General features: G+C 41.3%; 1 protein-coding gene across 4 annotated transcripts; it reads right to left on the reverse strand.

The window, feature by feature from the left end:
- Nucleotides 1–2316: 2316 nt before the first annotated feature.
- Nucleotides 2317–55386, reverse strand: LOC132871499 (death-associated protein kinase 2-like). 4 transcript variants are annotated; one of them, XM_060905697.1, is made up of 13 exons: nucleotides 54878–55386; nucleotides 35439–35874; nucleotides 29713–29839; nucleotides 29411–29632; nucleotides 24362–24500; nucleotides 22631–22760; nucleotides 13582–13630; nucleotides 13457–13483; nucleotides 11396–11548; nucleotides 11265–11310; nucleotides 7546–7635; nucleotides 7257–7340; nucleotides 2317–4873 (listed from the first exon to the last, which is right to left on the reverse strand). In XM_060905697.1, the coding sequence occupies exons 3-13, from the start codon at nucleotides 29772–29774 to the stop codon at nucleotides 4793–4795; spliced, it is 1083 nt and encodes a 360-aa protein (XP_060761680.1). In that variant the 5' UTR covers nucleotides 29775–29839; nucleotides 35439–35874; nucleotides 54878–55386; the 3' UTR covers nucleotides 2317–4792. The 4 variants fall into 4 exon arrangements, with proteins under 4 accessions (XP_060761680.1, XP_060761679.1, XP_060761681.1 ...); XM_060905696.1 differs by lacking the exon at nucleotides 35439–35874 and adding an exon at nucleotides 48015–48179; XM_060905698.1 differs by lacking the exon at nucleotides 35439–35874 and adding an exon at nucleotides 48642–48739.
- Nucleotides 55387–72089: the final 16703 nt, after the last annotated feature.

A 72089-nucleotide genomic window follows, 5' to 3' on the forward strand; every position in this document is an offset into this window, starting at 1 on the left:
TCACATACTTTTGCCACTCACAGATATGTAATATTGGATCATTTTCCTCAATAAATAAATGACCAAGTATAATATTTTTGTCTCATTTGTTTAACTGGGTTCCCTTTATCTACTTTTAGGACTTGTGTGAAAATCTGATGATGTTTTAGGTCATAGTTATGCAGAAATATAGAAAATTCTAAAGGGTTCACAAACTTTCAAGCACCACTGTATGTCTAATTTGCATATTCAAGAATCTGGATGTCTTTTTTTCCTCTGGATTTTGCACATTGTTTTTTGTGATGCAGTTTTCGAACTGCTGATCATTCTGGATCACAGGATGGCTTAAGAAAGCTATCGGCCGTCTTCTGCATACATGAGCTCACAGACATCCAAGACCGGCGAGTGTCACTTTGACAGGGACAGGGAGAGAAAGAGAGACTATTCTATCCCTCCCACCTGGAGGACGTGACCAATTTTGCTCCCTTGCCTCCGTCAGGATTCGAACTTGCGATCTCCTGATGATCGTACGAACGCGTTTCTGAACAGCACGATTCTTGTTGGGAGCCTTTTTCTGCTGTTTAGTAGAAAAACTATTGATCAATATACAACCCCGATTCCAAAAAAGTTGGGACAAAGTACAAATTGTAAATAAAACCGGAATGCAATGATGTGGAAGTTTCAAAATTCCGTATTTTATTCAGAATAGAACATAGATGATATATCAAATGTTTAAACTGAGAAAATGTATCATTTAAAGAGAAAAATTAGGTGATTTTAAATTTCATGACAACACCACATCTCAAAAAAGTTGGGACAAGGCCATGTTTACCACTGTGAGACATCCCCTTTTCTCTTTACAACAGTCTGTAAACATCTGGGGACTGAGGAGACAAGTTGCTCAAGTTTAGGGATAGGAATGTTAACCCATTCTTGTCTAATGTAGGATTCTAGTTGCTCAACTGTCTTAGGTCTTTTTTGTCGTCTCTTCCGTTTTATGATGCGCCAAATGTTTTCTATGGGTGAAAGATCTGGACTGCAGGTTGGCCAGTTCAGTACCCAGACCCTTCTTCTACGCAGCCATGATGCTGTAATTGATGCAGTATATGGTTTGGCATTGTCATGTTGGAAAATGCAAGGTCTTCCCTGAAAGAGACGTCGTCTGGATGGGAGCATATGTTGCTCTAGAACCTGGATATACCTTTCAGCATTGATGGTGTCTTTCCAGATGTGTAAGCTGCCCATGCCACACGCACTAATGCAACCCCATACCATCAGAGATGCAGGCTTCTGAACTGAGCGCTGATGACAACTTGGGTCGTCCTTCTCCTCTTTAGTCCGAATGACACGGCGTCCCTGATTTCCATAAAGAACTTCAAATTTTGATTCGTCTGACCACAGAACAGTTTTCCACTTTGCCACAGTCCATTTTAAATGAGCCTTGGCCCAGAGAAGACGTCTGCACTTCTGGATCATGTTTAGATACGGCTTCTTCTTTGAACTATAGAGTTTTAGCTGGCAACGGCGGATGGCACGGTGAATTGAGTTCACAGATAATGTTCTCTGGAAATATTCCTGAGCCCATTTTGTGATTTCCAATACAGAAGCATGCCTGTACGGTATGTGATGCTTAAAAGCTTAAAGTCCCTCCCACACCTTACAGTACCTGGTATTCCTGGGCAGTCTCCCACTCAAGTACTAACCAGGCCCAACTCTGATGGTGGCGCATTGGGCGGCGCCGATCTCCGTTTCCCTCGGCCTCTCACCTATTACATAGCTAGGGTTATAGTGGGGGGCTAGTCCTCTGGTAACCACGAGAGTTTAACTCCCCATGCACATCTGTATTGCAGCATGCCTTGCCAGATGGTAATAGGTACCATTTTTATGATGGTCTTTGGTATGACCCGACCGTGAATAGAACTCACAATCTCCCGATCGAGAGGCGGACACGCTACCACTAGGCCACTAGTCGGTCGGTATGTGATGCAGTGCCGTCTAAGGGCCCGAAGATCACGGGCACCCAGTATGGTTTTCCGGCCTTGACCCTTACGCACAGGGATTCTTCCAGATTCTCTGAATCTTTTGATGATATTATGCACTGTAGATGATGATATGTTCACACTCTTTGCAATTTTACACTGTCGAACTCCTTTCTGATATTGCTCCACTATTTGTCGGTGCAGAATTAGGGGGATTGGTGATCCTCTTCCCATCTTTACTTCTGAGAGCCGCTGCCACTCCAAGATGCTCTTTTTATACCCAGTCATGTTAATGACCTATTGCCAATTGACCTAATGAGTTGCAATTTGGTCCTCCAGCTGTTCCTTTTTTGTACCTTTAACTTTTCCAGCCTCTTATTGCCCCTGTCCCAACTTTTTTGAGATGTGTTGCTGTCATGAAATTTCAAATGAGCCAATATTTGGCACGAAATTTCAAAATGTCTCACTTTTGACATTTGATATGTTGTCTATGTTCTATTGTGGATACAATATCAGTTTTTGAGATTTGTAAGTTATTGCATTCCATTTTTACTTACAATTTGTACTTTGTCCCAACTTTTTTGGAATCGGGGTTGTAGAAGAAAAACATACAGTTAATTTACTGGGTACACGACAGACAGCTGTGCCTTTAAGAATATTTAGGAGAATTAAATAATAATAATAATAATAATAATAACAATAATAATAAACCACAAATGTTTTATACGATATAAAATAAATATTTCTTAGCTGTTACACAACTGTAACTTGGCTCAAATATAATCTAATAATGTAATAATCGATGCTCTAAGCTCCAAGGCAGCTGTGCTTATTTTGTCCTTCTTGTTTTTCAGATGTGATTAAGAACTGATAATTAGTCATTCTGTATTTTCACAAAAACACACCAAGCTTCCTGGTATGGCAGTAGCTAAGACAACCAAAACATGCAAAAGATGGCTGTCTGTCTTTTCAGCTCACATTCTCTCTGACTGGACCGAAAGTAATCTTAAACCTACATGGCTTGAACCACGGCACAGCGACAGTTTGTGTTTAACAGCTTATCTCCTTGAAGGAATAGTTTTCCTTTAAAGCTCATAGGCAACGGTTTTAATTTTATGCACATTTGAAACTTTATATGTTAAAAAACCTTCTGTCATTTTCTTCTGGTCCCAAGAAGTATTGTTAATAAGTAATAATTAAAATAAGTTAGCGCGGATCGTGGCAAATTTCTGTATGGCTATTTTCGTGACCACTCGGCGTGTGACGTCATTTAAGACAAACAAACTGCTTGAGTTGAGTCCGCTTCCGTTTACTTGCATTGCCGTTCGGCTTGAGTGCAGACGTGCGTTCGGGAATTTCCAAAGAAAACCCCCATGCCTTATTGTTGTGCAGTGAACAGTAACAACGGGACCGGTTCAGGAAGAAGTTTTTACCTTTTACCGAGAGAGGAGAAGAGGCAGAGAGTGTGGATTGGCTTTTTCAAAAAAAGGAGAAGAGGCGGAGCGAGTGGGTTGGCTTTTTCCGAAAGAGGAGACGAGGCGGAGAGAGTGGCTTGTGCGTGTGAAACAAAATCAAGCAGTCAAAGAAGAAACGGAGCAGCAACGCTCAAGCAAAAAGGAGAAGATTGGAGGGAAACATTTTTACTTTTGCTTGCAATTGACAAGTCAAGAATCCTGAGGGATCCTGTACAATCATTGTGGAAATGAGACAAAGGGATATTTCCTCGCTTAGAGTCGGCTATAAATAGTATAATGCCGCGGATGGCAGGCTAATGTGGCCTACCGGCGCGCTGTCCAGTAATCGTTCCCTATATCCACTAGGGAGGGCGGTTTAATTATTCTTTAAAAGGGCTTTTATTTAGTATTACGACGAAAGTAGGAATTTATCATAACTACCAGGATAAATCGTTTGGGCGCGAGTCTTGTTGAGGTCCGGCGTCACCGCGATCAGAGTCGGCTGAATCGCCGTCCGATTCCGAGGCCGTATGGTCAAACCAGTGAGCCACATTCACCGATTGCTTTGGAACGGCCATAGGTTCATACATATATGGTTTCACCTCTCGATATTCAATTTGGAGAGTTCCTGCTTCAAAATCGCTATCGCTTTCAGACATTTTACACAACCTCTCACAACCAAAGTCCGTACACGTGTGCTCGGTTCGCAAGTAAACACAGAGCTGCTCCCAGTCTGTTTGGCTTAAATGACATCATGACGACGGTCCCCTGGCAGTGAAAGTGCGCATAAGTGAGATGTAAACAACCCTTCGGAAATTGGGCAAAACAGTATATTTTAACCGTTTTATTTAATTTTAGGGTGCAAACTAGACACTAGGAAGCTTGAATTCGCTTTTTGGGTCGTTCTTCTAGACAATAAAGTTGATATTCTACATTTCACCTCCGACCCTTGCCTATGACCTTTAAAATATGTAAAACACACACACACACACACAACCCAAACATTAAACGTAAATGTAAACCAAAGACACTTCAAAACAGACTTTATCTGGCTCGTCCTGTATGACACTGGTTTATATTAATCCCTCCAGGAGGGTACTTACCGTACAGTGTTGTGCGTGTTGAAACCCTCACACATCAATGTGTGCACAAAATAAAATAAAACGTTTTCAGAAATAACCGTGTCATGATATATGGCTGCCATACGCACTGTAACGCTCATACAAAACACAGCTGGAGAATAATAAAGGTCAAACAATGCACAAAGTGAACTCTGAAATAAATAAAGAGCGCACGACTGGAGAGCTCCGGGTTCCTGTGTGAGCCTGTGACACGTTTCATCTGAGAGACGCTGGAGGAGAAGGTGGAGGTGAGTGAGGTTCAGGAGCTGCTGCTCAGTCTGCGGCGGATGAGCGAGGCCGGCTTCGTCTGCGTGTCTTCCTGGTCGCTCTCGCAACTTCTCTGGAGGACGAAGAACGAACACAAGGTTAGAGAGGAATACTCATCATCAAAATAAAAAATCGTGATATAAAATGGCCTGAAATGAACAAAGACTAATAAAATCAGTATGTTGATGTAAATAATAATTAAAATAGACAGAAAAATACAGATATATTCACAGAAAATAATACTGTACAAGGCAACTTAATTTTTTTTAAAGAAATTTTGTCTTACATGCCTACAACAACACGTTTTCAAAAATCCCTTTTTCTTTCTAAGAAACAACAACAAGTTTAACTTCTACAGCGCCTTTCACCAACCAATGTGGCATTACAGAGATTTTTGTATTTTGTTAAGAGGACTGTGATATCTAATAGATACTTTAAAAAAAAAGTTATTATTAGATAATATATTTTGCATTATTAAATCATTAAATAGTTTTGATTTTGTTATTGTTTGGTTATAGAATTTTTTTTTCCTTTATTAAAAACAATTACTCATTTAAAAAAAATTCCATAATGCATTCATTTCTTTACTATTAGATAACAGATTTCTGACATTTTAAAAGTATTAAATAGTACATTTTTATTCTGGTGATTAGTTTTTTTTGAATCATCAAGTAATGCATGTATTTTTTATTATAAGGTAATATAGATATTTATTTTTTTATTATTATTAAATTAAGATATATTTCATTATGATTGGGTCATAGAAATCTGGATTTTAATTTTTTATTTATTTATTACATAGTAGGTTTTTGTTTTGAAATTTTACATGTTGATATATTTATTTCTTTGTTACCAAGTAAAAATGGATTTTTAAAAATATAATTAGGTTAATTTCTTTCTTGTTACATGTATGTGACTGATTTTTATGATGTTATTTTTTATTGCTGCATAACAGAATTTTTTCCCCCCATTAATTACGCATATAAGGCACATAATTAAGCATGTTTCTGAGAAATCTGGGGTTTCCCTGCAGAGACAGAAGAACTGGAGAAAGAAACCAGGAACAAACTACCAGCGGATTTCTTTAGAAAACTGCAACAGTGTACCTTTTTTAATTATTTCCTCAATAAATAAACGACCAAGTATAATATTTTTGTCTCATTTGTTTAACTGGGTTCTCTTTATCTACTTTTAGGACTTGTGTGAAAATCTGATGATGTTTTAGGTCATTTTTATGCAGAAATATAGAAAATTCTAAAGGGTTCACAAACTTTCAAGCACCACTGTAATATGTATATTTTGACATCTATTAATGTGATAAAACTAGACATACATTTAACTTCACAAAAAACAGGATAAAGTGCGTGTGTGTACACATATATATATATATATTATACACACACACACACACACACACTACTGTTCAAAAGTTTGGGGTCACTTTGAAATGTCCTTATTTTTGAAAGAAAAGCACTGTTCTTTTCAATGAAGATCACTTTAAACTAATCAGAAATCCACTCTATACATTGCTAATCTGGGCAGCACGGTGGTGTAGTGGTTAGCGCTGTCGCCTCACAGCAAGAAGGTCCTGGGTTCGAGCCCCGTGGCCGGCGAGGGCCTTTCTGTGTGGAGTTTGCATGTTCTCCCCGTGTCCGCGTGGGTTTCCTCCGGGTGCTCCGGTTTCCCCCACAGTCCAAAGACATGCAGGTTAGGTTAACTGGTGACTCTAAATTGAGCGTAGGTGTGAATGTGAGTGTGAATGGTTGTCTGTGTCTATGTGTCAGCCCTGTGATGACCTGGCGACTTGTCCAGGGTGTACCCCGCCTTTCGTCCGTAGTCAGCTGGGATAGGCTCCAGCTTGCCTGCGACCCTGTAGAAGGATAAAGCGGCTAGAGATAATGAGATGAGATGAGACATTGCTAATGTGGTAAATGACTATTCTAGCTGCAAATGTCTGGTTTTTGGTGCAATATCTCCATAGGTGTATAGAGGCCCATTTCCAGCAACTCTCACTCCAGTGTTCTAATGGTACAATGTGTTTGCTCATTGCCTCAGAAGGCTAATGGATGATTAGAAAACCCTTGTACAATCATGTTAGCACAGCTGAAAACAGTTGAGCTCTTTAGAGAAGCTATACAACTGACCTTCCTTTGAGCAGATTGAGTTTCTGGAGCATGAAAATGGCCAGAAAAATGTCTTGACTATATTTTCTATTCATTTTACAACTTATGGTGGTAAATAAAAGTGTGACTTTTCATGGAAAACACAATTGTCTGGGTGACCCCAAACTTTTGACCAGTAGTATACATCCAGGTGTACTATGTACATTTTTATATTACAAGGTATATTAAATATTATGATACATGAAAAATAGCATTTAATCTATTTAATCAAGCAGTAGATAAGGATGGATCCTGCCTCTTAACCATAAAAAATAATTAAAATGCAATCCTTACCAGCTCCTCGTCCTCTTTGGCTGCCTTGCAGAGCAGCTGCAGACGACTCAGTCTGTTACACGCCCACACCATGTTATAGGACATCTGGATACAAGAAGATCAAGGTCATTGAAAGGTTGAGTCTCAGGGCTACTTTAAAAAAAATAAATAAAAATAAATTAAATATTGGCTCCTGACTGATATTAAATGTCTGAACAGTTTGGTGAATTTGTCTTTCTCAACCAAGTGCTTGTAATATTCAAGTTGACCGAAAGATGGCAGTGTGATTCCAGTTTATACACAAACACACCTTCCACTTTCTCCTGGCATTGAACTTCTTGAAATTCTTCATGTTGATGGATGAGCGACTCCTGTTGGCTGCCTGCTTACGTGTCAGGGGCTGAGAGAGAGAGAGAGAGAGAGAGAGAGAGAGAGAGAGAGAGAGAGAGAGGAAAAGAAACAATAAAATGGATGGAAAGAATGCATCATACAGTGGCATGCAAAAGTTTGGGCACCCTTGCTGAAAATGTCTGTTAACGTGAATAGTTAAGTGAGCAGAAGATGAACTGATCACCTAAAGGTAAAGAAGACACATTTCTTTAATATTTTCCGCAAGATTACATTTTTCTCATCTCATCTCATTATCTCTAGCCGCTTTATCCTGTTCTACAGGGTCGCAGGCAAGCTGGAGCCTATCCCAGCTGACTACGGGCGAAAGGCGGGGTACACCCTGGACAAGTCGCCAGGTCATCACAGGGCTGACACATAGACACAGACAACCATTCACACTCACATTCACACCTACGCTCAATTTAGAGTCACCAGTTAACCTAACCTGCATGTCTTTGGACTGTGGGGGAAACCGGAGCACCCGGAGGAAACCCACGCGGACATGGGGAGAACATGCAAACTCCGCACAGAAAGGCCCTCGCCAGCCACAGGGCTCGAACCCGGACCTTCTTGCTGTGAGGCGACAGCGCTAACCACTACACCACCGTGCCGCCCAGATTACATTTTTATTTTCATCATTTACAGGCGTAAAATACCAAAAAATGAAAAGGACCTGAAGCAAAAGTTTGGGCACCTGACATGGTTAGTACCTAGTAACACCCCCTTTGGCAAGTATCACAGCTTGTAAACACTTTTTGTAGTCAGTTAATAATCTTTCAGTTCTTACCTGGGGGATTTTCACACATTCGTCCTTGCAAAAGGCTTCCAGTTCTACAAGTTTCTTGGGCTGTCTTGCATGCACTGCTCTTTTGAGATCTATCCACAGATTTTCAATGATGTTTAGGTCAGGGGACTGTGAGGGCCCGGGCAAAACCTTCAGCTTGGGCCTCTTGAGGTATTCCATTGTAGATTTTGAGGTGTGTTTTGGATCATCGTCTTAGTGTAGGACCCGTCCTCTTTTTAACTCCAACTTTTTTACAGATGGTGTGATGTTTGCTTCCAGAATTTGCTGGTATTTATTCGAATCCATGCTTCCCTCGACCAATGAAATGTGCCCTGTGCCACTGGCTGCAACACAACCCCAAAGCATGATCGATCCACACCCATGCTTCAGAGTTGGAGAGGTGTTCTTTTCCTGGAATTTGCCACCCTTTTTTCTCCAAACATACCTTTGCACATTATGGCCAAAAAGATCTATTTTGATTTCATCAGTCCACAGGACTTGTTTCCAAAATGCATCAGGCTTATTTAGATGTTCATTTGCAAACTTCAGACGCTGAATTTTGTGGCTAGGACGCAGGAAAGGTTTTCTTCTGATGACTCTTCCATGAAGGTCATAATTTGTTCAGGTGTCGCTGCATAGTAGAACAGTGCACCACCACTCCAGGGTCTGCTAAATCTTTCTGAAGGTCTTTTGCAGTCAAACAGGGGTTTTTATTTGCCTTTCTAGCAATCCAACGAGCAGTTCTTTCTGAAAGTTTTCTTCATCTTCCAGACCTCACCTTGATCTCCACTGTTTCTGTTAACTGCCGTTTCTTAATTAATAACATTACGATCTGAGAAAACAGCTACCTGAAAACACTTTGCTACGTTCTTGTAGCCTTGTCCTGCTTTGTGAGCATCAATTATTTTATTATTCAGAATGCGAGGGAGTTGCTTAGAGGAGCCCATGGCTGTTGATTTTAGGGACAAGTTTGAGGAGTCAGAGAATTTATACAGCTTTGAAATCCGCATCATCTGACCTTTCCTAACGAAGAATTTGAACAAGCCACAGCTCAATAAGCTAATTAAGGTCTGGAACCTTGGTAAAAGTTCCCTGAGAACTCAAATGTATTAGGGTGCCCAAACTTTTGCCTGGTGTTCCTTTTCTTTTTTCACTCTCCAATTGTACAAAACAAAAATAATACACAAATCTTGCAGAAAACGCTGAAAAGAAATGTCATCTTTACCTTTATGCCTTTTGGTGATCAGTTCATCTTCTGCTCACTTAACTATTCACAGTAATAGACATTTTCAGCAAGGGTGCCCAAACTTTTGCATGCCACTGTACATCATCACTAAGAGCAGGGTTTCCCAGGCTAGGGGTCACGACCCCATGTGGGGGTCACCTGATTTACAAATGGAGTCGAGAGAAACTTTTGTTTTAATATCGCTTGAACTATGAAAACAGATTTGGTGTACTACTACGTATTCTTAAATGCTACTTGTAGTCACATTTAGAAACCAGCTTTAGAAAGGAGTATTTGTGTTATTTTAATCTTTTTCGCTCGACACTATAACTGTAACTATAACTCGCTCTCCTGACTCGATTTACAAGTGACTGAAAAATGATTTCTATGACTTGCGAGAAGAATTACTGTCACTTTATCAGCCCCATTTATTCAACCGACTCATCTGAAAGCAGTTTGGCCAAGAGTGAAATCGAATCATGAAATTTTCAACTTCCTCAGGACGCTGCTCATGTTACTTACTTTCCTCACAACAGCTGAAACCTTTATTACCTTCTCACAGCTTTGAGTGTGGCGGCACGGTGGTGTAGTGGTTAGTGCTGTCGCCTCACAGCAAGAAGGTCCGGGTTCGAGCCCCGTGGCCGGCGAGGGCCTTTCTGTGTGGAGTTTGCATGTTCTCCCCGTGTCCGCGTGGGTTTCCTCCGGGTGCTCCGGTTTCCCCCACAGTCCAAAGACATGCAGGTTAGGTTAACTGGTGACTCTAAATTGACCGTAGGTGTGAATGTGAGTGTGAATGGTTGTCTGTGTCTATGTGTCAGCCCTGTGATGACCTGGCGACTTGTCCAGGGTGTACCCTGCCTTTCACCCGTAGTCAGCTGGGATAGGCTCCAGCTTGCCTGCGACCCTGTAGAACAGGATAAAGAGGCTAGAGATAATGAAATGAGATGAGCTTTGAGTGTCATAAAACACGAGTTCATGATATCCAGGCTGATTTGTTGTTTGATGACGTAAACTAGACCATGATTTATCCAACTGAAAATGAGAACTCCTGAATATACAGTCGCATGCAAAAGTCTTGGACACATGTAAAGAAATGCTGTCGACCAAAAATGGCATAAAAAATTTAAAAAAAAAATCATGAAATGAAAAGAAACATGTTTCAACATTAAAAAATACCGTAAGCAGTAAGTCAGGATAAATGAAACGGGCAATATTTGGTGTGAAACGACCCTTTGCTTTAAAAAAAAATAATAAAAATAGTCATCTCAGGTCCAATGAGTGCAGTTTTATGTGGAAATGAGCTGTAGGTTTTATTGAGCATCTTCCAGAACCAGCTACGGTTCTTCTGGACACTTTGACCCAGCAGCCTTCATTATGCTTTCTTTTTTAATCTGAAAAGTACTCTCTTATGGAATATGCTGCTCAGACTGAATCTTTTTTTTCCCCCTTGTAATGTTTAATTTTGTGCTGGAAAAAAACCGAATGTTTGGAACTCTAAAAATGTTTTTGTACCGACTCGATAATGTATAAGTCATAAAATAGAAATCTGTCACAAAGTTTGGATGAAAAAAATAGGGGGGCTAAGACTTTTGTACAGTACTGTATATATAAGATGAAGGTCAGATGGTACCTTTATCCAGGGGTGCAGTAAACATTCCTCAGCCGTCATTCTCTCACTGTGGCGAGACAGACATATGTTCTAATGATCACCAGCCCTCGTGAAAAACTCTACCATTATGTTCCACGTTATCATGAACTCACCTCTGATCTTTCACGAACAGCTTCTCAATAAAATCTTTTGCGATGTCACTTGTTTGGCTAAAGTACTGCTCGTCAAAGTCGTACTTCATATCCAGAATGTTCTTTAGTGTCTCCTCATCCGTGTCTCCTTGGAAAGGTGATATACCACTTAACCTGAATGGAAGGCAATGTTAAAGGGCCAGTTTGTCATTTGTAGTGTTAAAGGTGAATTGCCATTGAAATAAAACAAAGCGCTGACATGACTTCAATTAGAACACATCCCCTGCGCTTAATCTACACATGCACCGAGTTTAATCTACACATCCCCTGCGTTTAATCTACACATGCACCGAGTTTAATCTACACATGCACCGAGTTTAATCTACACATGCACCGAGTTTAATCTACACATGCACCGAGTTTAATCTACACATGCACCGAGTTTAATCTACACATCCCCTGCGTTTAATCTACACATGCACCGAGTTTAATCTACACATGCACTGAATTGGCTTGTATGGAAAAGGAGGCGGAGCTAAGCAGCTCTGTTCCAGCTGTGTTCCAGGGCAAATTTTTAACTTCCACAACCTCGTCTTCAACAGGACTATCAGAAATCTGTTAGGGATATATAAACACTCTTAAAGCCTCTCCTCAGGGGGAGAGAGAGAGAGAGAGAGAAATGAAAGACAGAATGAAAAAGAAGGAAGGAAGGAAGGAAGGAAGGAAGGAAGGAAGGAAGGATGAAAGAAGAAAGAAAGGACGAAAGAAAAAGGATGAAAGAAAGAAAGAAAGAAAGAAAGAAAGAAAGAAAGAAAGAAAGAAAAAGAATGGAAGGATGAAAGAAAGAAAGGAAGGAAGGAAGGAAGGAAGGAAGGAAGGAAGGAAGGAAAAATGAAAGAATGAAAGGAAGGAAGGAAGGAAGGAAGGAAGGAAGGAAGGAAAAGAATGGAAGGATGAAAGAAAGAAAGAAAGAAAGAAAGAAAGAAAGAAAAACAAAAGAAAGAAAGGAAGGAAGGAAGGAAGGAAGGAAGGAAGGAAGGAAGGAAGGAAGGAAAAACAAAAGAAAGAAAGAAAGAAAGGAAGGAAGGAAGGAAGGAAGGAAAAGAATGGAAGGATGAAAGAAAGAAAGAAAGAAAGAAAGAAAGAAAGAAAGAAAGAAAGAAAGAAAGAAAGAAAGAAAGAAAGAAAGAAAGGACAAAAGAAAAAGAATGGAAGGATGAAAGAAAGAATGGAAGGAAGGAAGGAAGGAAGGAAGGAAGGAAGGAAGGAAGGATGGGTGAAAGAAAAAAGAAAGAAAGAATGGAAGGAAGGACGAAAGAAAGAAAGAAAGAAAGAAAGAAAGAAAGAAAGAAAGAAAGAAAGAAAGAAAGAAAGAAAGAAAGGACAAAAGAAAAAAGAAAGAATGGAAGGAGGGGGTGGCACGGTGGTGTAGTGGTTAGCACTGTCACCTCACAGCAAGAAGGTCCGGGTTTGAGCCCCGGGGCCGGCGAGGGCCTTTCTGTGCGGAGTTTGCATGTTCTCCCCGTGTCCGCGTGGGTTTCCTCCGGGTGCTCCGGTTTCCCCCACAGTCCAAAGACATGCAGGTTAGGTTAACTGGTGACTCTAAATTGAGCGTAGGTGTGAATGTGAGTGTGAATGGTTGTCTGTGTCTATGTGTCAGCCCTGTGATGACCTGGCGACTTGTCCAGGGTGTACCCCGCCTTTCGCCCGTAGTCAGCTGGGATAGGCTCCAGCTTGCCTGCGACCCTGTAGAACAGGATAAAGCGGCTACAGATAATGGATGGATGGATGGATGGATGGATGGATGGATGGATGGATGGATGGATGGATAGATAGATAGATAGATAGACTTAGTAGATAATCAGTCAGTAAGGGTGCATGTGCAGTTGAACAGGACCCGTGGGTTTTTAAAGAGAAACCAGTGAGATCCATTACACTGTTATAAAGTTTAAATAAACACTGAATTGATTGAAGGACTGAAAAACTCAGCCTCACAAAATAGTCACAGAAATGAACTAAATCTCCATTTTGGGCTACAAATAAAATAAAGATGTCCAAATGCACGAACAGCACAGAACTTACAGGATGTAGGTAATAACGCCAGTGCTCCTGTGAGAAAAAAACACACTGATGAGAAATGAAACACAAAAAAAACGTTTACAACAGGAAACACTGTGCGTTTCTTTATACAAGTGTGTGTTGCTTACCACATGTCGGTGGCTATGCTCAGTGGCTCGTAGTTTATCACCTCAGGAGCTGCAAGAACAAAAACGAAAGAAAGTGAAAGAAAGAGAAGAGACAGCGGTTAGGGGAAGCCACAAAGAACACACAAAGGGTCTTAAACCAGTCGAGTTCGAAGATGAAATGAGACAGCGAGACAATAGCAACGTGAAACCGTCTGATTTAATTTGTAATTTCAATTCGGGGTAATTACAGAGCTGTCATCGCTGCAGTGAGCCACAGAAAACATCACCGGATCAATGATTTGATGTGTTTTTAATATGTGAAGCATCCACCGTCCACCAGTCCAAGTTTGACTTGTTACTATAGAAACAATAACGTAGCTCGTTAGTACCAACGTGTCAGATCTGCTGTTATAACTGCTGTAGTAGAAGAGCAATGAAACACTTCCTGCTATAGTTAGTTACAAAATAATGAACTTCACTGTGGAAACAGTAACTCAACAATACCCACGGTGCTGCTGTTGCTGATTGTTTTCCTTTAACAACACACCGTGAAGTGTTTTATTCCTGACAGAATAAAGACTACGTGACGGGAAACTCTGACGCACACTTTGCACATTACCCTGGGTCGTCCATTTTGTTTTCTGACGATGAGGACAGAGACACAGAATGTACATGCATGCGACTTTGTGTTGGAGTGCAACCTTTCACACAAGATGTGATGCAGCCATGAGTCAGCTGCGACATTCACCAAGTCGAGTGCGTCATGGCCTGAGCAGAAAACCAGTGTTTGAAATCATGGGATTACACTTGCTTTTAGCTACGCGTACACAAAATGGCTGCCATGTGTACAGGGAGTGCAGAATTATTAGGCAAATGAGTATGTTGACCACATTACCCTCTCTATGCATGTTGGCCTACTCCAAGCTGCATAGGCTTGAAAGCCTCCTACCAATTAAGCATACCAGGTGATGTGCATCTCTGTAATGAAAAGGGGTGTGGTCTAATGACATCAACACCCTATATCAGGTGTGCAAAATTATCAGGCAACTTCCTTTCCTTTGGCAAAATGGGTCAGAAGAGGGATTTGACGGACTCAGAAAAGTAAAAAATAGTGACATATATTGCAAAGGGATGGAGCACTCTTAAAATTGCCCAGCTTTTGAAGCGTGACCATCGAACAATCAAGCGCTTCATTCAAAATAGTCAACAGGGTCGCAAGAAGCGCGTTGAAAAAAAAAGGCGCAAACTAACTGCCCGTGAACTGAGGAAAGTCAAGCGTGAAGCTGCCAAGATGCCACTCGCCACCAGTTTTGCCATATTTCAGAGCTGCAACATCACTGGAGTGTCAAAAAGCACAAGGTGTGCAATACTCAGGGACACGGCCAAGGTAACAAAGGCTGAAAAACGACCACTACTGAACAAGACACGCAAGATGAAACGTCAAGACTGGGCCAAGAAGTATCACAAGACTGATTTTTCTAAGGTCTTATGGACAGATGAAATGAGAGTGAGTCTTGATGGGCCAGATGGATGGGCTCGTGGCTGGATCAGCAAAGGGCAGAGAGCGCCAGTCCGACTCAGACGCCAGCAAGGTGGAGGTGGGGTACTGGTATGGGCTGGTATCATCAAAGATGAGCTTGTGGGACCTTTTCGGGTTGAGGATGGCGTCAAGCTCAACTCCCAGTCCTATTGTCAGTTTTTGGAAGACACCTTCTTCAAGCAGTGGTACAGGAAGAAGTCAGCATCCTTCAAGAAAAACATGATTTTCATGCAGGACAATGCTCCATCACACGCATCCAAGTACTCCACAGCATGGCTGGCCAGAAAGGGTCTAAAGGAAGAAAGATTAATGACGTGGCCTCCTTGTTCACCTGATCTGAACCCCATAGAAAACCTGTGGTCCCTCATCAAATGTGAGATCTACAAGGAGGGGAAACAGTACACATCTCTGAACAGTGTCTGGGAGGCTGTGGTTGCTGCTGCACGCAATGTTGATCGCAAACAGATCAAAACACTGACCGAATCCATGGATGGCAGGCTTTTGAGTGTCCTTGTAAAGAAAGGCGGCTATATTAGTCACTGATTTGTTTTTTTTGTTTTGTTTTTGAATGCCAGCAATGTATATTAGTGAATGTTGAGTTGTTATATTGGTTTCCCTGGTGAAAATAAATGAGTGAAATGGGTATATGTTTGTTTTTTGTTAAGTTGCCGAATAATTATGCACAGTTATAGTCACCTGCACACACAGATATCCTCCTAAGATAGCTAAAACTAAGAAAGCCCTACTCCAACTTCCAAAAATACTCAGCCTTGATATTTATGAGTCTTTTGGGTTCATCAAGAACATAATTGTTTTTCAATAATAAAACTAATCCTCAAAAATACAACTTGCCTAATAATTCTGCACTCCCTGTATATGCATTCGTCTGGCGTGTCACATCCGCAATCCTTCAGTAATTAATGCTACATGTCTTAACGCAAACGGCGGACACACAGCGGCTGACTGAACAAACTACGATGTGTCTCAAATCGCATATTTACATACTTTTCTCCACAGTCAGTGCCAGAACTTTAAAAACCTCTGGCTCATCCTTCAAACCTACCGAAAGGTCTATCTTGTGTACCGGTCTTCTGGATTTTCAAGATGAACAAATGTATGGTCAGAGTTTTCCTTTTCATGACGACAATCAAAGTTTTACAGAAACGGCTCGTCATTAAGCGCTCACTGAACGTTTTACAGCTCGACCTGAAATCTAAATGGATGTGGCGCTGATGTGCCATCAAGTGTTCATGCTTTTAATCCGACAGATCTACAGTGGTGCTTGGAAGTTTGTGAACCCTTTAGAATTTTCTATATTTCGGCATAAATATGACCTAAAACATCATCAGATTTTCACACAAGTCCTAAAAGTAGATAAAGAGAACCCAGTTAAACAAATGAGACAAAAATATTATACTTGATCATTTATTTATTGAGGAAAATGATCCAATATTACATTTCTGTGAGTGGCAAAAGTATGTGAACCTTTGCTTTCAGTATCTGGTGTGACCCCCTTGTGCAGCAATAACTGCAACTAAACATTTCCGGTAACTGTTGATCAGTCCTGCACACCGGCTTGGAGGAATTTTAGCCCGTTCCTCCGTACAGAACAGCTTCAACTCTGGGATGTTGGTGGGTTTCCTCACATGAACTGCTCGCTTCAGGTCCTTCCACAACATTTCCATTGGATTAAGGTCAGGACTTTGACTTGGCCATTCCAAAACATTAACTTTATTCTTCTTCAACCATTCTTTGGTAGAACAACTTGTGTGCTTAGGGTCGTTGTTTTGCTGCATGACCCACCTTCTCTTGAGATTCAGTTCATGGACAGATGTCCTGACATTTTCCTTTAGAATTCGCTGGTATAATTCAGAATTCATTGTTCCATCAACGATGGCAAGCCGTCCTGGCCCAGATGCAGCAAAACAGGCCCAAACCATGATACTACCACCACCATGTTTCACAGATGGGATAAGGTTCTTATGCTGGAATGCAGTGTTTTCCTTTCTCCAAACATAACGCTTCTCATTTAAACCAAAAAGTTCTATTTTGGTCTCATCCGTCCACAAAACATTTTTCCAATACACTTCTGGCTTGTCCACGTGATCTTTAGCAAACTGCAGACGAGCAGCAATGTTCTTTTTGGAGAGCAGTGGCTTTCTCCTTGCAACCCTGCCATGCACACCATTGTTGTTCAGTGTTCTCCTGATGGTGGACTCATGAACATTAACATTAGCCAATGTGAGAGAGGCCTTCAGTTGCTTAGAAGTTACCCTGGGGTCATTTGTGACCTCGCCGACTATTACACGCCTTGCTCTTGGAGTGATCTTTGTTGGTCGACCACTCCTGGGGAGGGTAACAATGGTCTTGAATTTCCTCCATTTGTACACAATCTATCTGACTGTGGATTGGTGGAGTCCAAACTCTTTAGAGATGGTTTTGTAATCTTTTCCAGCCTGATGAGCATCAACAACGCTTTTTCTGAGGTCCTCAGAAATCTCCTTTGTTCGTGCCATGATACACTTCCACAAACACGTGTTGTGAAGATCAGACTTTGATAGATCCCTGTTCTTTAAATAAAACAGGGTGCCCATTCACACCTGATTGAAAACACCTGACTCTAATTTCACCTTCAAATTAACTGCTAGTCCTAGAGGTTCACATACTTTTGCCACTCACAGATATGTAATATCAGATCATTTTCCTCAATAAATAAATGACCAAGTATAATATTTTTGTCTCATTTGTTTAACTGGGTTCTCTTTATCTACTTTTAGGACTTGTGTGAAAATCTGATGATGTTTTAGGTCATATTTATGCAGAAATGTAGAAAATTCTAAAGGGTTCACAAACTTTCAAGCACCACTGTAGCTATGCTGCTGAAGAATGTGACACTGTTCTATTTTTAATTAAGCAGCACTTCGTACGGAAGTTATCTGTAGCTGCTTTATCCTGTTCTACAGGGTCGCAGGCAAGCTGGAGCCTATCCCAGCTGACTACGGGCGAAAGGCGGGGTACACCCTGGACAAGTCGCCAGGTCATCACAGGGCTGACACATAGACACAGACAACCATTCACACTCACATTCACACCTACGCTCAATTTAGAGTCACCAGTTAACCTAACCTGCATGTCTTTGGACTGTGGGGGAAACCGGAGCACCCGGAGGAAACCCACGCGGACACGGGGAGAACATGCAAACTCCACACAGAAAGGCCCTCGCCGGCCACGGGGCTCGAACCCAGGACCTTCTTGCTGTGAGGCGACAGCGCTAACCACTACACCACCGTGCCGCCCCCGCCCTATTTTGAATATTTTTTAAATAAATCTGCACTGAGTTCAGTGGGTTGTTTATTATTATTATTATTATATTTTTTTAAAGCCAGGTCCATGGCTACAAAAAGATTCGAAAACCCGATGCACTACAGGACAGCAAGACAAGTATGAGGGCAAACCAGAAGTCGTGCTGATTGTGTGAAAAGCCGCATATGAAGGTGGAGCAGGACACATACAATAAAGTTTGAGATCTCCAACACCTCACTACAACCTCAACTGCGCTCGAATTCTGCTCTTCCTGTCCTAAACCACTTCCTGTTTGCTAGTTTCAGAGAGCTCAGAGCACACAACACACACACACACGTCCACGAACTACACTGAACTCCTTTATGTCCAGTGTAATGAAGACGTGTTTAGTGCGACAGCGAGACCGGGAAGCGTCAGATATACAACATGATAAATCAGGAGTTTGTTGGATTATAAGATCAGCAACTAAAGTATATGATTTCAAGAATACACACTCAATTTTTTTTAAATGATGTTTTTCTTTCAAACTTTGTTTTTTGTTTGTATTTTATTCCAAAATCCATCCATCCATTATCTGTAGACGCTTGTCCTGTTCTACAGGGTTGCAGGCGAGCTGGAGCCTATCCCAGCTGACTACGGGCGAAAGGCAGGGTACACCCTGGACAAGTCGCCAGGTCATCACAGGGCTGACACATAGGCCAAGTTTACATTAGACCGTATCTGTCTCGTTTTCTTCGCGGATGCACTGTCCGTTTACATTAAAACGCCTGGAAACGCCGGGAAACGGGAATCCGTCAGGGTTCATGTATTCAATCCAGATCGTGTCTGGTCTGGTGCTGTGTAAACATTGAGAATACGCGGATACGCTGTGCTGAGCTCTAGCTGGCGTCGTCATTGGACAACGTCACTGTGACATCCACCTTCCTGATTCGCTGGCGTTGGTCATGTGACACGACTGCTGAAAAACGGCGCGGACTTCCGCCTTGTATCACTTTTCATTAAAGAGTATAAAAGTATGAAAATACTGCAAATACTGATGCAAATACTGCCCATTGTGTAGTTATGATTGTCTTTAGGCTTGCCATCCTTCCACTTGCAAGTGGTAAGTGACACGCATGCCCGACATGCGCTGGGATCACACACACAGCGGCTCAGTCCCGAATCACTGCTCGTGCGCTTCACTCGCACGCTCTGTGAGCTGCGCAGGGCCGGAGTGCGCACCCTCCAGAGGGCACTCGCTGTTCAGGGCGGAGTGATTTGGAGCGCAGGATGCCTGCGGAGCCCAGCGTATCCGTATATTGGCGTTGCTGTGTGCACGCAAATCGTGTATTGGCATTGCTGTGTGCACACTAATCGTTTTAAAAACGTTAATCTGATGATCCGCTGATACGGTCTAATGTAAACCCCACCATAGACACAGACAACCATTCACACTCACGGTCAATTTAGAGTCACCAGTTAACCTAACCTGCATGTCTTTGGACGAAACCAGAGCACCCGGAGGAAACCCACGCGGACACGGGGAGAACATGCAAACTCTGCACAGAAAGCCCCTCGCCAGCCACGGGGCTCGAACCCGGACCTTCTTGCTGTGAGGCGACAGCGCTAACCACTACATTCCGAACTCTATTAAAGTTTTTTTTTAATTACTCTCCTTTTTTTTTTACAAACTATTTTTATGGCTTCTGCTCTAATTTTTGTTTTTCAAGCATTAGTTTTATCATTTCTTCTGTTTTTATTTCCCCGTTTTTCTTTGAAAACAATTTTTATGACTTCTGTTGTAATTATTTCTCTTTCACGCAATAATTTTATGATTTCTTCTGTTTTTATTGACTCGAATTCTTGATTTCCGTTGTCATTTTTTTCCCTTCAGAATCTATTTTTAATGTTTTTTTTGATATTTTTTTAACCTCATTCTTGGTTTTCTTTCACAAACTATTTTTATGACTTTTTTTTTTTACTTTTTCCTCATTCAAACTCTCAGATGTCATTCATTTGTTACTCTCATTCTAGCCCCTAATTTAACAATGTCTTGTGTATTTATTTACTTTTATTCTTATTCTTCTCATATTGTTTCTTGATGATTTATATGCATCCATTATCACATCACATCACATTATCTCTAGCCGCTTTATCCTTCTACAGGGTCGCAGGCAAGCTGGAGCCTATCCCAGCTGACTACGGGCGAAAGGCGGGGTACACCCTGGACAAGTCGCCAGGTCATCACAGGGCTGACACATAGACACAGACAACCATTCACACTCACACTCACACCTACGGTCAATTTAGAGTCACCAGTTAACCTAACCTGCATGTCTTTGGACTGTGGGGGAAACCGGAGCACCCGGAGGAAACCCACGCGGACACGGGGAGAACATGCAAACTCCGCACAGAAAGCCCCTCGCCAGCCACGGGGCTCGAACCCGGACCTTCTTGCTGTGAGGCGACAGCGCTAACCACTACATTCCGAACTCTATTAAAGTTTTTTTTTAATTACTCTCCTTTTTTTTTTACAAACTATTTTTATGGCTTCTGCTCTAATTTTTGTTTTTCAAGCATTAGTTTTATCATTTCTTCTGTTTTTATTTCCCCGTTTTTCTTTGAAAACAATTTTTATGACTTCTGTTGTAATTATTTCTCTTTCACGCAATAATTTTATGATTTCTTCTGTTTTTATTGACTTGAATTCTTGATTTCTGTTGTAATTTTTTCCCTTCAGAATCTATTTTTAATGGTTTTTTTTTTGGTATTTTTTTAACCTCATTCTTGGTTTTCTTTCACAAACTATTTTTATGACTTTTTTTTTTTTACTTTTTCCTCATTCAAACTCTCAGATGTCATTCATTTGTTACTCTCATTCTAGCCCCTAATTTAACAATGTCTTGTGTATTTATTTACTTTTATTCTTATTCTTCTCATATTGTTTCTTGATGATTTATATGCATCCATTATTATTATTATTATTATTATTATTATACTTCAGAATCAGAAGCACTTTATTGCCAGGTATGTTACACACACGAGGAATTTGACTCCGGTTTGACTTAGCTTTCATAGTACAGACAGAGAGAAAGTATAGGGGGGAAAAAAAAAAACACACACACACACACACACACACACACACACACACACACACACACACACAGTCTCACTGCATTGAACTCCAGGGGGAGAATCGCGTTTCTACAGCAATGGCCTTGAAGGCAGTGCTGGCTGGGAGAGCCAAGATAAGATTGGAATTTGTTTAGACTTAAAATGGGTAGACGTGTCCTTTTTCGCTTAACCCGCTTGTCCATTCTGGCCACCAAAATGATCCATTTCTCTTTGCAAAGCCATCAACTTCTCCATGATGTTAGCAATCTTGCGACTCAAGTTCTGAACAGCCACAGTCTGAGTGCCGACAGCTCTGCCCACCGCCTCAATCATGTCGGGCAGCTTTGTGGGGCTTTGAACAGCAATGCCAAGTCCAATCAGCAAAAATCCTGTGATCATGGTTCCGAATAGGTAAATATCCTCAATGTCCTCCACGGAAAGAATCGCCAAGCACACCACACGCCACTTCTCCCAGGCATCCATGGTGTATCCGGCTGCAAACGTTCCGGCAGGACAGGCAGGTTCCCCCGAACCCAGACTTCTCGTCGAGAAGATTGTGTCAATTGCGTGAAGTGACCAGTTGATCAAATCCATAATTTTGATTCGGAGAACAGTGCAGGAAGGGTCTCTCAGACAAGACGAGTCCGCAGAAGCAAAGCAGGACAGAGGCTTGTCAGGAAGGGAGAGGTTGAGAAATGAGAGGAAAAAACACCCACGCATTTCGCTCCTATCAGGACCGGAATGTGTAGGCATTAAAAAAACCCTCAGCGCAGCATTCCGTGAAGCACGGAGACGAATTAACACAACAATTACACAAAAACATAGAAAGTACGAGAGAGCAAAGTCCCATGGCAGCCGTCTGTGGCGCCATCTTGGATGGAAAAAACATTGCTTACTTATTGCTTATTATTGAACTTATTGCTGTGGCTACATTTGAGCCTCGTCCTTAGAAAGCCAAAGGAAACCCTTGAGGCCTTTCAGTTTTACGCATTTCACTTTCAACGTTTTCACATTTTCTTCGTCGGTCCCTGTACAGTGGCCTCATGAAGGCGGTTTCCTGTCATTAGGGTCATTTTGCATCTTCACAAAGAAAAAAATCCCCACACACCCACTCACACACACCTCATCTCTCACCTAAGTACTGAGGAGTGCCACACAGACTCTTATACTCCTCTCCTGGGACGAAGCGGTGGGCGAGTCCGAAATCGATGATCTTAATCTCGGGATGCTCCGCGTTCTTATCTGACAGCATGATGTTCTCAGGCTGGATAACAACAATAACAACAACAACAAAACAACAGCAAAAAAGATCTTCAATGTAACCCCATGTCCACATCAGATGATTTCCAGATGTGCTCAAATCCTCTATGTTACATTCCATTCGGGTCATAGATCAAGAAATAATAACGTCAACGCTTACATAAGGAGCCCAGAAAGAGTTTTGCTCTTTTTGGCGTGTGAATACGACGAGTGTGAATCTCCATCGAAACAAATAAAAGTACAGTTTAATCTATTAATCAAAACAAGGAATACTATTGTAATTATTTTTGTGGAAAAAGCGTCTTGTAGTCATTAAAAAAAGTGGGTGGAGTTAGAATGATCATATTTATTTAAGGATTAAATTATTATTATTATGGACTTCTGTAAAGCTGCTTTGTGGGAATGTCCATTGTTAAAAGCGCTATATTTAATTCAAACTGAACTGAAAATGAATTTAGCGGCGTGGCTTGGTGATACCCAATCAAATCAGCTCCTCTTGATCCTTTTAAAATCTATTCTATTCTATTCGTCTAATTATAACACCGCTACACAGGCTTGTAGTACTCGAGTCCAGGACTCATGCCTTAATTTTAAAGATTCGTGACTCGACTTGGACTTGAGCATTGATGACTCGGACTCGGACTTGTGCATCAACTGCGTTCGGACTCGTAAATTGGAGATGAGGACTCGGATTTTTTTATAACGTGCTATAATAATTTGGAATAAGATATTTATATTAACATCGCGTCACTGCGAAAACACACTTACTTTGCGAAGTATTGAGTTGCGTTGCTGACACATTACCGAGCCTTATTTCCTTGTTTGGTTTCCTGATTTCCTGTTCCTCGTCTTTGATTTGGCCGAGTCTACGATAGCCTGTTTGCACCTTGCTCGACCTGTTTCACGATTTTCCCCGCCGTTCTGGATTGTCTTCACTTGCATTAATAAACACACCTTCTGCACGTCTCCCAACCATCTCTGACAGAATACTGATAAAGAGAAGCACATTCAGCTGTTCGTACGTCATGTTCAGGAACTAACTAATGTTAATGGCGTTGAAACAGCTACCGTCAAAAGGTACGGTTGGGGTCTTGTTCTCAGACTCGAAATATTTTTTAATGATTTGGACTTGAACACTGCGGACTCGAGACTGGACTCGGACTTGACTACAACACTGCTGCTACATGTCACGACCTGTAACCTTGATATACAGTAAATACTGCAGTACACAGTACGCGCTGCCTAATATGATGCTCTCGATTCGATGCGTCTGCGTTATTATCAAACAATGAGTTCAACAAAGAAAATTAATTCGGAAAGGACTTTGAATCCTGCGCTTGAAGTCAGGATTGAAAAACCCATTGTGTCAGTGCATGAGCTAAAGCGCGCCTCAGTAGGTGGTAAAGCGAAGGTTTTATGCAAATGTGGGTCCAAAGGTCGCACTTTATGACAGGAGATTTCCAGTGCCATCCCTCGCATGGTGCTTTTGACTGCTTTCTGACCACAAAAATAAAATGAAGTCGGAAATGACGTTCGCACAGAAACACAGCGTTTACAGATGTGAGGTGATAAAGGTGTCACCAAGCAGCTTGTTTTCTCCCTTACCTTCAGATCAAAGTGGCCGATTTGTTTGTTGTGCATAAAACCAACGCCTTTCAGAATCTGCTTCAGGAACTCGATGGCCTCGTTCTCAGTCACGTTCTCCTTCGCGGCGATGAAGTCGAAAAGCTCCCCTCCATTCATGCTAAACCAAAAACATACATTATTATTATTATTTCATATTACGATAACCATTTTAAGGACCTCAGAGGCCACATATACCGACTTCTTATGAGGGTTATACTGTAGTTTCGTTACTTAATGCAGAAATATCAATACAAACATACGAGTAAATAAAAAGCTCAATATTTAAATTACCGGCAAAAATGTAAATCTTAAACACGATTCATTTCCTATGCATCACAAACCCTTCTCATGTTGCACTTACTGATTATAAATCCGTCATAAAATGTAAAATTATTCATCGGGCTCACGGTGATGCTGGTCAGGTGGTGATTAATTTCACTATTCTATTCATTCATTATCTCTTCTACCGTTACAACTCACACGGGGATTTCTCTCTTGGATTTTCTACATAAAAAGACAAAAGTATAATCTTTGAAATGGTGACGCTTTCTGGAAGGAGATTTACTGAACACTTCAGGAAGGAGTCTCCAGTGTCAGTGGTGTCTGTTCATCAATAAAACGCTGTGATCGTTGCGGTGGAAAAGGAACAAAACGCTTCAGGACCTGTCGTTATTGGGTAGGAGCTGGAACTCCGCTTCACATCACATCCGGGTTTCCGTTGGCGGTTTACGCAAATTAGAAACGATGGTTGAAAGCAGGGCTTTTCAAAGTGTGGGGCGCGCCTCTCCTAGGGGGCGGCAGAGTTCTTCGGGGGGGCGCAACGTGAGGAAAAATAAACCAGAATAAGTTACTATTGCGGACATTTAGCGAACTTCAGCTAGCCTTTGCCAGAGACAAAATGGATTTATTTTTAGTAGCTAAAGCTACAGTGAGTGAGGAGACAGAGTCTGGGCCAAGCAAAAAAAGAAGGAAGCATGACCACGATTATTTAAAGTTTGGATTTTCATGGACTGGATCTGAAGATGCTCCACTGCCACAGTGCGTTGTCTGCCAAGAGGTGCTAGCTAACGATGCTATGAGATGTTTAAAATGTGTAAAACAAGATGTTTAAAAAAAAAGCACAGATGTTTAAAATGTGTAAAAAAGATGTTTTAAAAAGCACAGATGTTTAAAATGTATAAAAGAGGTTTTAAAAAAGCACAGATGTTTAAAATGTATAAAAAAAGATGTTTGAAAAAGCACAGATGTTTAAAAGGTGTAAAAAAAGATGTTTGAAAAAGCACAGATGTTTAAAATGTGTAAAAAGATGTTTTAAAAAGCACAGATGTTTAAAATGTGTAAAAAAGATGTTTTAAAAAGCACAGATGTTTAAAATGTATAAAAGAGGTTTTAAAAAAGCACAGATGTTTAAAATGTATAAAAAAAGATGTTTGAAAAAGCACAGATGTTTAAAATGTGTAAAAAAAGATGCTTGAAAAAGCACAGATGTTTAAAATGTGTAAAAAGATGTTTTAAAAAGCACAGATGTTTAAAATGTGTAAAAAAGATGTTTTAAAAAAGCACAGATGTGTAAAATAAGATGTTTTAAAAAATGCACAGATGTTTAAAATGTGTAAAAAAAAGTTTTAAAAAAGCACAGATGTTTTAAAATGTGTAAAACGAGATGTTTTAAAAAGCACAGATGTTTAAAATGTGTAAAAAAGATGTTTTAAAAAAGCACAGATGTTTAAAATGTGTAAAACGAGATGTTTTAAAAAAAGCACAGATGTTTAAAATGTGTAAAAAAAGATGTTTTAATAAAGCTCGTATGTTTTAAATGTGTAAAAAAAGATGTTTTCAAAAAGCACAGATGTTTAAAATGTGTAAAAGAAAAAATAAAAATGTGTACAACAACCATTTTTTTTAAATACGAATGGAACATTAAGTATAGCAACAACAAAAATTGTTGGCGCTGTTGTTTATTTGCTCTCGGGGGGGGCCTGACTCTCCCACACTTTGAAAACCCCTGGCTTAAAGAATTTCGACGAAACACAATTGCGAATGGTCCGTTTCAACTGAGTGATGTTGTGCGATTAAAGCTGAGTTTCTCCCAGCTTTTCTTCTGTCTCTGTAGGGAAATCCCAGATTGCTCAGAAACATGCTCTGTTACCTTACATGGCCAGTTATGACCTAATAACATTTTTAAAAAATCCATTTTTACTTGGTAATAAAGAAATAAATACATTAGCGTGTAATATTTCAAAACCAAAACCTACTATTTAATAAATTAAAAATGAAAATCCAGATTATCACTTAGCCCTTAGTTTAAAAAAAATATATTTATATCTCACATTACCTTATTATAAAAAAATACATCCATGACTTCATCATAAAAAAACTTAAGTAAGTAAAGAGAACTGATATCCATCATTACTTGAAGACACGAAGTGTCCGAGTTAAAAGGTTTGTTCAAACTTCTGCCTGGTCCTGTGTATTAAATACATTTTCTGTAGCCATGGATTACAAATAATCTCTCGGAGACACAGATAAGAACTACTTGTGAAATACGGGGGTGTGTAAAAAAAAATAAAATAAATAAATAAATAAATTATTCGCCTGTGTATTAAAACCCCAAACGCCCTGAAAGCTGGACTCCGCAGGGCCATTTATGTCGTTCTTTAATGTACCTCTGGGAACACTTGTATACATGTCAAAGCATCAGAAAATAACTGCATTCTTTTCCTAGTCACATCAAACGTTTCAGTCCCCGTGAGATGCATTTCAGGGAAATCCTCAGCGATACCATAGATGGTTGAGACTCCGACTGTCAGCGACGGCTTTAAATAGGTTATAAATAAGGACATAGAAACCTGTTGCAAACAAACAGTGTCCAGGTGCGTTTGTGTAAAGACGGTGGGTGCGAAAACATTTGCATCGACGCGTTTTGCAAGATGACATGCAGAATATCGCTCACAAGCCCCAGATAAGTCTTGTCTTTACATCCATGTGGAAAATTCGATCCGACACACCTCCCATCAATATGTGCGCACGTGTGTGTGTGTGTGTGTGTGTTCCACAGCAACCCTAGCAGAGGGAGCAGTATGCCCCGTGCTATCTGATCCTCCCTTTCTTTCCCAGTACTAATCTGCTACATTACTCAGATCGAAACACAAGCTGCCTATACGACAAAAAGCAGGTGCTAAAAATATAAACGCCGCTGTGTGACGTTCTTCACGTTTAATCCCACTCGGATTCTTTTACCACCTTTTAAACCCTCGTGTTCTGTTGCAGTTGAAATGAACTTTCAATTACTTTCGGCACCTGGAATCATCGCTCCGGCCGAGATAACGATTTGTGATTATTCTATCCGCATTCACCGGATATGAGCAATCGCGCGCTCTGATTGGCTACTCTACTACTAGGCTATCAGCTCAGTAGAGAAAAACAAAATGGCAGCGCGTGTTGCTGAACCAAACAACCCCCCCCCCCCCCCCCAAAAAAAAAAAATACAAAAACAACAAGCAACAAAATATGGAATGAAAGTATTTGATGGTAAGAATGTATTTTTCAAGAATTATTATTATTATTATTATTATTATTATTATTGCATTTTCCGGGGCGGCACGGTGGTGTAGTGGTTAGCTTATTCATCGCTCAGCAAGCCCCGCCCACTATCAACAAGGCAAATAACATGAGAGACGGTTAACACTAGCTACATAGTTCATCGCTCAGCAAGCAAACCCCGCTATCAACAGGGCAATGAACGTAGCGTGTCACTTCCTTCTCTGGGTGGAGTCTTGCCAAATGACGACTGAAGTTCGAGGTTGTCCCCGTCGTCTCCTTGATAGTTTTTCTGCACATGGAACACACAGCAGCGCATTTCCCCCCCCACTGCACGAGAAGTCTGTATAAGCAAAGCGGACAATCCTAGAGCCGTTCTGTCCAGGCATTTTAACGCTGTTAACGTTAGTTTGTTCCTGAACATGACGTATGAACAGGTGAATGTGCATTCTCTTGGAAAAATTTGTATAAAAATTAATGTAGATATAAATATAAATAGGTGGCACGGTGGTGTAGTGGTTAGCACTGTCGCCTCACAGCAAGAAGGTCCGGGTTCGAGCCCCGTGGCCGGCGAGGGCCTTTCTGTGTGGAGTTTGCATGTTCTCCCCGTGTCCGCGTGGGTTTCCTCTGGGTGCTCCGGTTTCCCCCACAGTCCAAAGACATGCAGGTTAGGTTAACTGGTGACTCTAAATTGAGCGTAGGTGTGAATGTGAGTGTGAATGGTTGTCTGTGTCTATGTGTCAGCCCTGTGATGACCTGGCGACTTGTCCAGGGTGTACCCCGCCTTTCGCCCGTAGTCAGCTGGGATAGGCTCCAGCTCGCCTGCGACCCTGTAGAAGGATAAAGCGGCTACAGATAATGAGATGAGAGATTGCATTTTCCACAAATTGCTCCTGTCATTTCGCCGGTTTGTTTACATTCTAAGCGGAAATGATGTCTAAGGTTTTTATTGATCAAATTTGCAAAAAATAAAAATAAAAACGCTCCGTTTCTCAAAATCCAGTGAACGTGGATGGAATAAAACAGTTATTCCACTCAATCTCATCGCCTCGTCGGCTATCGGCTCATGTACGACTCAATTTCGTGGAATAACTGTTAATTAGATGCGTACGAGTTTCATTTTTTTTCCGAATCAACATTACAGATATTGTGTAATTTTTTTGGAGAATATCAAACCGAAGTAAGGCTGCTTTCACACTTGCCTTTTTTTTTTTTTTTGACGAGTCTCTGTAATATACCGACAAGACGGGGAAAAAAAAAAAGATGCTGGTTGACGGACCGTCAGTTTCTAGCTGCTTTGACGTAAGCAATAATCAGAACTTATTTCAGTAATTTAATGAAAAACTAATAATAAATGTAATGCAAGAAATAAATCACCTCACGACTTGGCGTTATTGAAAAATAATCAACTTCGGCTGCATCATTGCTTATTTTCCCATAACAGCACACTCCCAAGTGGTTTACCGTCTTCCTATATGTACTACTCACAGCTCCACGACGAGGACGATCTCGGCCCGGCTTTCGAAGACGTCGTGCAAGGCCATGATGTTGACGTGCTGAAGACTCTGCAGGATCTCCACTTCGCACTCCACGCTCTTCCTTTCTATGCCCAGACGGCTGCTCACGCTCCGACGGAGCTTCACGAACTTCCCCGCCCAGCAGGTGCCGCTGAGTCGCTCTCTCAGCTCGCGCACCTGCCCAAAGTGTCCACTGAGGAAAAAAATTGACATAAATCTTCAGCCTCAAATATCTGAAATATTCTTACATATGTTTTTTTTTTTTACACACACCTGCCCAGTACGTCTCCGATCTCATAGAAGTCCTCCACGTTTTGCAGCCTGAACTGAGCCATGGCACACACGTGACCTTCAGTCCACTGTTCTCAGAACGAAATGCGCCCTAGTCCTGCGTCTGCATCTTTTAAAACCACACGCACATACACACGGTTATTAAAATATGACCATTTCGATACTAATATAGAGTTCACCAAAAGTGGCGAAACGTTACTAATTCCATCCTAACAATACCATGATAGCATGACAAACTTGTTGTATAACCGAAAAATCTTATGTAACTTCAAGGATGCAGTCTTGACCACATGCAGTCCGGTCTCACAGAAGGAATGCTTTCACGCAACCAACTTATTTGTCGCACTTTGAATACCAAAGTTCGACCAACGATCGTTAACTTGAAATGTTCTTCATGCGACGTTCTGCTATGTATTTTAAAGCTACGGCTGGAGAAACCAACGAGCGTGCGCTAGATTTTGAAAGTATGCAACCTGAAAAATCCCACCCAATGCTCCAAAATGCATGAACGCGCACTGCCTGACTACTGCTAGAAGACGAGTCGATGAGCGAGAGCGAGAGCGCTGGGGGAGGAGTGTAGCTGCGATTGTTAGTTCTCAGAGCTGTCGACCAGCTTGTTAGCTTTAACAATATATCTGTCTCGCCTTATGGAAGACTCCGGTCACGCGCAGCATATGCACAGGTAGACATGTAGGTAGGTCATTCAATCAAATGAAATGATTGGACGGGCTTTTTACCGCCCTACGACTTCCACAGATGATGGATTTTTTTCTTTTTATTGCCAGAGCATTTGATTTAGTTCCCGTTGACATTTGGTCATTGTGATACACATACACATACAGTGGTGCTTGAAAGTTTGTGAACCCTTTAGAATTTTCTATATTTCTGCATAAATATGACCTAAAACATCATCAGATTTTCACACAAGTCCTAAAAGTAGATAAAGAGAACCCAGTTAAACAAATAAGACAAAAATATTAGACTTGGTCATTTATTTATTGAGGAAAATGATCCAATATTGCATATCTGTGAGTGGCAAAAGTATGTGAACCTTTAGGATTAGCAGTTAATTTGAAGGTGAAATTCGAGTCAGGTGTTTTCAATCCATGGGATGACAATCGGGTGTGAGTGGGCACCCTGTTTTATTTAAAGAACAGGGCTCTATCAAAGTCTGATCTTCACAACACATGTTTGTGGAAGTGTATCATGGCACGAACAATGGAGATTTCTGAGGATCTCAGAAAAAGTGTTATTGATGCTCATCAGGCTGGAAAAGGTTACAAAACCATCTCTAAAGAGTTTGGACTCCACCAATCCACAGTCAGACAGATTGTGTACAAATGGAGGAAATTCAAGACCATTGTTACCCTCCCCAGGAGTGGTCAACCAACAAAGATCATGCCAAGAGCAAGGCGTGTAATAGTCGGTGAGATCACAAAGGACCCCAGGAGAACTTCTAAGCAACTGAAAGCCTCTCTCACATTGGCTAATGTTAATGTTCATGAGTCCACCATCAGGAGAACACTGAACAACAATGGTGTGCATGGCAGGGTTGCAAGGAGCCACTGCTCTCCAAAAAGAATGTTGCTGCTCACCTGCAGTTTGCTAAAGATCATGTGGACAAGCCAGAAGGCTATTGGGGAAATGTTTTATGGACGGGTGAGACCAAAATAGAACTTTTTGGTTTAAATGAGAAGCGTTATGTTTGGAGAAAGGAAAACACTCCATTCCAACATAAGAACCTTATCCCATCTGTGAAACATGGTGGTGGTAGTATCATGGTTTGGGCCTGTTTTGCTGCATCTGGGCCAGGATGGCTTGCCATCATTGATGGAACAATGAATTCTGAATTATACCAGTGAATTCTAAAGGAAAATGTCAGGACATCTGTCCATGAACTAAATCTCAAGTGAAGGTGGGTCATGCAGCAAGACAACGACCCTAAGCACACAAGTTGTTCTACCAAAGAATGGTTAAAGAAGAATAAAGTTAATGTTTTGGAATGACCAAGTCAAAGTCCTGACCTTAATCCAATGGAAATGTTGTGGAAGGACCTGAAGCGAGCAGTTCATGTGAGGAAACCCACCAACATCCCAGAGTTGAAGCTGTTCTGTACGGAGGAACGGGCTAAAATTCCTCCAAGCCGGTGTGCAGGACTGATCAACAGTTACCGCAAACGTTTAGCTGCAGTTATTGCTGCACAAGGGGGTCACACCAGATACTGAAAGCAAAGGTTCACATACTTTTGCCACTCACAAATGTGTAATATTGGATCATTTTCCTCAATAAATAAATGACCAAGTATAATATTTTTGTCTCATTTGTTTAACTGGGTTCTCTTTATCTACTTTTAGGACTTGTGTGAAAATCTGATGATGTTTTAGGTCATATTTATGCAGAAATATAGAAAATGTGGTGGCGTCGTGGCTCAGGCGCCATACCATATATTGGAGCCATTTTGCTTATTTTGTGTTTTCTGAAATTATGACTTATAATTTGCATTTTGTGTTTATGATTGTCTGATTTATGTTCATGGAATATGTTTTGAGCAATATTGGTTTTATATTTTGTGTTTTAGACTGTTGTGCTTGACAGGTCGCTGTGTCTAGTCTGTTTTGAGTGACGTGCCTTAATTGATATGACGTCTGATAAAAGCGCCTCACTCTGATGGCCTGGCGGAGTGGATGAGGCAAACAGTTTTTCAACAGCGTAATGTGATGGAGCCCTTTTGTTTGTGGTCTTAAGTTTTAGTTAGATGTTGGAACAAATAAATGTAAGCTCTATTTTTCTACGACGCGCGTTGGAATCCGAGTTATTGTCCGCTCTGAAGCGGCGGCTGCGAAGCTGCTGCTACACCATAAATCCGGGGACCTGGGTTCGATTCCGACCTGAGGTCATTTCCTGATCCCTCCCCGTCTCTCTCTCCCGCTCATTTCCTGTCCTGTCTCTACACTGTCCTATCCAGTAAAGGTGGAAAAAAGCCCCAAAATATATATCTTTAAAAAAAAAATTGGAAGTCTGTGATTCGAATTCAGTAGCTTTCTTTCCACAAAAGAAAAATAATTGGGTGTCGGAGGGTAAAATCCTTTTTATGAGCTACATTTGAAAAATCTGAAAGGCCATCTAGCTTTAATTCAATGCTACTAAAATTACATACCCAAGCCACACAAAAAAAACCCTGACTTGTCCAATACTTATTTACCGAAATGCAAAATTAGCCCGGGAAGGAAGGAAGGAAGGCATTGTTTGAACTCTTTGAGCTAGCACGACTGTTCATCAGCCATGAAATGGAATGCTTTCAGATTGTCCGCGCCGCTAACAATCACAGTCCGGCACCGAGGTTAGAGTTACACTAAAGCCCCTGAATACTTTCTGTCTATCCCTTGGCTACACCAACCTGGATCGAGTTAACAATAGGTCTCACTGTTGGACAAGAAGGAGAAAAAAAAAAAGTTCCAAGCCTGCATTATTACTTCACATAAACACAGCACTGTTCGCAAATAAAGTTCAATAAAGTTTAAGCGCTGTGGAATTCTCAAATCTGATTGGTCAGAAGGTATTGATTTTTTTTTTTTATTAACAGCAGCTCAAAATAGTTTTAGCTGCGAGACACGTCGCGGGTTTATATTAATGTGTTCGTACAAAATACGTCAGCGTTTTAAGGTCGCGACTCATTCGAAGGGACGTTTACGTTCTCGAAAGGACGCGCTGCAGAAATGGATCTGTTGATATCGTGATGTTTGTTGTTATCATATTGTAGGTTCGACTGATCGTTAAAACGATAGATACGCTCAGCAGCCACTTTATTAGGAACACCCATTCTGGGGTTCTCTCTCTCTAATCAGCCAATCCCTTGACGTTCACCACTTCTCTGGACCTTCACCTCATTACATTACATTACAGGCATTTAGCAGACGCTCTTATCCAGAGCAGCCTGGGGAGCAGTTGCCTTACTCAAGGGCACTTCCACCATTCCTGCTGGTCCAGGGACTCAAACCGGCGACCTTTTAATCCCAAAGCTGCTTCTCTAACCATTAGACCATGGCTTCCCTACTTACTCAGGAATGTCATCTCTGGTCCTTTTTCTCTGGGACTTTTCTGCATAACACTCACTACTATTTTATTTAAAAGTTTGTCATTTTTGATTTGAATATTCCATATGCCTAATTATCCGCCCATCACTCTGTAACTTCATATTCTGAAGAAAGAAAAAAAAAAGACAGGCTGATGACGGAATGAGCGTTTATAGCTGCTAGAACGTTAACTATAAATTGATGAAAAAAAGACGTTCTTTAAAAAAAAAAAAAAGACAGTGTTTTCTGTAATCACAAACACTGCAATAACAGGAATAAACCCCATACTGTTGCGCATTTGAGATTAGATTAGATTAGATAGAACTTTATTGATCCCTTTGGGCGGGTTCCCTCAGGGAAATTAAAATTCCAGTAGCATCATTACGGGATAAACAGAGAATAAAAATAGAGAAAAAAAATTCTAGATACATTAAATTAAATTAGGTAATTGCATATACAAATAAAAAAAAAAGAATAAAAACAAGATATGGGGAAGAGGGGAAAAAAGGGCCAACGGAAGAGGTATTGCACATTGTATTGCACATTGTCCAGTATTGCTTTTTGTCAGGCTAGGCTACTGCTCCTTCCCGTCCTCTGTCCTCCTGTTACCCCTCCTCCCCCCCAGAGAGGAGTTGTACAGTCTGATGGCGTGAGGGACAAAGGAGTTTTTAAGTCTGTTCGTCCTGCACTTGGGAAGGAGAATTCTGTCACTGAACAGGTTCCTCTGGTTGCTGATGACGGTGTGCAGAGGGTGACTGGCATCGTCCATGATGCTCAGTAGTTTGTCCATCGTCTTCTTCTCTGCCACCGTCACCAGAGAGTCCAGCTTCATGCCGACCACAGAGCCGGCCCGCCTGATCAGTTTGTCCAGCCTGGATGTGTCCTTCTTGGATGTGCTGCCCCCCCAGCACACCACGGTGTAAAACAGGACACTGGCAACCACAGACTGATAGAACATCCACAGGAGTTTCCTGCAGATGTTAAAGGACCGCAGCCTCCTCAGGAAGTACAGCCTGCTCTGTCCGTTCCTGTACAGACGGTTGGTGTTGTAAGTCCAGTCCAGCTTGCTGTCCAGCCACAGCCTGAGGTACTTGTAGGAATCCACAGCCTCCATCTCGACTCCCTTGATCAGAACTGGTCGTGACCTTGGTCTGGACCTCCCAAAGTCAATGACCAGCTCCTTGGTCTTCGAGGTGTTGAGCTGCAGATGGTTCCTGTTGCACCACACAGCAAAGTCCATCACCAGGCTCCTATACTCCTCCTCTATGTCATCCCTGATACACCCCACGATGGCTGTGTCATCGGCGAACTTCTGGATGTGACACAGCTCCGAGTTGTAGCAGAAGTCCGCGGTGTACAGGGTGAACAGCACCATGCCCTGGAGTGCTCCAGTGCTGCTAATCACAGTATCAGATGCGATGTCCTTCAGCCTGACGTACTGCGGCCTGTCGGTGAGGTAGCTGGAGATCCAGGTGATCAGACAGGGGTCCACTAGCATCCTGTTCGGTTTGTCCTGAAGCATAAGGGGCTGGATGGTGTTGAAGGTGTTTTAGAGTCAGTAATAACAATACGACTCATGTGGGACAAATTATAAACAATCACGAAAAGAAGTAATCATAAAACAAAATCCCTTACGATGTTCGTGGGTAGCCGATACTTTGCTTATGATCGTTATGTTCCAGAAGATTAAATTCATCATCCATTCGATGCCAAAGCATCACGAAGTCGAACAGAAGTAAAAAATGTTTAGCGCTTTCATGCGAAACAAAACGAAGGACTTTGTTTCTCTTTAAAACTTTCTGCTGTCGTTGTCATGAGCCGCATCCCAAATCGTAAAGTATTTCCTGTGCAACGAGTCGCTCTGGATGTTATAATTCCTTTGTATCCGTTGTCAATCAAACAATAAATCGCACTTTTAACTCACGGTCAGTCATTATTTATGCTCGCTGACCGTGCTTTAGTGTGGCATGGTGCGAGGCGTCCTCAGGAGGTTGTGTGATGGGAACAAGTGACGACCGTGATTAGTGAAATATTTCCAGAAAGATTTTCCTGTATGTTATTTTCTCACAACCTGAAACACATGGAATAATTAGCAAACACTGGATGTTATCATTGTGAGAATGCAACCATCACACACACCCCTGCAATCATAATCAACCAGAACGGATATGCGTGTGTGTGTGTGTGTGTCTGTTGAATGACAAAACAAAAGAGCACCACTGCTGCTGTTTCTTGCTGGCTTCCCCACCAGGTTGAGGCATGACAAGACAGGATCTGTCACAATAAATATTTACACAAGCTAAGAGGAGAGCAGGACCAGACCACGTTTATCAGCAAACACCCTGAAACCACTGTCGCTAAATCATACGCAAACACACACAATATCAAATGCCTGGTCAACCTCAAACTCTGTACGGAACCCACGTCTTTTAAGACGACGTCTAAAAGCAAAACGCATGAGTCGACGAGTATCTTCCGTCACAGGATCTACACAACTTCAGCGATTAGGTTTGTGTGAAACGTTGCTTTTGAAATACAGCCGAGTGTAATTGAAGTACAACCCCGATTCCAAAAAAGTTGGGACAAAGTACAAATTGTAAATAAAAACGGAATGCAATAATTTACAAATCTCAAAAACTGATATTGTATTCACAATAGAACATAGACAACATATCAAATGTCGAAAGTGAGACATTTTGAAGTTTCATGCCAAATATTGGCTCATTTGAAATTTCATGACAGCAACACATCTCAAAAAAGTTGGGACAGGGGCAATAAGAGGCTGGAAAAGTTAAAGGTACAAAAAAGGAACAGCTGGAGGACCAAATTGCAACTCATTAGGTCAATTGGCAATAGGTCATTAACATGACTGGGTATAAAAAGAGCATCTTGGAGTGGCAGCGGCTCTCAGAAGTAAAGATGGGAAGAGGATCACCAATCCCCCTAATTCTGCGCCGACAAATAGTGGAGCAATATCAGAAAGGAGTTCGACAGTGTAAAATTGCAAAGAGTTTGAACATATCATCATCTACAGTGCATAATATCATCAAAAGATTCAGAGAATCTGGAAGAATCTCTGTGCGTAAGGGTCAAGGCCGGAAAACCATACTGGGTGCCCGTGATCTTCGGGCCCTTAGACGGCACTGCATCACATATAGGCGTGCTTCTGTATTGGAAATCACAAAATGGGCTCAGGAATATTTCCAGAGAACATTATCTGTGAACACAATTCACCGTGCCATCCGCCATTGCCAGCTAAAACTCTATAGTTCAAAGAAGAAGCCGTATCTAAACATGATCCAGAAGCGCAGACGTCTTCTCTGGGCCAAGGCTCATTTAAAATGGACTGTGGCAAAGTGGAAAACTGTTCTGTGGTCAGACGAATCAAAATTTGAAGTTCTTTATGGAAATCAGGGACGCCGTGTCATTCGGACTAAAGAGGAGAAGGACGACCCAAGTTGTTATCAGCGCTCAGTTCAGAAGCCTGCATCTCTGATGGTATGGGGTTGCATTAGTGCGTGTGGCATGGGCAGCTTACACATCTGGAAAGACACCATCAATGCTGAAAGGTATATCCAGGTTCTAGAGCAACATACAGTTAGGTCCATAAATATTTGGACAGAGACAACATTTTTCTAATTTTGGTTCTGTACATTACCACAGTGAATTTTGAACAAAACAATTCAGATGCAGTTGAAGTTCAGACTTTCAGCTTTAATTCAGTGGGTTGAACAAAATCTCATCTCATCTCATTATCTCTAGCCGCTTTATCCTGTTCTACAGGGTCACAGGCAAGCTGGAGCCTATCCCAGCTGACTACGGGCGAAAGGCGGGGTACACCCTGGACAAGTCGCCAGGTCATCACAGGGCTGACACATAGACACAGACAACCATTCACACTCACATTCACACCTACGGCCAATTTAGAGTCACCAGTTAACCTAACCTGCATGTCTTTGGACTGTGGGGGAAACCGGAGCACCCGGAGGAAACCCACACGGACACGGGGAGAACATGCAAACTCCGCACAGAAAGGCCCTCGCCGGCCACGGGGCTCGAACCCGGACCTTCTTGCTGTGAGGTGACAGCGCTAACCACTACACCACCGTGCCGCTGGGTTGAACAAAATGATTGCATAAAAATGTGAGGAACTAAAGCATTTTTTAAACACAATCCCTTCATTTCAGGGGCTCAAAAGTAATTAGACAAATTAAATAATTGTAAATAAAATGTTCATTTCTAATACTTGGTTGAAAACCCTTTGTTGGCAATGACTGCCTGAAGTCTTGAACTCATGGACATCACCAGACGCTGTGTTTCCTCCTTTTTAATGCTCTGCCAGGCCTTTACTGCAGCGGTTTTCAGTTGCTGTTTGTTTGTGGGCCTTTCTGTCTGAAATTTAGTCTTTAACAAGTGAAATGCATGCTCAATTGGATTGAGATCAGGTGACTGACTTGGCCATTCAAGAATATTCCACTTCTTTGCTTTAATAAACTCCTGGGTTGCTTTGGCTTTATGTTTTGGGTCATTGTCCATCTGTATTATGAAACGCCGACCAATCAGTTTAGCTGCATTTGAGCACACAGTATGTCTCTGAATACCTCAGAATTCATCCGGCTGCTTCTGTCCTGTGTCACATCATAAATAAACACTAGTGACCCAGTGCCACTGGCAGCCATGCATGCCCAAGCCATCACACTGCCTCCGCCATGTTTTACAGATGATGTGGTATGCTTTGGATCATGAGCTGGACCACGCCTTCACCATACTTTTTTTCTTGCCATCATTCTGGTAGAGGTTGATCGTGGTTTCATCTGTCCAAAGAATGTTCTTCCAGAACTGTGCTGGCTTTTTTAGATGCTTTTTTAGCAAAGTCCAATCTAGCCTTTTTATTCTTGAGGCTTATGAGTGGCTTGCACCGTGCAGTGAACCCTCTGTATTTACTTTCATGCAGTCTTCTCTTTATGGTAGATTTGGATATTGATACGCCTACCTCCTGGAGAGTGTTGTTCACTTGGTTGGCTGTTGTAAAGGGGTTTCTCTTCACCATGGAAATTATTCTGCGATCATCCACCACTATTGTCTTCTGTGGACGTCCAGGTCTTTTTGCATTGATGAGTTCACCAGTGCTTTCTTTCTTTCTTTCTCAGGATGTACCAAACTGTAGATTTTGCCACTCCTAATATTGTAGCAATTTCTCGGATGGGTTTTTTCTGTTTTCGCAGCTTAAGGATGGCTTGTTTCACCTGCATGGAGAGCTCCTTTGACCGCATGTTTTCTTCACTGCAAAATCTTCCAAATGCAAGCACCACACCTCAAATCAACTCCAGGCCTTTTATCTGCTTAATTTAGAATGACATAATGAAGGAATTGCCCACACCTGCCCATGAAATAGCCTTTGAGTCAATTGTCCAATTACTTTTGATCCCTTTAAAAACAGGGTGGCACATGTTAAGGAGCTGAAACTCCTAAACCCTTCATCCAATTTTAATGTGGATACCCTCAAGTGAAAGCTGAAAGTCTGGACTTTATGTCCATGTCCATTATATAACTATAAATTGAATATGTTTCAGTAAACAGGTAAAAAAACAATTTGTGTCAGTGTCCAAATATATATGGACCTAACTGTACAGTATGCTCCCATCCAGACGACGTCTCTTTCAGGGAAGACCTTGCATTTTCCAACATGACAATGCCAAACCACATACTGCATCAACTACAGCATCATGGCTGTGTAGAAGAAGGGTCCGGGTACTGAACTGGCCAGCCTGCAGTCCAGATCTTTCACCCATAGAAAACATTTGGTGCATCATAAAACGGAAGATACGACAAAAAAGACTTAAGACAGTTGAGTAACTAGAATCCTACATTAGACAAGAATGGGTTAACATTCCTATCCCTAAACTTGAGCAACTTGTCTCCTCAGTCCCCAGACGTTTACAGACTGTTGTAAAGAGAAAAGGGGATGTCTCAAAGTGGTTAACATGGCCTTGTCCCAACTTTTTTGAGATGTGTTGTCATGAAATTTAAAATCACCTAATTTTTCTCTTTAAATGATACATTTTCTCAGTTTAAACATTTGATATGTCATCTATGTTCTATTCTGAATAAAATATGGAATTTTGAAACTTCCACATCATTGCATTCCGTTTTTATTTACAATTTGTTCTTTGTCCCAACTTTTTTGGAATCGGGGTTGTATGAATGGACTGAAACGAGATGCAACGTTTCTAAAATGTTCGACATTTTCTTTTCAAGCACAGCAATCAGTGTTCAACAAAACGAAGCGCTTTGTTTTTTTTTTTGTGTTTTTTTTTTTAAACTTTCCTGAAATTCCAGAAATCTGGTATGTTTGAAGGAGATACTGTATGAGAGACAGAATTCACGGATCTGCTTTGTGTTAGTCCTCGATAACAGTCTGAAATCGTAGGTAAATACACGAATCGTGACACGATGCGAGTTCACAACACATGGACACAACTTCTGATTACGCTCTGAACATGCCAAAGCCAGCCATCTTGAGTACTCTTATCAAAAAGAAGTATACTTCAAGTTCATTTTATTAATTATACTTAAGGAAATAGGGTGGCATGGTGGTGTAGTGGTTAGCGCTGTCACCTCACAGCAAGAAGGTCCGGGTTCGAGCCCCGTGGCTGGCGAGGGCCTTTCTGTGTGGAGTTTGCATGTTCTCCCCGTGTCCGCGTGGGTTTCCTCCAGGTGCTCCGGTTTCCCCCACAGTCCAAAGACATGCAGGTTAGGTTAACTGGTGACCATTGTAAATATAAAAATGCACATTGAAAACATCAAAAGTGAACGGATTCTGTGACTGTGTGTGTGTGTGTGTGTGTGTGTGTGTGTCACGAAGTCAACCAAACCCAGAAAAACACCACGGTGACTGGAGCCCTCAGTTTCATCTTTGCCTCGTAGAGCTAACTCGAACACTCCACAAAATTTCACGCATTGGGTGAGCCGGTTTAATATGTGCCTGTTCTTGCTCACCTCATCGTTGTGGCAGTGAGCTGCTAGCCTGTAGCCCTCATCCGGTTGTGTAGCGATGTTCACTCTCCTAAAAGCCGAAAATTTCAGGCAGCTGCCCATGTGAATCTTTGATGACAAGTTTTTTTATTTTCTCCGACAAATGATGCATGTCCGAAACTCCAGTGACCGTCCAAGCAGTGTTGTCCGTGGAGCCACCTCCAGGGTGGAAAAGTAAGCAGGGGGAGCAGAAAACCGCTGAGGCGTCCTCGCAGCCAGCTCGCCAGGATTTGCGCTGGGACCATGTTGAAGTAAAACCTCGAGTATATGATTTCCCCCCCTTGTCGAAATTTGTTTTATGTTTAGATTTGGTAGAGGGGGGTCCAGCTTGTTTTGTTGCCAATTTAGCTCGATTTGATCGCTGACTAAATGGAACTTCTTTTAAGGACCGCACTGAATTGCTTTCCGCATCCATCTCACTTCAGAAACTGAGCGGATCGAACGCAACTTTGCCGCGCTTCACAGTGACGTAAGCACGTTAGGGCACGCCCCCCCAGAACCTATAGAGATTGCATTGAAGTGTCAGTCAGGAGAAAAAAAAAAAATATATATATATATATATATATATATATATATATATATATATATATATATTAACATGGGACTCTATCAGTGAACTCTTGGGCGATTTTCAGCGTGACTGAAATCGCCCCAAAAGGGGCGGTACTCTAGAAGCAAGACGACCCTGATTGGACAATGATACCCAGAGACAGATTAAAACGGCCTTGAGCAGCACTGGTGAAAGTTTGTTTTAAAAAAAGAAAAAAAACTTTTTTTTTTTCGTTTTGGCAGTGCGTCACCCAATCGCCCTTATGCACCAGCCGCCCTTGCTGGTGACTCTAAATTGTCCGTAGGTGTGAATGAGAGTGTGAATGGTTGTCTGTGTCTATGTGTCAGCCCTGTGATGACCTGGCGACTTGTCCAGGGTGTACCCCGCCTTTCGCCCGTAGTCAGCTGGGATAGGCTCCAGCTTGCCTGCGACCCGGTAGAACAGGATAAAGCGGCTACAGATAATGAGAAGAGAAATGAGATAAGCAAATATACTTTAACTTTACTTAAGTATACTTTTGTGTACCAAGTACTTACAGTATACTTGTAAGTAAACTAATCTAATACTTCTGGGGACTAAAACTGGGCCAATTTAGTTTATAAAAAGTATACTTTAAGTCTAAGAGAAGTAAACTTTGAGTATACAACTAGTATTTTTTATTTTGTACGTTTGTGGTAACTGTTGATCAGTCCTGCACACCGGCTTGGAGGAATTTTAGCCCGTTCCTCCGTACAGAACAGCTTCAACTCTGGGATGTTGGTGGGTTTCCTCACATGAACTGCTCGCTTCAGGTCCTTCCACAACATTTCGATTGGATTAAGGTCAGGACTTTGACTTGGCCATTCCAAAACATTAACTTTATTCTTCTTTAACCGTTCTTTGGTAGAACGACTTGTGTGCTTAGGGTCGTTGTCTTGCTGCATGACCCACCTTCTCTTGAGACTCAGTTCATGGACAGATGTCTTGACATTTTCCTTTAGAATTTGCTGGTATAATTCAGAATTCATTATTCCATCAACGATGGCAAGCCGTCCTGGCCCAGATGCAGCAAAACAGGCCCAAATCATGATACTACCACCACCATGTTTCACAGATGGGATAAGGTTCTTATGCTGGAATGCAGTGTTTTCCTTTCTCCAAACATAACGCTTCTCATTTAAACCAAAAAGTTCTATTTTGGTCTCATCTGTCCACAAAACATTTTTCCAATAGCCTTCTGGCTTGTCCACGTGATCTTTAGCAAACTACAGATGAGCAGCAATGCTCTTTTTGGAGAGCAGTGTCTTTCTCCTTGCAACCCTGCCATGCACACCACTGTTGTTCAGTGTTCTCCTGATGGTGGACTCATGAACATTAGCCAATGTGAGAGAGGCCTTCAGTTGCTTAGAAGTTACCCTGGGGTCCTTTGTGACCTCACCGACTATTACACGCCTTGCTCTTGGAGTGATCTTTGTTGGTCGACCACTCCTGGGGAGGGTAACACTGGTCTTGAATTTTCTCCGTTTGTACACAATCTGTCTGACTGTGGATTGGTGGAGTCCAAACTCTTTAGAGATGGTTTTCTAACCTTTTCCATCCTGATGAGCATCAACAACGCTTTTCCTGAGCTCCTCAGAAATCTCCTTTGTTCGTGCCATGATACACTTCCACAAACATGTGTTGTGAAGATCAGACTTTGATAGATCCCTGTTCTTTAAATAAAACAGGGTGCCCACTCACACATTGATTGAAAACACCTGACTAATTTCACCTTCAAATTAACTGCTAATCCTAGAGGTTCACATACTTTTGCCACTCACAGATATGTAATATCAGCTCATTTTCCTCAATAAATAAATGACCAAGTATAATATTTCTGTCTCATTTGTTTGAAAATCTGATGATGTTTTTGGTCATATTTATGCAGAAATAGACAATTTTAAAGGTTCACAAACTTTCAAGCACCACTGTATACTAATAGTTTACTTGTTCTATACTCGTAGTCCACACTTTAGTTTACAAAAGCGTACTTCATAATATACTGGAAATATACTATGAGTTTACTGGTTCTCGTCCACTTTTTAGTTTTGAAATATACTGCAATTACCCTTCTAGGTATAATATTAGTTTTCTAGCCCTAACCCTTACCTCATGCACACTACCAGTAGATAAGTTAAATGTTTTGTATCTTAAGTTACAATGAAGTTAGAAAGGTAAGAATTCACAAAATAACAGATACTCAGGATTAAGAACATATTCATTTTCTTTAAAAATTTAAATTTAACGCCGCATTCCATTAAATGCCAAAGTATAAAAACATGGCAATGACAGCTGAAATTGGCATCCAAGCTCTAAAGAAAAAAATAAATTTAAAAAATTTTATTATCCCACTCAGGAGAAATTAAAAAAAAAAACTTTGATGAAATTTGACTTGTTTTTTGATGAAATTGTAAAAATTCTGATGTATTTTGGTGATGGCGTATAACGACAGCCACTATGATTCACGTCGGTCACGATGTTCTCACCTTTGTTTTCAAATTTGTTGGCAAATAAAAGAACAGAAATGTTTATCTGTCTCTTTGTGGGTTAAGAACACTATGTACATAAAAGATAAGTTTCAGTTCCAGCGCTGTTTACTCTTAAGCTATTCCACCCCAGAACTGAGCGCAAACTTATGGTACACGTAGGTTTAAAAGATGGGATTTAAAACACGCTGCCGTATATCACAAAGAAGCCGATGTGTGTGAAAAAGAAGTATTTTATCAGCTACTATCAAAAGGATAAGCACAACTACAGGGCGAGTCCACTTAAACATAAGGCACAAATATTTTAATACTTTATTCCGCTTTCGTTAAGTATATCTTGATCAAAAGTTTAAGTATAAGCTTAATGTACTTCGACTTTTCTATATACTTTTCAGTATAAGCCAAGTATACGTATGTATAACTTTATTAAGTATATCTCTGATAAGTAAATAAAAAGAATACTCTCTTATTTTTAGTTTAAAAGACGTATACTAGAAGCACCCTTGAATCAACTTCTTTTTTGTAAGGGTGTACATAGTTAAAGGGTTGCCATTTTGCACGAAGTATTACTCTCCATATAAAGGAACACCGTTTAAATATCTATTTCTTATTGGCTTGTTTTTTCGTCATTTCTGAACCCTTTATCCTCGAGCTTATCAGAATGCTCACTAAAAAAATTATAATATGACTAAAAGTATATCCAGCTCACAACAGGACTTATGCGTCCTTATAAAATATATAAGTTCATATAAACGCAAACAATTCAATTCGCTTACAATAACAGCCATGACAGAAAGTTTTATAAAAACTTTTTATAGAGTTTTCTCTAATTTTACAAAACTGGAGCAGTTAAAAATACTTCCAATTTTATTGTATTCATGTGCCAACATACCTACGACTAGCTAAACTGGCCTCTTTAATAGGAACTTGTTCTTGGCTGGCACAGAACTGTCGCACTCACTCTGTTTTTTGTTTTTCGCACCATTCTGTTTAAGTAAACTCGAGAAACTGTCGTGTGTGAAAACTAGGGCTGTAACGATACACCCAACTCACGATTCGATTCGTATCGCGATTTTTGACCCACGATTCGATACGCCCACGATTTTTAAAAAAATGTTTTTTAAAGTAGTAAATTTGACTTATTAACATTTACTTACTTACATTAACTATTTAATAACAAATAATTCAGACCACTGCAGAGAATGAGTAATATGTATGCAAAAATGAACAAATGTATATCCAAAGATTGTTTTATTTCTCAAAATAATACTGTTGAGCTGGAAGCTCTGTTTTTTCGGTTCTGAAAAAGTCATTTTTCCAAATCGTGTAAATCCGTTAAGATTTTTTTTTGGGGGGGTGGCTCTCTCACTGTCTCACTCTCATAGGGCCAATGATTTTCTGTGATCGCGGAAAACAGATGGAAATTACGGAATTTTTATGGTGAAACATTGCTCGCATGTCAAAATGTAACTGCCGCAGAAGGCTTCCGCCCAAGCAGACATGCCTTTCCGGTCAAGTGATTGTGATTGGCTTGTGGCACACCTAGCCAGCCAATGAGCTGCTTGTTTACAGATTCGCTCCCCGCGTCGCAACCAGAATGGCGACCGCTTAAAAGAAATGAATGCTCTGCCAGTGGCGAGTGTGGACGTTGCGTGACTCGCAGAAGATTGTCGCAGGTCGGCGAAAAAATGACTTACTAATAGATATAAAAAAAAAGTAATTTAAGTAAGTTTAAAATGTAATTTAAATAAAAAGTAAAGTATTCATAAATTGAAGTTTGGAAGCGCCTCTGTTTTTGGGCTGAGGAGAAGTTTGAAAGGGTGTACCGCGATTCTGCCTTCTTGTATCACGATACGGATCGTGGCTCTGCGTATCGCGATTTCGATTTCGATACGCATATCGTTACAGCCCTAATGAAAACCCCAGATCAGCAGTTTATGAAATACTCAAACCAGTCTAGCTGACTCAAACCAACACCCACGCCACAGTGAAAGAAAGTCACACTTCACTGTGAGATCACAATTTTTCCCGTTCTGATGTTTGAACATTGTGAGCATGAACTGAAGCTCTTGATTTGTTTCAGTGTGATCTGATGCACGGTGCTGCTGTAAAGGGATCGGCTGATTACAGAACTGCATCGAACAGAATGGCAGGTGGATGGATGGGTGTTCCTAATAAAGTGGCTGCTGAGTGTATATGTTGCAGGTAAAATCCGTTCTCAGGTTAAACCTGTATTCAACCGAGGCTGAATTGGTGAACCACATTTTACTCAGGTGAAATATATAGACAGCATTCAATCTCGGTTAAATTTATCATTTTTGTATGTTTTGAGACAGCTTTTTGTTAGGGTTAGCTTTATTTTAGGGTTAGCTTTTTGTTGGGGTTTGGGTTAACTTTTTGTTGGGGTTAGTTTTATTTTGGGGTTAGCTTTTTGTTGGGATTTGGATTAGTTTTATTTTCAGGTTAGTTTTATTTTAGGGTTAGTTTTATTTTAGGGTTAGCTTTTTGTTGGGGTTTGGGTTAACATTTTGTTGGGGTTAGTTTTATTTTGGAGTTAGCTTTTTGTTGGGATTTGGATTAGTTTTATTTTCAGGTTAGTTTTATTTGAGGGTTAGCTTTTTGTTGGGGTTTGGGTTGGCTTTATTTTAGGGTTAGCTTTTTGTTGGGGTTTGGGTTAACTTTTTGTTGGGGTTAGTTTTATTTTGGGGTTAGCTTTTTGTTGGGGTTTGGGTTAGCTTTTTGTTGAGATTAGTTTTATTTTAGGGTTAGCTGTTTGTTGGGGTTTGAGTTAGCTTTTTGTTGGGGTTTGGGTTAATTTTAGGTTTAGCTTTTTGTTAGGGTTGGGGTTAGTTTTATTTTGGGGTTAGCTTTTTGTTGGGGTTTGGGTTAGCTTTATTTTCAGGTTAGTTTTATTTTAGGGTTAGCTTTTTGTTGGGGTTAGCTTTTTGTTGGGGTTTGGGTTAGCCTTTTGTTGGGGTTAGTTTTATTTTGGGGTTAGCTTTTTGATAGGGTTTGGGTTAGCTTTTTTGTTGGGGTTAGTTTTATTTTGGAGTTAGCTTTTTGATAGGGTTTGGGTTAGCTTTTTTGTTGGGGTTAGTTTTATTTTGGGGTTAGCTTTTTGATAGGGTTTCGGTTAGCTTTTTGTTGAGGTTTGGGTTACCTTTTTGTTGGGGTTAGTTTTATTTCAGGGTTAGCTTTTTGTTGGGGTTTGGGTTAGTTTTTTGTTAGGGTATGGAAACCTTGCAGTGTTAACATGTCTGGTGTTGTGGTAAACACTGTAGATTACAGATCTGGAGAATGTGAGTTCAAATCCTGGTGTGTACAATAAAAATTCTTTATTTGTTTGTAGAGAGGTAGTTGAGGAGGTACAAACTCAAGGGAAGGGAGTCCAGCTGATGAGGACCAGAGAGGGGAGGTTAGTGGGGAGAAAAAGAGAGAGCGAGAGAAAGCGTATGTGAGAGAAGATGACAACTTCCATTTTCTTCTTCTTTGTTTCAACCCCCCCCCCCCCCCCCCCCCAAAAAAAAATGCATGCTCCTATTTTTTTTTTTAATGACACAAAAAATAATCCCGTTTCAGACAGTCGAACCTACAGTAGGTGGAAAACACATTTTATCTAGGTAAAATGTGGTTCACCAATTCTACCTAGGTTGAATACAGGCTTAACCTAAGACTGGATTTAACCTGCAACATGTACAATATTCATTCCTCACGAAGAAGTATTGTGCCAGATCTGACAGGACGAACAATACAGATTAATAGCCCCTAATTTTCAAATATCTCTGAGTGAAGAATGCATGAACGTGCGAAAGAATAAGCTCATTTGTTTTTTTTAATGAGTATAGGAAACTAACAGAATCTCGTGTCAGTCAGAAAACAACTTCTATCCTTAAAGAGAGAGAGCGGTGCATGGAGCACGTCTTCAGCGAGCCACATGTCTCATGAGTAAAGAATGCACCGCCGTAAAAGATCAACCGTGACCTTTTTCCGACCTCTACTCCAACTCTGACGTAAGCTGTACGGTATCACTTCTGTTAAAAAAAGGTGTCAGGAAACGAGGATCGAAAAGATAGAAATGCAAACAAACTGCCTTCCACCAGAATTTACAGTAAATACACTCACCGGCCACTTTATTAGGAACACCCACGCATCCACCTGCTGTTTTATGCAGCTCTTTAATCAGCCGATCCCTTCAGCCCGGCGACTTTCACTGCGGCATGGGTGTTGGGTTGAGTATTTCAGAAACGGCTGATCTGCTGGGGTTTTCACACACTACAGCCTCGAGAGCTTACACAGATAAAATGGTGCCAAAAACAAAAAACATCGAGTGAGTGAGGGACAGTTGTGTGGATGAAAACGAACGCCCTGTTGATAAGAGAGGTCAGAGGAAAATGGCCAGATTGGTTCGAGCTGCCAGGAAGGACTCATCTAGCAACTCGTATAATCACACTTTACAACCATGGTGAGCAGAAAAGCATCTCAGCATGCGACAGCAGACAGAAGAGCACACTCATTGGATTCCACTCCTGCAGCCAAGAACAGGAATCTTAGAACCAAGAGCAAGTTCCGATTAATATGGCCGCTGAGCGTATAATCTCCCAGTACATGCTGTATATTTATAACACTGGACATAAAGAGCTATTCGTGTCACATTGAACCAACACTACAAAAGTCAAAGACCAACACTAATGATGGGATCAAGCCCAAAATGAGTAGCGCCATTCATGTTCCTGGAGTAAATTTCCATACCATGAAAACGATCAAACTATTCCACTTGGTCCTTGATATAATCGTGATGTTGTACGGAAAGGAATGACGTCAAACTGATCAAACTGCACTTGTACTTGCTGGGTAAAGAAAATCCCAGTCAGCATTAAAAAAAAAAAAGTAACAAAACAGCCCAAATAAGTCACTTTCCAACATCTCATCTCATCTCATTATCTCATCTCATCTCATCTCATTATCTGTAGCCGCTTTATCCTGTTCTACAGGGTCGCAGGCAAGCTGGAGCCTATCCCAGCTGACTACGGGCGAAAGGCAGGGTACACCCTGGACAAGTCGCCAGGTCATCACAGGGCTGACACATAGACACAGACAACCATTCACACTCACATTCACACCTACGGTCAATTTAGAGTCACCAGTTAACCTAACCTGCATGTCTTTGGACTGTGGGGGAAACCGGAGCACCCGGAGGAAACCCACGCGGACACGGGGAGAACATGCAAACTCCACACAGAAAGGCCCTCGCCGGCCACGGGGATCAAACCCAGACCTTCTTGCTGTGAGGCGACAGCGCTAACCACTACACCACCGTGCCGCCCACTTTCCAACATGTTATTTTAAAACAAGTTCAACGGAGGGCGGCACGGTGGTGTAGTGGTTAGCGCTGTCGCCTCAGAGCAAGAAGGTCCGGGTTCGAGCCCCGTGGTTGGCGAGGGCCTTTCTGTGCGGAATTTGCATGTTCTCCCCGTGTCCGCGTGGGTTTCCTCCGGGTGCTCCGGTTTCCCCCACAGTCCAAAGACATGCAGGTTAGGTTAACTGGTGACTCTAAATTGACTGTAGGTGTGAATGTGAGTGTGAATGGTTGTCTGTGTCTATGTGTCAGCCCTGTGATGACCTGGCGACTTGTCCAGGGTGTACCCCGCCTTTCACCCGTAGTCAGCTGGGATAGGCTCCAGCTTGCCTGCGACCCTGTAGAAGGATAAAGCGGCTACAGATAATGAGATGAGATGAAGTTCAATGTGAAATTCATGAGAAATCCAGCAAAGAAGGTGTGAAGATGTCCGTTGACTCAATGTTCCAGAATTCAAAGCAGCAATACGACATTACGGCAGAGATCTATCTACGAAATGAGTGTGAGGACGAAGGTGGATTAGCATGATGGTTGAAGCTTCAGATGATAAACTGTACGCACAGAATATACAAACGAGAAGGTAACAGAGTTGGACGGACTAAGGGACTAAAGTGCTGCTGCATCGGTCGCTCTCTAAGTTGTTTATAAAGATTAACATGCCAGTCGTTCAGGGTGAAAGTTTTCCATTCAGGCAATTTACGCAACAACTTTATTTTTCCAGGGCCAAGCTTGACATTTGTAAAGAATTTTCCAAAGGCAGACTACAAGTGATGAAACATGAACCCTTCATGAACAAAATGACAAAAGAGCTTGAGAGCAAAGAGTTGATCCAAAGCCAGATTAAAGACAGATGCAACATCTGGTGAGCATGACAAACATCCAGCTGTTTGCCAGAGCCCAGCAAGAAATTAATGCACAGTACTTCACACAGCAGGTCGTTAAAGTTGACTCGTGTTGTGTGTTAAATTTGGAGGAATCCGAACACGCCATCATGATGGATATCGTATAAATAACATCAGAAGAAAAGTCATGCCCACTAACCCCGCCCATCAGCCTAACACAGACATAAGTCACAAAATACAACCCCGATTCCAAAAAAGTTGGGACAAAGTACAAATTGTAAATAAAAACGGAATGCAATGATGTGGAAGTTTCAAAATTCCATATTTTATTCAGAATAGAACATAGATGACATATCAAATGTTTAAACTGAGAAAATGTATCATTTAAAGAGAAAAATTAGGTGATTTTAAATTTCATGACAACAACACATCTCAAAAAAGTTGGGACAAGGCCATGTTTACCACTGTGAGACATCCCCTTTTCTCTTTACAACAGTCTGTAAACATCTGGGGACTGAGGAGACAAGTTGCTCAAGTTTAGGGATAGGAATGTTAACCCATTCTTATCTAATGTAGGATTCTAGTCGCTCAACTGTCTTAGGTCTTTTTTGTTGTATCTTCCGTTTTATGATACGCCAAATGTTTTCTATGGGTGAAAGATCTGGACTGCAGGCTGGCCAGTTCAGTACCCGGACCCTTCTTCTATGCAGCCATGATGCTGTAATTGATGCAGTATGGGGTTTGGCATTGTCATGTTCGAAAATGCAAGGTCTTCCCTGAAAGAGACGTCGTCTGGATGGGAGCATATGTTGCTCTAGAACCTGGATATACCTTTCAGCATTGATGGTGTCTTTCCAGATGTGTAAGCTGCCCATGCCACACGCACTAATGCAACCCCATACCATCAGAGATGCAGGCTTCTGAACTGAGCGCTGATAACAACTTGGGTCGTCCTTCTCCTCTTTAGTCTGAATGACACGGCGTCCCTGATTTCCATAAAGAACTTCAAATTTTGATTCGTCTGACCACAGAACAGTTTTCCACTTTGCCACAGTCCATTTTAAATGAGCCTTGGCCCAGAGAAGACGTCTGCGCTTCTGGATCATGTTTAGATACGGCTTCTTCTTTGAACTATAGAGTTTTAGCCGGCAACGGCGGATGGCACGGTGAATTGTGTTCACAGATAATGTTCTCTGGAAATATTCCTGAGCCCATTTTGTGATTTCCAATACAGAAGCATGCCTGTATGTGATGCAGTGCCGTCTAAGGGCCCGAAGATCACGGGCACCCAGTATGGTTTTCCGGCCTTGACCCTTACACACAGAGATTCTTCCAGATTCTCTGAATCTTTTGATGATATTATGCACTGTAGATGATGATATGTTCAAACTCTTTGCAATTTTACACTGTTGAACTCCTTTCTGATATTGCTCCACTATTTGTCGGCGCAGAATTAGGGGGATTGGTGATCCTCTTCCCATCTTTACTTCTGAGAGCCGCTGCCACTCCAAGATGCTCTTTTTATACCCAGTCATGTTAATGACCTATTGCCAATTGACCTAATGAGTTGCAATTTGGTCCTCCAGCTGTTCCTTTTTTGTACCTTTAACTTTTCCAGCCTCTTATTGCCCCTGTCCCAACTTTTTTGAGATGTGTTGCTGTCATGAAATTTCAAAATGTCCCACTTTCGACATTTGATATGTTGTCTATGTTCTATTGTGAATACAATATCAGTTTTTGAGATTTGTAAATTATTGCATTCCATTTTTATTTACAATTTGTACTTTGTCCCAACTTTTATGGAATCGGGGTTGTACAATTATTTTGTATTATTCCTGTACTTAAGTCTGGTCTGACTTAAGTATCTGTTCTCTAATTTCTACCCACGACATTTTCACATCTAAATTCCGAAAAAAATCAAAACGTTAACAGATATGAAAACGAGAGTGACGCTCAACACTCATCACTGCAACCTATCTGCCGTTGCGTACACTAGCGTTCAACATGCTTATACATCAGAATTATTATTATGCGAGCTAGGTTAGGATTAAAGGTGTTCATAGTTAATAACTAATTATTAGCTTTTCTCGCTTTCCTTGGTTCCTTAGTGAAAGGGGAACTAATTTACCACCAGTAACTAAAATCAGTCCATGGTCTGAGCCAGATGTCTTCTTCTTTGGAGAAACAACTTTTACCTCATGATAATTTTCACTTTTACTTGAGTTAAAAATCTGGATACTTTTATCATCTTTAGCTTTATCATAATGTATAAATAAACAGATTCTACTAGGAATTAGCAACATATAAATAATATCATGTGCGTATACCTGAAGTATTCATGATCCCTGATATGCATCAGTGTACACTGCGGTGTCAACCCGTGACATCAACATCGCACACAACCACTAACTTCTCATGGGAATAACGCAAATACAGTACCAACCAACGATTTAGTAGCAGAATCGCTCATAAACATGACAAATATTCCAACATACTAATATTTCATGGTTTTCATTAGTTTAGGTGAGGCTAATAAAGGTAGTTAGTTAAAGTAAGGACTTGAAGCTCATTGATATATCCAAAACATGTTCCATATCATATAAAAAAAAAAGGCACTGTTTCAAAAATTTTGGCACCCATTAAAGTCATAAGGTTCTACCATATCCCAAATCCCAATTTAACACCTGACCACATGGAACAAACAGACAGAGAGTCTGATAAACAGAGATAAATATGATAGACATGACTGATGTGTATATTTAAAAAAAAAAGTCTACACACCTCTGTTTAAATGGCAGGGATTTGTGATGGAAAAAATGAAACCAAGATAAACCATGTCACATCTTTTCCACCTGTAACAGGGGGGTGTATACTTTTTATATCTACTGTAGACAGACAGACAGACAGACAGACACACATTTCACACACACACATTGCATCCTTTATATGGTTTCCAGTCAGTTGCTCTGTGTTGAACTTGAATCCATAAAGGTTCGATATGATTAGAAAAGTTTCCATATAACTGCCCTTATCGAAGCAAGAAAAATCTTAAGTATCCAAAGAACCCTTGGGGAACTCATGAGAGAGAGAGAGAGAGAGAGAGAGAGAGAGAGAGAGAGAGAAACATTCAAGGGTTCTTTAAAGGTTCTTTAGATGGTTAATGGTTATTGGCTTCCAAGAAGGATTCTATTTGGAAATCTCACTTTTCTATCTATGTATCAATCCATTCTACAGGTTCACCAAGGGTTCTTTGAATTGTTAATTTTTTTTTTTTGCATTCGTATGGGCCTTCCTGTCTAGCCAACACCCTAAATGCTCAGTTCCTCTTCATTGAACCCATAAAGGTTTGATCATGAATAAATTTTCTATTAGAAAGGGTTCTGAGTAAAACAAAAAAAAAAGGGAAAAAAAGTCTTCAGTATCCAAAGAACCCTTGGGGAATCCATGAGACAGACAGATTTCCTATAAGAGAGGATTCCAGGGAGAATCCTTCTTGGAAGCCAATAACCAATAACTATTCAAAGAACCGTTAAAGAGCCCTTGAAATCAATCAATCAATCAATCTATCTATCTATCTATCTATCTATCTATCTATCTATCTATCTATCTATCAGAGGTGTTCATGTATTAAACTCAGAAGCAGAAAAGCTTTACTACTTTCATGGCTGGCAACAAGTTTGGTTTCATTTATCGATCTCTCCCTTGAGTTTATATACAGAACCATACGACTGAGTCTTTCCATATCAGAAAACCAGAACCCTTCTAGAAGGCCAATGACTAACTAAAGAACCATTAAAGAGCCCCTGAATGGTCTTTTCTGTCTGTCTGTCTACAGTGGATACAAAAAGCATACACACCCCTGTGGCATGAAAGGTAGACAAGATATAACATGTTTATATTGGTTTCAATTTTTCTATCTATCTATCTGTCTATCCACCCATCCCATGGGTATACCAAAGGTTCTTCGATAGATAGATAGATATGAGAGATACAAATGTGTGTGTGTATATATATATATATATATATATATATATATATATATATATATATATATATACATATATCTCATCTCATTATCTCTAGCCGCTTTATGCTGTTCTACAGGGTCGCAGGCAAGCTGGAGCCTATCCCAGCTGACTACGGGCGAAAGGCGGGGTACACCCTGGACAAGTCGCCAGGTCATCACAGGGCTGACACATAGACACAGACAACCATTCACACTCACATTCACACCTACGCTCAATTTAGAGTCACCAGTTAACCTAACCTGCATGTCTTTGGACTGTGGGGGAAACCGGAGCACCCGGAGGAAACCCATGTGGACACGGGGAGAACATGCAAACTCCACACAGAAAGGCCCTCGCCAGCCACGGGGCTCGAACCCGGACCTTCTTGCTGTGAGGTGACAGCGCTAACCACTACACCACCGTGCCGCCCACATATATATATATATATATATATATATATATATATATATATATATTTATATATATATATATATAGAGAGAGAGAGATGATTCCTAGAAGGGTTCTAATTGGACTTCTCTCTCTCTCTCTCTCATGGTCTCACCCAGGTTTCTTTGGATACTTCAGGGTCTTTTACTTCCTTCAGGTTTTTTCCACCTCACACCATAAAAAATTAAAGAACAGAACACACTGCTGTTTCTGAGAAAGAACCGGTGCACCGGAGCCTCATTACTGAAATAAACTGCACTCATGGATCAGAAACCAAAAACCCTGAAACATGGAACAAGGGATAAAGACATGTCTGACCCAGACCCGCTTACCTCAGTCCCCAGTCCTCAGTCCTCAATCCCCAGTCCTCAATCCTCAGTCCTCAATCCTCAGTCCTCAATCCCCAGTCCTCAATCCCCAGTCCTCAATCCCCAGTCCTCAATCCTCAATCCCCAGTCCTCAATCCTCAATCCTCAGTCCTCAATCCTCAAACCCTGACCAGCGGCTCCACTCTCTGCTCCTTCCTGTGTGTGCGCGCGCGTGTGTGTTGTGCGCAGATGCAGGAATCCCGAGCCCCAGCGCTCGCAATGCATTGCCTGTCAAAGCTCCAGCGCGCGCGCACAAACCGCATGCAATACCATGGTAACAAACTCAAGCGAAGTCCAGACCAAATTTTCCCTCATGAGGGGGATTTCCGGGTTACAGCCAGGGCTGCTCGACTGGTCAGACAGCTCTCTCTCTCTCGCTCTCTCTCTCTCTCTCTGCTCGAAGTCTCCTCAGAGAACACACCCTACGGTACACCCTTCTCCTAGGCTGACCCTGTGTCACTCTGCCGCCTGTGAGAAGAAGAAAGACACGGGCTCTGTCCCAAACCGCTCAATGCCACACAACTCCTCGTCCTGATTAGTATTATTTTGGTATATTACTTAGTCATAAGTGACTTACATGTGCTCATATATTAACATAGACCTACTAAGTAGTACCTACACAGAGGAATAGTCTAAATGTTACTTTAGCACACTATCTAGTAATGTAGCATGCTGTTTGGGACAGAGCCCACATGTAAAAGATCAACAGGAACCTTCAGCAACATGAGTGAAGTGAAACCCAGACTCTCTCTCTCTCTCTCTCTCTCTCTCACACACACACCGGTTTGTTTTGTTCTTCAAACCTGTTGTGCTGATTTGTATTGTTGTTGAGACAGATATACAGTTCTGTGCAAAAGCCTGAGACACTAAAAGAAATGCAGTAACAGTAATAAATGAAACAGAGCCAGTATTTGGTGTGATGACCCTTTGCCTTTTTAGTCTCATGTAGAGGAGAGTGGACAGACTTGGGACAAGTTTTCAGCTTTTGTAGATTGCGTGTGAAGAAATTCTGTGCAGTTAGCGTTTCGTTTTTATTACATAACAGAGGATTTACTGTATCTTCTTACTATAACTTTAGTTTCTCAGCTTGTCTCATATACCGGCCTTCAGGCTTCACTTTTTTTTTGTCAGGAGACATGGGACGGCGGCACGGTGGTGTAGTGGTTAGCGCTGTCGCCTCACAGCAAGAAGGTCCTGGGTTCGAGCCCCGTGGCCGGCGAGGGCCTTTCTGTGTGGAGTTTGCATGTTCTCCCCGTGTCCGCGTGGGTTTCCTCCGGGTGCTCCGGTTTCCCCCACAGTCCAAAGACATGCAGGTTAGGTTAACTGGTGACTCTAAATTGACCGTAGGTGTGAATGTGAGTGTGAATGGTTGTCTGTGTCTATGTGTCAGCCCTGTGATGACCTGGCGACTTGTCCAGGGTGTACCCCGCCTTTCGCCCGTAGTCAGCTGGGATAGGCTCCAGCTCGCCTGCGACCCTGTAGAAGGATAAAGCGGCTAGAGATAATGAGATGAGAGATGAGACATGGGACATTTCTGTGAAGAAACTCAGTCATCCAGGTACATAGTAATCTGTGGTTGGTTGAAGAGAGCAACTGGACTTGCTTGAAAATTCTTGAAAACGTTTCGCCTCTCATCCTAAAGGCTTCCTCAGTTCTGTCTGACTAATAGGGAGTATCCAGTATTTATCCTCTCATGGATCATCATAGAATCCGAATCAGAATGCTGATGGCTGCATTGTAGGTGGCTGATAAAAGTTGTCATAGACACCCACCTCTGTTCAGTGATGGTCGTTCCAGGTTGACAAAAATGAACGATCCTCTCTGGCTAAGATGTCTGCCAGTTTTCTGGAAGTCCTCTCATACTCCCGTACCAGTCGAAGGGATCTCATCCCAAAGTGCGTAGAAACATATCTGTGAAGATTCTCAGTCATCCAAGTACATAGTAATCTGTGGTTGGTTGAAGAAAGCAACTGGAACGACCATCACTGAACAGAGGTGGGTGTCTATGACATCTTTTATCAGCCACCTACAATGCAGCCATCAGCATTCTGATTCGGATTCTATGATGATCCATGAGAGGATAAATACTGGATACTGGAAACGTTTTCAAGAATCTTCAAGCAAGTCCAGTTGCTCTCTTCAACCAACCACAGATTACTATGTACCTGGATGACTGAGATTCTTCACAGATATGTTTCTACGCACTTTGGGATGAGATCCCTTCGACTGGTGCGGGAGTATGAGAGGACTTCCAGAAAACTGGCAGACATCTTAGCCAGAGAGGATCGTTCATTTTTGTCAACCTGGAACGACCATCACTGAACAGAGGTGGGTGTCTATGACATCTTTTATCAGCCACCTACAATGCAGCCATCAGCATTCCGATTCGGATTCTATGATGATCCATGAGAGGATAAATACTGGATGCTCCCTATTAGTCAGGCAGAACTGAGGATGCCTTTAGGATGAGAGGCGAAACGTTTTCAAGAATCTTCAAGCAAGTCCAGTTGCTCTCTTCAATCAACCACAGATTACATGGGACATTATGTTGGGAGACTTGGGACATCGTGGAGAGACATGGAACAAAAATAAAAAACCTAGCCTCATCCTTAGGGTGCATCAGTTGCCCTCACTTTCATAAAATCTGATGCATTTTTGTCTGGGTGTTCCTTTTCACCAATAAAGACATCCTGTAAAATGTTTTGACCATATTCAAAAGTGTAATGGTGGCACCATGAGGTTCATTTTTTGCCAAAAAACGCTTATTTTATGTTTTCGCGTAAGGTTTGAATCACAATGTTGGACTCCATTTATTGATTTCTTGTGACCCAGAGATCATGTTAAGAACCTTTGCATTTAATAGGGGCGAGCATATGCATAGGCGGCAAGCTTAAAACCAGGGTTATAACATTGATAAATAATGCTAGTGACACCCTAAAATAAACCTCCAAATATTTTTAGACATTCTAAACATACTGTCTACAGTATCTAAGATATTTGGTATACTCTATAAAGTGCCATAATGTTTCATGAAAAGTGATCGAAATTTTGTCATAAAAGTCATAAAATAGCAGCTTTTTCCATAACTTTGAGCTCCGGGTGCCACCATTAAACTTTTGAATTTTGTCAAAATATTTCACCCAGTGTGTTTTCTTACCAAAAGGAACATAAAAACAAAAATGCATCATGATCGGAGGAACTTTTCATTTTTTAGGGGGCAACTGATGCACCCTACTCATCCTACATGTTTGATTTTTATTTATCATCAAAGCTTGTACTATATAAACTGTATGAACACACACTGCTGGTACAGCGATAGAAAAATGTCAGTTTACCCAAAACCTGACTCAGCAAAACAGTTTCATTCTCAAGAAGGAATGAAATACTAAGATTAATCCTCATAGAGGGACACGGCCACATTTTTAACAAACACTTTAAACCATTTTATATTTGTAAACCACAAGAAAAAACCTGTAACATGATGAACTCTACCCATCTCAACGTGAAAAAAAAATCCTTAAATGCTTTTTTTCTCAGAATTTAACTTTAATAAATAATATACCATATATTATATCAACTGGGAAATACACGCCTCATATTTTTCATTTGAACTCCATCTGGGACATGGAGAACCAAAACCGTGACATGTATCACTTGTGAGGAAATCAATGAATTGTTTTGAGAAATTTGGGTCCTTTTTGTTTGTGAAGGTATCTCATCTCATCTCATTATCTCTAGCCGCTTTATCCTGTTCTACAGGGTCGCAGGCAAGCTGGAGCCTATCCCAGCTGACTACGGGTGAAAGGCGGGGTACACCCTGGACAAGTCGCCAGGTCATCACAGGGCTGACACATAGACACAGACAACCATTCACACTCACATTCACACCTACGCTCAATTTAGAGTCGCCAGTTAACCTAACCTGCATGTCTTTGGACTGTGGGGGAAACCGGAGCACCCGGAGGAAACCCACGCGGACACGGGGAGAACATGCAAACTCCACACAGAAAGGCCCTCATCGGCTGCTGGGCTCGAACCTGGACCTTCTTGCTGTGAGGTGACAGCGCTAACCACTACACCACCGTGCCGCCCTGTGAAGGTATCGATATAATAAAAAGAAAATCACGTTAGCTTGAAAATATGAAGTTTATCTTTTTGTGTTGAAAAACTCACATTTTTTCATACGAAACGCATTGCGGATTTGAGTAACATATTTCCGGATATTTCACTCCGATGACATCACTCACAGTGTTTTCCCACTGACTGGATGCACGCTGTCAAAATGGTGAGCCAGTTCCATCCATCATCTGTAGCCGCTTTATCCTGTCCTATAGGGTCGCAGGCAAGCTGGAGCCTATCCCAGCTGACTACGGGTGAAAGGCGGGGTACACCCTGGACAAGTCGCCAGGTCATCACAGGGCTGACACATAGACACAGACAACCATTCACACTCACATTCACACCTACAGTCAATTTAGAGTCACCAGTTAACCTAACCTGCATGTCTTTGGACTGTGGGGGAAACCGGAGCACCCGGAGGAAACCCACGCGGACACGGGGAGAACATGCAAACTCCACACAGAAAGGCCCTCGCCGGCCACGGGGCTCGAACCCGGACCTTCTTGCTGTGAGGTGACAGCGCTAACCACTACACCACTGTGCTGCCCATAAAAGTAGGCTGTAGTAGAAATTTTGGAATCTTTGGAATCTGCCCCTCGGACCTGCCTGATCCATCCTGGTGCCCTGTGTCTGGTTGGAGTCTCATCGCATCGCTCCTGTGGAGGACGGCCCCATGAGGACAGTTGAAAGTTACACCTGGAGGATGCTCTGGACTCTTACAGTAATGCTTTTATGGCTGAGGACTACAGTTGACTTGCTAACTTTAGGACTGCAGATGTCATGAACAGTTTTGCACTCAAGTTTCCATCAATGAAGAGTTACAACATCAACGAAACTGTCTTCATGTTAAAACTGTTGATGTTATAGTCATGCTGACTGTTGTTGCCCAAATGAGGATGGGTTCCCTTTTGAGTCTGGTTCCTCTTGAGGTTTCTTCCTCATGTCGTCTGAGGGAGTTTTTCCTTGCCACCGTCGCCACAGGCTTGCTCATTGGGGATAGATTAGGGATAAAATTAGCTCATGTTTTAAGTCGTTCAAATTCTGTAAAGCTGCTTTGTGACAATGTTTATTGTTAAAAGCGCTATACAAATAAACTTGACTTGACTATTGTAGAAATTTGATAAAATCACAATCATTAACTACATCATTTGTAACACTATAACTCATTGTGGGGTGGCACAGTGGTGTAGTGGTTAGCACTGTCGCCTCACAGCAAGAAGGTACCACTGGGTTTGAGCCCAGCGGTCAACGAGGGCCTTTCTGTGTGGAGTTTGCATGTTCTCCCCATGTCCACATGGGTTTCCTCCGGGTGCTCCGGTTTCCCCCACAGTCCAAAGACATGCAGGTTAGGCTAATTGGTGGCTCTAAATTGACCGTAGGTGTGAATGTGAGCGTGAATGGCTGTTTGTGTCCATGTGTCGGCCCTACGATGATCTGGCAACTTGTCCAGGGTGTACCCCACCTCTTGCCCACAGTCGGCTGGGATAGGCTCCAGCTTGCCCGTGACCCTGTAGAACAGGATAAGCGGCTACAGATAATGGATGGATGGATAACTCATTGTACTTCTCTGTCATTTCTCTATTGTATTGAGCCTAATATTCATTCTTCACTCCTGATGCATTGCTGAACATCACATGTGTAACTGTGTGAAATGACATTTGAATCAAATTCTGGGATCCCCAGATAAACATTCCTTGACAAACTGAAATTATAATTTACTACTAGAATTTTTGGGAGATTTGAGAAGCTAAACATGCTCGCTTACAACAATTTTGTTTGATGAACTTCAGAGCAACTCCAAACCATTCCATCACGTTTCACTTCCACTATTTATATGTTACAAGTAAAAAAAAAAAAATCAACCTCAGTGATTTTTATTTATTTATTTTTTTAACCTGGGTTAAAATTTTTAACCTCGTTCATAATTTCCAACCTAGGTAAAATTTTAGAATATCTAAGATTCTTAAAAGGGATTTTCCATCACTTCTTTTGTCTCTCTTTCTTCCATCCACTTCCTCTGTCTACACCTACCTACCGTAGTATTTGCTCTTGCCTGTCTGTCTACCTATCGAGCATTTTTAAAAAACATCCTTTTGTGTACTTAACCAGGATTCCAATTCAGAACCTTCTGATTCTTAACCCAACACCTTAACCAGCAATGATTGCAATGGAAGGAGTGATATATATTTTGAATTTATTAATAAGTCCAGTCTTATTACATCATCAAGTAGTTTAAAATACAAAGTCTTCCCAAATCCTAACCTTAAACCAAACCCTAGATAGAGTAAGTCCCCCTAATACAAGTAGCAAATTATGAACTGGGTTAAAAATTCTAACCTAGGTTGAAAAATTCCACCTGACCTACAGTTCTGACCTTTAATATAGCCAAAGCAAACTGGGCCACTTTCTGAGGTTTACTGATTGGCTTGTGCATCCATCTGAAGAAAAAAAAAAACATCACCTCCAACATTTAATTTTAGATTTCCGATATATTATGAGTTAGAGGTGAAGTTACATGAGTGGCTCGAAAACTAGCATTGAGTTTTTATTAGATTTTACAAAAATGATAAAAAGCTTTTAAAATATGAAGAATTGTTTGGTTTGGGTCTATAAATAACTCCCAAACCTCTTCTTAGAACACATTCTATTGATAATATAAGTGTATATATGTGGGTATGGGTACATACGGATATATACAGTGGTGCTTGAAAGTTTGTGAACCCTTTAGAATTTTCTATATTTCTACATAAATATGACCTAAAACATCATCAGATTTTCACACAAGTCCTAAAAGTAGATCAAGAGAACCCAGTTAAACAAATGAGACAAAAATATGATACTTGGTTATTTATTTATTGAGGAACCTGATCCAATATTACATATCTGTGAGTGGCAAAAGTATGTGAACCTCGAGGATTAGCAGTTAATTTGAAGGTGAAATTAGAGTCAGGCGTTTTCAGTCAATGGGATGACAATCAGGTGTGAGTGGGCACCCTGTTTTATTTAAAGAACAGGGATCTATCAAAGTCTGATCTTCACAACACATGTTTGTGGAAGTGTATCATGGCACGAACAAAGGAGATTTCTGAGGACCTCAGAAAAAGCGTTGTTGATGCTCATCGGGCTGAAAAAGGTCACAAAACCATCTCTAAAGAGTTTGGACTCCACCAATCCACAGTCAGACAGATTGTGTACAAATGGAGGAAATTCAAGACCATTGTTACCCTCCCCAGGAGTGGTCGACCAACAAAGATCACTCCAAGAGCAAGGTGTGTAATAGTCAGAAAGGTCACAAAGGACCCCAGGGTAACTTCTAAGCAACTGAAGGCCTCGATCACATTGGTTAATGTTAATGTTTATGAGTTCACCATCAGGAGAACACTGAACAACAATGGTGTGCATGGCAGGGTTGCAAGGAGAAAGCCACTGCTCTCCAAAAAGAACATTGCTGCTTGTCTGCAGTTTGCTAAAGATCACGTAAACAATCCAGAAGGCTATTGGAAAAATGTTTTATGGACAGATGAACCAAAATAGAACTTTTTGGTTTAAATGAGAAGCGTTATGGTTGGAGAAAGGAAAACACTGCATTCCAGCATAAGAACCTTATCCCATCTGTGAAACATGGTGGTGGTAGTATCGTGGTTTGGGCCTGTTTTGTTTCATCTGGGCCAGGACGGCTTGCCATCATTGATGGAGCAATGAATTCTGAATTATACCAATGAATTCTGAAGGAAAATGTCAGGACATCTGTCCATGAACTGAATCTCAAGAGAAGGTGGGTCATGCAGCAAGACAACGACCCTAAGCACACAAGTCGTTCTACCAAAGAATGGTTAAAGAAGAATAAAGTTAATGTTCTGGAATGGCCAAGTCAAAGTCCTGACCTTAATCCAATCGAAATGTTGTGGAAGGACCTGAAGCGAGCAGTTCATGTGAGGAAACCCACCAACATCCCAGAGTTGAAGCTGTTCTGTATGGAGGAACGGGCTAAAATTCCTCCAAGCCAGTGTGCAGGACTGATCAACAGTTACCGGAAACATTTAGTTGCAGTTATTGCTGCACAAGGGGGTCACACCAGATACTGAAAGCAAAAGGTTCACATACTTTTGCCACTCACAGACATGTAATATTGGATCATTTTCCTCAATAAATAAATGACCAAGTATAATATTTTTGTCTCATTTGTTTAACTGGGTTCCCTTTATCTACTTTTAGGACTTGTGTGAAATCTGATGATGTTTTAGGTCATAATCTCATCTCATCTCATTATCTCTAGCCGCTTTATCCTTCTACAGGGTCGCAGGCAAGCTGGAGCCTATCCCAGCTGACTATGGGCGAAAGGCGGGGTACACCCTGGACAAGTCGCCAGGTCATCACAGGGCTGACACATAGACACAGACAACCATTCACACTCACATTCACACCTACGGTCAATTTAGAGTCACCAGTTAACCTAACCTGCATGTCTTTGGACTGTGGGGGAAACCGGAGCACCCGGAGGAAACCCACGCGGACACGGGGAGAACATGCAAACTCCGCACAGAAAGGCCCTCGCCGGCCCCGGGGCTCGAACCCAGGACCTTCTTGCTGTGAGGCGACAGCGCTTAACCACTACACCACCGTGCCGCCCGTTTTAGGTCATATTTATGCCGAAATATAGAAAATTCTAAAGGGTTCACAAACTTTCAAGCACCACTGTGTGTGTATATATATATATATATATATATGCATAACTGTATATAATATATAAGCATAATATGCATAATTATGATATGGGTGTCTGTGTACGTATGGATGTGTATAGTTATAGGTATGTGTATATGTAAGTACTGTATATATGTATTGTATGTATGTATATATGCATAACGTAAGTATCTGTATGTATGATTTGATTTGGTCGATATTATACCATGTTGGTATGTTTTATTCTTTTGTTGATTTTGTTTTCTTTTGTATATATATATATAGTTTATTATGGTGGAAAGTGATGCTTGATTAGCGGTGGTATAGAGGGTTGGGATTTGATAAGTTATTTACTTCTTACTAATCCTTTCCGAACATTATTATGTTACTGCCTTGTGGCTACGCTATTCTGTTTGTTTATGACGATGTTTTGATGATTGCATTTTTTTTTTATTTTATATCTTCTTTACTGTTTGGAATCAATCAATCAGTCTCAGCAATTACACTGGTATTCAGAGTTGCTCGACAATTACATTAGACTTGTACACTACAAATGATGCCTCTGGGGATTCTGGTGTTAGATAAAAAGTTTAAATGTACCATTTTTTTTTCCATGTTTGGTCTCTTAGGATTCGTGGGAAAGATTTTAATGACACAAAGCTATTATATGCCTTTACTTGAACCCTTTTGTAAATTTTTTGCCCAGTTTTGGGCAGCTCTACCGAGAAATTTCTCAAACCCCATTTACACACTTTGGATTGTTACAGACTTTGTAAGTTCTGGTTGTTCTTAGTATAATGTTAATTTACTTCGAAACTCCAGGTAGTTGCTGTAAAACCAAGTGAAACTTTATATAAAGCACATTTCTAGACTACAGAAGTTGATGAAAGTAAAGAGCCATTGAGGTGACATGGTGTTTCTATTTTAATAAAGCCTCAAATTAATATTTAATATTAATATCGAAATGTAACTTGTGGCCTCAACACATGAACTTGCAAAATCACATGTTCATGTTCACTGTATCAGTCAGGATTTAGACCTCATCATAGCACAGAGACAGTGCTGGTTAAAGTAGTAAATGACCTACTATTGGCCTCTGATCAGGGCTGTATCTCCCTGCTTGTACTGCTTGACCTTAGTGCAGCTTTGGACACCATTGATCATTCCACTCTCCTGGATAGACTTGAAAATGTTGTGGGAATTAAGAGAACGACCCTCTCCTGGCTCAGGTCTTATTTAATTGATCGCTATCAGTTTGTTGATGCAAATGGTGATTTTTCTAGACATACTGAGATAAAGTTTGGTGTTCCAAAGGTTCTGTCTTAGGTCCACTGCTTTTTTTCTTTATACATGTTATCTTTAGGTGATATTATTCGTAAGCATGGTATTAGCTTCCACTGTTATGCTGATGACACACAGTTGTATGTTTCTGCAAAGCCAGATGAGAGACACCAGTTCAACAGAATTGAGGAATGTGTAAAGGACATTAGACACTGGATGCTTATGAACCAGGGCTTTACATTAGCACCCGCCCACCCGCCAAATGCAGGTAAAATTCGGCTTTGGCGGGTAATAACTTTAGTCTCACTAGCCACTTTGGCGTGTGGTTTATTCTGTGGTATGACAATATATTTTAATTGTAGTTTTCTCTGAAGCCATCTGATATAATAAACGCATTGCAATGTAATATTAGGAAAAAAGGGGCAGAGATGATCAGGGCCGGAGCAGCATTTTAAAATCACCAAGGTCCATGATGCGCAAAGCACGCGCCAAAAAATTTAACATATTTAAATAAGAGGGGTGAATTACACGTCACACAAGAGATCTATTCCTGAAATTACTTTTAATGGTGTTTGAACTGAATATCATCAGTTTTGAAAAAAAAAAATCATTTATGTGGCAAGAGTAAGAATAATTTAAGCTTGTTTAATGGTTTGATCTGGCCCAAGCAATGAGGACAGAAGATACCTTAACCAAGTAGCCTATGGAACTAAGATGCATTAAAAATCTGGCATCCGTTACACCTACACAAAAAAATTTCTGGGAAAAAAATCAGTATACACCACCATGTTTTAGGCAAAGTTATCCAAGCCAAACATGAGTTGAAACTTTCCACTCTATTGCTTTGGCTTAGAGAATGATTTATTTTTAAAAATCACAAACAAGGCAGGCTACAACTGCGCTGCTTCGAAAATGTAAATTGAACAGCTTGATGAAAGTGTGCTGATGGTTACCATGAAAACCCCGTGTCTGCTGCACTGCATTCTTCCCCTGAGTCACACACTCATTCGCGTTTGTGTTCTTGGTCTCAGGGCCGCATGCACGAAACAGACACAAAAGACAGAATCAGCGTTTAACATCATTAACAATGCACTTTTTACAGAGATGTTTTCATGTTTTTCTTTATTTTTTTATCCAGTTGAATATTTAGCGTACAAATGTATTTTCAGCTCTTAAAAATGACCGAGGTCTGGACCGTGCGGGCCTCAGAGCTGGCTATGGCCATGGAGATGAACAAGACACTAATAGGAAGATAAGACAGTTCAATGACAAATGGAAGTTAGGGTGAGATTGGCTAGTTCATAGCAAAACCGAAAATACCCTGTACTGCGAAGACTGTAGAAAGTCTGGCAAAGACAGGCACCAGTAATTTTAAACTCGAAACTATAAAGGACCATGAAAAGTCAAATGCACACATCAGTACTATAACATCAAAACCGGCGAAGATGGCTGGTTCACTACAGGACAGCATTGCTTTCAAGTCCCTGGCTGTCATGAAGTCGGCTGAGCTGGAGAGGATGGAGCTGCTGTTTAGAAACATTCAGGCGATTGGAAAGAAGTTGATCCGCCCCAGCTATCAACTTATGGCCTGCTGGAAGCCTCAGGTCACGAAGACCATTTTTTATGGACCATTCAGACTCATCTGATGATGAATGAATGTAACGAGGACATTAAATGTCTCTCTCTACACATGTTCTCACACACACACACACACACACACACACACACACACACACACACACTATTAATAGATAATACATAATATACATAATAATTAGTGCTGTCAAAAATGTCGCATTAACGCGTTAACTTGACTCAATTTTAACGGCGATAATTTTTTTTATCGCGAGATTAACGCTCTGTGACATGATGCCATGCCCCGCACAGTCAGAGTCATCTGCCCTCCTCCGAAGAGCCACGGTGCTCGGCTTAGGTTTCGTTTTCCCATCGGCGGCTCCAGCCCCACTTTGCAGTGGCTGTGACAAGACGTGTTATGCTCTGCAATAAAAAAAAAAATTGGTACAACCAGTGTTCGAACTATGCCGATATTTTCGGGGGGGTCCCTTATTTTCCCTTGGGGGGTGCTTGCGCTTGTCTCAGAGCGCGGATCTCCATCACGCGCTCACTTCGGATATGCAAATGCTTCCCATTACACACGATTGCTATGTCAATAAACATCATTTTGCCAATATTTTAAAGACCCCCCAACATTTCCCAAATCATGTTTTCAAGGGATCTCATGTCTGTTTCAGGGGATCTCGGATCCCCCGTGTACCCCCGTAGTTCAAACGGTGAGCAAGCCCATTCACTTTTTTATGCTGATAAGAGAATTACAATGGTTTTTCATGTGACAAAAATGTGCGATTAAATTGCGATTAATCGCGAGTTAACTATGACAGTCGCGACATTAATTGCGATTAAATATTTTAATCGCTTGACAGCACCAATAATAATACTTGATAATACACATAATACTTGCATATCAAAACAAATGTTTTTCAATGATAAATGTTTTGAATTGGACTTTTAATATTAGAATCAGTTCAGTTGTACTGAATGTTATTTTTCATATTATACGATATTTCATATTGTAAGGGGCTTGAATCTGAGTTCAATAAACAGAATACTCGGTTTATATTTTTGTCTGAATTGGTTGCATGTTTTCATATAGGGAGCGACCTTAACAGCACTGAATACTTGAGTGCTACTGTAGATACATTATACGCTGCCATTCATAATTAAATCTAGATCTTCCGAACTTTAACGTATCATGGTGAAGAAAAAAATGCGATTTCCTTGCAACAAAATTGTGGCTAGTGAAAAGGCTGAATGGGTGACTCAGGAAAACCACTAGCCACAGTGGCCGGTGAGCAAAAAAGTTAATGTAACGCCCTGTTATGAACTTCCTTCTGCTTAACTCTGACAAAACAGAAGTACTTGTACTAGGACCACATGCAGCTAGAAGTAAGTTTTCTGATTACACAGTAACTCTGGATGGCCTTTCTGTTTCTTCGCATGCAGCAGTAAAAGACCTCGGGGTGATCATTGACCCCAGTCTTTCACTTGAAACTCATATCGATAACATTACCCAGATAGCTTTCTTTCATCTCAGAAATATTGCTAAGATAACTGGGTTATTGTAACTTGCTTTGTTTGGTCCGGTAAAAGGTGTGGCAACTTGCTTGGCCTCATGTTTGAAATGGCCCAATTTAGATGTGGTTTGATGCGTGGATATTATTGTGCTGAATCCTTGGGTGCCAGTGAAGACATGGTTTAAAAGCATGTATCTTTTTCTACTTGCATACAGTGCATGTTTTAAACTAACTGAAAGTATTTCATTACTAAAATGTTCATGGTGGATATGGTTTGTAAATATGTAGGTTGGCTTGTTACTTGGTAACTCATTTATTGGGTTTAGTAACTTGCTTAATTCATTATGGCCCTTGTGGTTAAAATGTATTTTAATATTTTGATGCATTTACATTGAAACAATTCATTCAAAATCTGTCTTAAGTGAAAGTAAATTCTATTTTCACATGCATGTATTTAATGTTAAGCTTTTGATGATTTTTTTGTGTAACTGCTTTTATAAAAAGAAAAAAAAACCTGTGCAAATTGGTAAAGGGATGGTGTTTTGTCTTTTAAGGTTTTTCACCTGCAAAGGAAAAAAAATAAAAGGAAAAAGATGGAACGAAGGTCTGGTTTGAGTGAATTCCAGTTTTAATGTTCAGCATTGGGGGTGCTCCGGTTTCCCCCACAGTCCAAAGACATGCAGGTTAGGTTAACCGGTGACTCTAAATTGACCGTAGGTGTGAATGTGAGTGTGAATGGTTGTCTGTGTCTATGTGTCAGCCCTGTGATGACCTGGCGACTTGTCCAGGGTGTACCCCGCCTTTCGCCCGTAGTCAGCTGGGATAGGCTCCAGCTTGCCTGCGACCCTGTAGAAGGATAAAGCGGCTAGAGATGATGAGATGAGATGTTCAGCATTGGTATTACCCTTCAAGTGTGGGATAAGCACAGCAAAGGAGCAAAACACTTGACAGTTGTATCTGGGTAAAATTTACGTGAACTTTCCGAAGACGACGATGCGGTGAAGTGCAGACGGACACACATTGGAGGACGCGGGAGCACCATATTTGATGAGTAGCCTACAGTACAGTAAATCATATCATATGATTTTGTATTTCCTGAACGAAATTAGTACTTGCATCACAAAAATTATGAAAGCTGATGTTGGGGAATATTGTCTCCAGCTAATAATGTTAACTATCAGTTTGCCCAGAGTCTGTGAGCTTGTCTAGCCACTTCAATCTTGAATCCTTGCTAATTTCAACAGCTATTTTTGACACCTGTTTTTAGTCCGAGTGTTGCATACTTGAATGAAAACTCAGTGTGATTTTTTTTATCTCTTCCTTTACTGGGTACTTGCCAAACTGCAAAATACACAGATATAGTAGTACATTGTTACGTGCTTCTGTTTACACATTGCCCTTGATGGAACTCTCTTCTCAATCATGGCTGTTAAAATGGCAGGCCTGGAAGCACTGTGTTTCAAGTGGGAGCCTCTAAATCTGCCACTAACACTTACAACACCAATCATACCCCCCCCCCTCCATCCCCCTGTGCGGCGCCGCCGACACCCCTCACCAGCACCACCCCTGCCCTTCCTGACAAATCTCACTCTGAACTGACTTCAAAACTTGAGAGCCCTGGATAAGAAATTTAATGTCACTACATGATGCAGGAAAACTAGTTCATGCTTTTGTTACCTCTAGGTTGGATTATTGCAATGCCTGACTGTCTGGATGTTCCAATAAGTGCATAAACAAACTCCAGTTAGTTCAAAATGCAGCAGCAAGAGTCCTTACTAGAACTAGGAGATATGCCCGCATCACCCTTGTCTTATCCACACTGCATTGGCTCCCAGTCAAATTTCGTATTGATTATAAAATACTACTATTGACCTTAAAAGCACTGAATGGTCTCGCGCCACAGTACCTGAGTGAACTTCTGGTCCTTTATGACCCGCCACGCCTACTTAGATCAAAAGGTGGAGGCTATCTGCTGGTACCTCATATAGTGAAGGCTACATCAGGGGGCAGAGCCTTTTCTTACAAAGCCCCACAGTTACAGAACAGCCTTCCAAGTAGTGTTCGGGACTCAGACACAGTACCAGTGTTTAAGTCGAAGCTGAAAACATATCTGTTTAGTCAAGCCTTTTGTTAATAGTGTTTATGAGGTAAAGGAGTAGATCTGGAGGGTCCTCAGGCATAGAGTGTTTTGGTAAACTGGGATGTATGGATGCTGTTGGCCCCCCACTCACTTGCTCACTCGATGGTTGATGGTGTAATGGCTGGCTGATTTATGTCCCAGGGCTCCCTCATGTCTGTTATCTTCTGGCTCTCCCTTTTTAGTTATACTGTCATAGTTTTTGCTAGAGTCTCTGCTTGTACTCAGTGCAAAATGTATCCTGTTCTTACTCATTAGGTGACACTGGGCATACCTAACAACCCGTGTTTTCTCTCTCTCTCCCCTTCCCTCTGTCTGTCCCTCTGAGTTACATGTCAATCCTGAGACCAAGATCCGGACCTCTTCTGCTCCTCGGACTGGCCTGATCCATCCTGATGCCCTGCGTCTGGCTGGAGTCTCATCACATTGCTCCTGTAGAGGACGGCTCCCAGATGGACAGTCAAAAGTCACACTTGGAAGATGCTCTGGACCCTTACAGTAGTACATTCATGTCTGAAGACTACAATCAACTTGCTAACTTTCGGGCTGCAGTTGTCATGAACAGTTTTGCACTCAAGTTTCCATCAATGAACATTTTATAAGATCAACAAAACAGACTTCATGTTAAAACTATAATGAATTTCCTGGTTTCACAGTTTCCTTTGTGACTATAAAGGACACTGTCATAGAAGCAAGTTATTTATAACCACACTATCTATCTGGGGGCGGCACGGTGGTGTAGTGGTTAGCGCTGTTGCCTCACAGCAAGAAGGTCCAGGTTCAAGCCCCGTGGCTGGCGAGGGCCTTTCTGTGCGGAGTTTGCATGTTCTCCCCGTGTCCGTGTGGGTTTCCTCCGGGTGCTCCGGTTTCCCCCACAGTCCAAAGACATGCAGGTTAGGTTAACTGGTGACTCTAAATTGAGCGTAGGTGTGAATGTGAGTGTGAATGGTTGTCTGTGTCTATGTGTCAGCCCTGTGATGACCTGGCGACTTGTCCAGGGTGTACCCCGCCTTTCGCCCGTAGTCAGCTGGGATAGACTCCAGCTTGCCTGCGACCCTGTAGAACAGCATAAAGCGGCTACAGAGAATGAGATGAGATGAGACTATCTATCTGTTATCACCCAAATGAGGATGGGTTCCCTTTTGAGTCTGGTTCCTCTTGAGGTTTTTTCCTCATGTCGTCTGAGGGAGTTTTTCCTTGCCACTGTGGCCACAGGCTTGCTCACTGGGGATAAATTAGGGATAAAATTAGCTCTTGTTTAACGTCTTTAATCCTCTGTAAAGCTGCTTTGTGACAATGTCTATCGTTAAAAGCACGATAAAAATGAACTTGACTTGTTTTTTTTCTTTTGTTGAAAATAATTGTCTTGATGAAGGATTTGTTTTTCTCTGAATAAATTTATTGTAATTAAAAGTTGGATTTTTCTCATTTTTTCAGCATGAGATAAAGCTCACCAAAAGGTAGAATTTTTCTAATCCTTTTTACTCATCTTTATAAGGAGTGCCAATAATCATGGAGGGCACTGCAGAGAATAAAAGACAAACTACTGTAAGTTGGAATCATTTTTATAGTAACAAATTTACACAGGGGCGGCACGGTGGTGTAGTGGTTAGCGCTGTCGCCTCACAGCAAGAAGGTCCTGGGTTCGAGCCCCGGGGCCGGCGAGGGCCTTTCTGTGCGGAGTTTGTATGTTCTCCCCGTGGGTTTCCTCCGGGTGCTCCGGTTTCCCCCACAGTCCAAAGACATGCAGGTTAGGTTAACTGGTGACTCTAAATTGACCATAGGTGTGAATGTGAGTGTGAATGGTTGTCTGTGTCTATGTGTCAGCCCTGTGATGACCTGGCGACTTGTCCAGGGTGTACCC

The sequence above is a fragment of the Neoarius graeffei genome, chromosome 23, assembly GCF_027579695.1.
Source record: "Neoarius graeffei isolate fNeoGra1 chromosome 23, fNeoGra1.pri, whole genome shotgun sequence".
Lineage (NCBI taxonomy): Eukaryota > Metazoa > Chordata > Actinopteri > Siluriformes > Ariidae > Neoarius > Neoarius graeffei.

Bases quoted from the DNA above. Each gene is read 5' to 3' on its own strand.
- LOC132871499 (XM_060905695.1), bottom strand. From the start codon at position 29,774: ATGGCTCAGTTCAGGCTGCAAAACGTGGAGGACTTCTATGAGATCGGA. The intron at 29,633-29,712 runs GTGTGTGTAAAA...TTTTTTCCTCAG, and splicing joins ATCGGAGACGTACTGGGCAG to TGGACACTTTGGGCAGGTGC. The intron at 11,311-11,395 runs GTGAGTTCATGA...GTCTCGCCACAG, and splicing joins CTGTTCGTGAAAGATCAGAG to TGAGAGAATGACGGCTGAGG.